This window comes from Theropithecus gelada, chromosome 19, assembly GCF_003255815.1.
Source record: "Theropithecus gelada isolate Dixy chromosome 19, Tgel_1.0, whole genome shotgun sequence".
Lineage (NCBI taxonomy): Eukaryota > Metazoa > Chordata > Mammalia > Primates > Cercopithecidae > Theropithecus > Theropithecus gelada.
In genome coordinates this window covers 15,775,834-15,842,238 of record NC_037687.1, presented here as the reverse complement: position 1 = coordinate 15,842,238, position 66,405 = coordinate 15,775,834, and the positions used below count along the sequence as shown (strand labels likewise).

General features: G+C 51.0%; 2 protein-coding genes across 8 annotated transcripts; both read right to left on the bottom strand.

The window, feature by feature from the left end:
- Positions 1-6,796: 6,796 nt before the first annotated feature.
- On the bottom strand, positions 6,797-39,400 carry AP1M1 (adaptor related protein complex 1 subunit mu 1). 6 transcript variants are annotated; one of them, XM_025369235.1, is made up of 13 exons: positions 38,929-39,400; positions 33,086-33,242; positions 30,568-30,635; positions 28,860-28,990; positions 27,837-27,984; positions 26,602-26,637; positions 15,571-15,697; positions 14,428-14,570; positions 13,910-13,981; positions 13,201-13,359; positions 8,573-8,698; positions 7,857-7,932; positions 6,797-7,718 (listed from the first exon to the last, which is right to left on the bottom strand). In XM_025369235.1, exons 1-13 carry the CDS (start codon positions 38,968-38,970, stop codon positions 7,696-7,698), a joined length of 1,308 nt encoding a protein of 435 aa, XP_025225020.1. In that variant the 5' UTR covers positions 38,971-39,400; the 3' UTR covers positions 6,797-7,695. The 6 variants fall into 6 exon arrangements, with proteins under 6 accessions (XP_025225020.1, XP_025225019.1, XP_025225022.1 ...); XM_025369234.1 differs by lacking the exon at positions 26,602-26,637 and having other exon boundaries at positions 7,853-7,932; XM_025369237.1 differs by lacking the exon at positions 26,602-26,637.
- On the bottom strand, positions 30,837-52,754 carry FAM32A (family with sequence similarity 32 member A). 2 transcript variants are annotated; one of them, XR_003116960.1, is made up of 5 exons: positions 52,652-52,754; positions 52,403-52,544; positions 47,282-47,335; positions 46,432-46,968; positions 30,837-30,857 (listed from the first exon to the last, which is right to left on the bottom strand). XR_003116960.1 is itself a non-coding variant. In XM_025369240.1 (4 exons), the coding sequence occupies exons 1-4, from the start codon at positions 52,723-52,725 to the stop codon at positions 46,900-46,902; spliced, it is 339 nt and encodes a 112-aa protein (XP_025225025.1). In that variant the 5' UTR covers positions 52,726-52,754; the 3' UTR covers positions 45,816-46,899. The 2 variants fall into 2 exon arrangements, 1 of the variants encoding a protein (XP_025225025.1); XM_025369240.1 differs by lacking the exon at positions 30,837-30,857 and having other exon boundaries at positions 45,816-46,968.
- Positions 52,755-66,405: the final 13,651 nt, after the last annotated feature.

Genomic DNA, 66,405 nt, shown 5'->3' with positions numbered 1-66,405 from the left:
CTCAGCCTCCCGAGTAGCTGGGACTACAGGCGCCCGCCACCTCGCCCGGCTAGTTTTTTGTATTTTTTAGTAGAGACAGGGTTTCACCGTGTTAGCCAGGATGGTCTCGATCTCCTGACCTCGTGATCCGCCCGTCTCGGCCTCCCAAAGTGCTGGGATTACAGGCTTGAGCCACCGCGCCCGGCCGCCTCCTGATTTTTCTATGCCTCCTTTGCCTTTCCTTCTTCCTATTAATTCATTAAAAGTTTTCTTTCAACCCTTTTCCAACCACTGGTCTGGAAATTATACATAAATACATGGCCCTGGTAGACTTTAGCCGAATCTCCTCCCAAATAGTATAGTGATCTGAAAGGCATTAACACCAGGATGTTGTCTAGTATTTCAGTTGCGCCTTTTGTCACTACTCTATACGTTAGTCACTATTATTACTGCTTTACACAGTGCCAGTTTAGACATATCCAGTGGTTTCTAAGGGTTTCCGGCATTCCTTCTCACGTCTTTCTTCCTTCTGTACACAAGTTACTTCATTTGGGGAGTCTGTTATTGATAAATTGTTTTTATCTTGTCCTTTTTTTTTTTGAGACAGAGTCTCACTTTGCCCAAGCTGGAGTGCAGTGGTGTGATCTCGGCTCACTGCAACCTGTCTCTGTGGTTCAAGCAATTCTCTCTGCCTCAGTCTCCCAAGTAGCTGGGAACACAGATGCCCGCCACCACACCTGGCTAATTTTTGCATTTTTAGTAGAGATGGGTTTCTTCTCCAAGTTGGTCAGGCTGGTCTCAAACTCCTGACCTCAAGTGATCTGCCTGCCTCGGCCTCCCAGAGTGCTGGGATTATAGGCGTGAGCCACCATGCCCGGCTTGTCCTGCCTTTTACAGATGAGGTCGGCACAGAATTCCAGACTGCACTTCTCTCAGTAATTTGAAGTCATGCTCCATCTTCGGATTTTTGTTGTCCCAGTTGTGAAGCCAGTTCTCTGTCCAATTGCTTTTTGGAGAGACTTTTTTTTTTTTTTTTTTGAGACGGAGTCTCGCTCTGTCACCCAGGCTGGGGTTCAGTGGCGTGATCTCGGCTCACTGCAAGCTCCACCTCCCAGGTTCACGCCATTCTCCTGCCTCAGCCTCCCGAGTAGCTGGGACTACAGGTGCCCGCCATCTCGCCCGGCTAGTTTTTTGTATTTTTTTTTGTATTTTTTTTTTTTTTAGTAGAGACGGGTTTTCACCGTGTTAGCCAGGATGGTCTCGATCTCCTGACCTCGTGATCCGCCCATCTCGGCCTCCCAAAGTGCTGGGATTACAGGCTTGAGCCACCGCGTCTGGCCTTGGAGAGACGTTTTAATCTCTTTGTGTTGCTGTTAGGATCTTCCCTGAGTCTGATATGTTCTGTGGTTTGACTATGATTACTTTAGTTACGAATTTAGGTTTGTGTATCATGCTTTGGACTCAACGGTTTCCTGAATCTTAGAATTTCAAGATTTTCAGGTCAGGTGCAGTGGCTCATGCCTGTAATCCCAGCATTTTGGGAGGCTGAAGCAGGCAGATCACCTGAGGTCAGGAGTTCGAGACCAGCCTGACCATCATGGTGAAACCCCATCTCTACAAAAAATACAAAAATTAGCTGGGTGTGGTGGCACACATCTGTAATCCCAGCTACTTGGGAAGCTGAGACATGAGAATCGCTTGAACCCGGGAGGCAGAGGTTGTAGTGAGCAGAGATCTCGCCATTGCACTCCAACCTGGACAACAAAAGGGAAACTCCATCAAAATGGAAAACAAAACACACTTAGATTCTCATTAATTTTGGAAAATTCTGGCCATGATTTCTTTGCATGTGGCTGCTCCCCAGTTCTCACTTTCTGGTTTGTGTTAAGATACTTGCTGGCATGTTGAGCCCTCTTACTGTCTCGTGTCAACCACACACACACACACACAGAGAGAGCACAGAGTCATCCCTCCATATCCTCAAGGGATTGCTTCCAGGATTCCCCTCAGATACCAAAATCTGAGGATGCTCAGGTCTTTTATATAAAATGGCGCAATATTTGCATATATCCTATGCACATCATCTTTAAATCATCTGTAGATTACCTAATACGATGTAGATGCTACGTAGTCATTATACTGTATTATTTAAGGAATTATGACAAGAAAAAAGAAAACCTGTACATGTCCGGCACAGACACAATTGTTTTTCCAATATTTTCAATCCATTGTTGGTTGAATCCATGGATGCAGAACCCATGGATATGGAGGGTCGACTGTAAATATATATGTCTCATTAGCTGTGCTATGTCCTGGGTAACTGCCTCAGACAGCTCTCTTCTAGTGCACTAATTCTCTTCAGCTATGTCTCATTTGTAGTTTAACACCCTCCGACCAAGTTGTTCTTTTGAGACAGTGTTTCGCTGTGTCGCTCAGGCAAGAGTACAATGGTGCCATTTTGACTCACTGTGAGCTCCATCTCCCAGGTTCAAGCGAATCCCCTGCTCCAGCTTTCTGAGTAGCTGGGATTACAGGTGTGTGCCACTATGCCTAGCGAATTTTTTTGTAGTTTTAGTAGAGACCAGGTTTCACCATGTTGGCCAGGCTGGTCTCAAACTCCTGACCACAAATGATCTGCCCGCCTTGGCCTCCCAAAGTGCTGGGATTATAGGCGTGAGTCATCGTGCCCGGCCCCAAGTTGCTAACTTCTATGACTAGATTTTTAATCGATAATATTTTTTTCTTCCACATCTGCATTGTCATTTTTTGGGGGTGTTTTTTGGTTTATTTTAGAGACAGGGTCTCACTGTTGCCCAGGCTGGCCTTAAACTCCTGTGCTCAAGTAATCCTCTAGCCTCAGCCTCCCGAGTAGTTGGGACTATAGGTGCACGCTACCATGCCCAGCTTTGCAATGTCTTAAAAACAAAACAAAACAAAAATACGAAGAAAAAAAGCCGGGGTCGGTGGCTCAGGCCTGTAATCCCAGCACTTTGGGAGGCCGAGGCGGATCATTTGTATTTACCTACATAGTAAAACCCCGCCTCTACTAAAATACAAAAATTAGCCGGGCATGGTGGTGGGCACCTGTAATCCCAGCTACTCTTGAGGCTGAGACAGGGGAATCGCTTGAATCCAGGAGGCGGAGGTTGCAGTGAGCCGAGATCCTGCCACTGCACTCCAGCCTGGGCAACAGAGCAAGACTCCATCTCAAAAAAAAAAAAAAAAAAAAAAGAACTACAAAAAGTAGATTAAGAACTACAAAAAGGGCTGGGCACTCTGGCTTATGCACTTTGGGAGGCCAAGGTGGGAGGATCACTTGAGCCCTGGAGTTTCAAGCTGCAGTGAGCCATGACCATGCCACTGCCCTTTGGCCTGGGTAACAGAGTGAGACCCTGTAAAAAACAAACAAACAAAAAAACCCTACAAAAAGCATAAAGAAAGAATAAAGAACAAGCCACTAAGCAATACCAAGCTTAAGGAAATTGCCAACACAGCAGAGGCCCCAGTCGTACCCCCTTCCTGTTTTTGCCTTCAGAGATAACCAGGGATGTAAATTTTTTCAAATTCTCAAGCATCTGGCTAGACTTTTGCTGGATATACATAGATCCTTAAGCATGCCAAATATTATTTCCATATTTTATACTAGATTACTGCACACTTTCTTTTGTAAACATTTTTCCCGCTCAATGTTGTTTCAGGTGTGTTCTGAACCGTATCACTGCTCTAGCTGAATTCATTTTCACTGCTGTAATCTCTTGTGTGGATGGACGACGATGGTCCCTTTTCCTATTGAAGGACTTCTGGTTGCTTTCCAATTTCTTGCTATCATGAACTATGCTGCTCTAAGTGTAACTGTACACCTGATATTTCTCTACATATTTGTGCATGGACTTCTCAGGGCTTTTCTCAACTAGAGTTCTGCAAGAGAATTCTGGCATAAAGATGATTTCGGGGACGATGTTCTCAACTTTCCCACAGTCAGTACATAGCTAGCACATTCTAGATGTTTAGGAGGCGGGGCGAGGTGGCTCAAGCCTGTAATCCCAGCACTTTGGGAGGCCGAGACAGGATGATGGCTCGAGTCCAGGAGTTGGAGACCAGTGTGGACAAAATCATGAGACCCCATCTCTATCAAAAATATGAAAAATTGGCCCAGCGTGGTAGCATGTGCTTGCAGTCCTAGCTCCTCAAGAGGCTGAGGCAGGAGGATTGGTTGAGCCTGGCAGCTCGAAGCTGCAGTGAGCCGTGATCACGCCACTGTACTCCAGCCTGGGTAACATAGCAAGACCCTGTCTCAAAAAGATAAAAAAATTTTTTTGGGGGGCCAACCTGATGCAAATAGCATCTAACCGTGGTCTCGGTTTACATGTACGTATTTCCTGAATACCTACATGGTTGAATGTTTGCCTTTTTTTCTTTTTTTTGAGATGAAGTCTTGCTCCGTTGCCCAGGCTGGAGTGCAGTGGTACAATCTCAACTCACTGCAACCTTTGCCTCCTGGGGTTCAAATGATTCTCGTGCCTCAGTCTCCTGAGTAGCTGGGATTACAGGCACTCACCACCATGCCAGGCTAATTTTGGTAATTTTAGTAGAGATGGGGTCTCGCCATGTTGGCCAGGTTGGTCTTGAACTCCTGACCTCAGGTGACCCACCCATCTCGGCCTCCCAAAGTGCTGGGATTATAGGCATGAGCCACTGCGCTAGGTCTGTTTTTTTGTTGTTTTTTGAGACAGAGTCTCGCTCTGTTGCTCAGGCTGGAGTGCAGTAACGCAATCTCGGCTCACTGCAACCACCACCTCCTGGGTTCAAGCCATTCTCCTGCCTCAGCATCCTGAGTAGCTGGGATTACAGGCGTGCACCACCACGCCTGGCTCATTCTTGTATTTTTAGTAGAGACGGGACTTCACCACGCTGGCCTCAAACTCCTGACCTCCAGTGATTGGCCCGCCTCGGCTTCCCAAACTATTGGGCTTACAGGCGTGAGTCACCACACCTGGCCGAACGTTTGCCATTTGTATTTCATCTTCTTCATACTGTTTGTTCACACACTGCCCATCTTGTTAGGTTCTCTTTTTCTGATTTGTAGACACTATAACCCGCATGCAAATTATTTGCCTTGTTGGATGTTGTAACAGCTCTGTCTTAACAGCATTTTGTTCTTTTCTATTCAAAGTCTCTGTGCCTTTAAGCACCTGGAGCAGATTGACTGCTGAGTGTATTTGTTTACATGCCTGAGAATCTTCGAATTCGTGAGGATCTGATCCCACTGTTTAGTTTGCTTTCACGCCCGTGTTTTGTAATTTTCAGGATGTGCCCTCGTGTTTAGGATGGATTGTGTGCGAGGATCTTCCGTAACGAGGGATGAAGTTAGGTCCCTCCAGGGAGGTTTTGTGTCACAAACATCTTGGCTTGGTTGTCTGCAAACCATATTGGTATTACAAGTGCTGGGTCTAAATGAGTGGTGACGTTTTCTCCTGCGGATCTCAGGCAGAGAGAGGACACAGTGCTTACTCTCAGGGGTGGAGGGCAAATGTTTTTTCTAGTCCATCTTTTTACTGTGAGTATCAGGACCCTCGAGGATCCCAGCTTCACGTAGGAGTCAGCTCCGTTGCATTTCACCATCTTCCCGAGGCCCAAAGTCCTATCTGCCACCTGGCCCCCAAACCTAACCTAAACCCTGCGGTTTCCAAGAGCAACTCCGGTGTGAGCCCATGGTGACTTCCACATCTGCTTCCTTCGTGTTGGGCTCCTGCGGATCTCCTCGCTTTTTTATGGGCACGGCTAGGCGCGTCTGCTTTATTTCCTGCATTTCTACTGTCTGTAGTGGAGGGTTTGCAGGTCTTCTCTGGTAAGTTGCTGGAAACCGAAGTCTCTCTTCTGTCCTGTGGACCAGCCCTCTCCTGTCCCTGCAGTGTCCCAGCATGGGGGCTCTGCAGGGTGGGGGACGGTGACAGCCCACACTGGAGCTCGGCCCCGGGGGTGGCAGCACGGATGGCAATGGGGTCAGCCCCAGGGTTTCCTGGAGGGGCCATCAGGGCTGGCTGCCGACATGGGTGTGGAGAGCGAGGGGAGGGGCCCCAGGGAGGCCTCCAGGGCTTTGGTCTGAGGCCTGGGCTGGGGCAGCATCACTGACTGAGATGGGGAAGACCTACGTGGGCAGAAGGCTCTACTCGGGCCGTTAGGTCGGATGCCCACTAGACACCTGAGGATGAGCTCACTCAGCAAGACAGGAGAGGGACAGGGAGAAGGCAGGCAAGAGGCTGCTGGCCAGGCAGGACCATTAGCACCGGTCCGGGAGGGAGCCAAGAGCAGGCGGCACTTCCTGTCTATGTGCTGTTTCCCCCATGGACCAGGTAGCAGTTCACAGAAGCACCTGGGGGCCTTGTTAATGTTTTCTGGGACCCTGCACCCAGAGCCTCCACTTTGGCGGGTCAGGGCTGGCCCATGAACCTGCATTTCTAGCTAGGACACAGGGGCTGCTGCTGTGGACACAAGGACCATGCTCTGAGTCGGCCATTAGTTTGCGGAGAGGTGGGGACAGGCTGTTGGCCATCTGAGGGTGGAGCAGATTGGATGAGAGGAGAAGACGCTACCTCCGTGGCCTCATCTGTGTGGCCCGGAAGTGGTGGCCCACGGTCCAGCGCTGCAGCTGCCTCTTCCCGCAGCTGCTTTTCCTGTGTTTCAGCTGGGGAAGCAGAGGGAGCTGGTGACACCTCGTGGGGCCACAGGGAAGGTCGGCGATGAAACCAGGCAAGCCCTGCAGCTGCCTGTGGTCACGCAGGAGGGGTCGGGACCACGCCGCATCAGAGGAAGGCTGTGGAGTATTCAATGAATGGAATTTAATGTAACTATGACGTGAACACACACAGGGTAGGGAGGGTGGGTGACCAAGCGCAGACGTGGGTGACACGTGGCCCCGCTCTCTGGACCCTCAGTGGGAAAAAGTCTGAGGCCGGCGTCTCTCACCGATCTCCACCTCCCCTGGTGGGTCAATACTGATCCGGCTGAGTGACAGCGTCTTGTGACCCAGGCTGGCCCTGGGAAGGCGCCACAGGTGAGGCCTGCGAGTCCAGGCAGCAGGCAGACGCTGCAGTGGCTCCCGAGAGCACCAGGTGCCGGCCCCAACGTGTAAACGGCCCGCTGCGGGCGCTGCCAGGGAGGAAGACAAGAGGGGTGAGGGCTCGTCCTCACTAAGTGCTGCCTGAGTGCCGGAGGACGTGGGTGGGACATGGGGACAGTGAGGGTAACACAAACAGCAATGAACGCACAAAGACAAGTTCCAGGAACCCCCATAAACCCATAACATTCAACAAAATGGCAACAAAATGACGCCCCTGCTGGCCCGGCGAGGCTGGTGCTTCCTTCGTGGCAGATGCCAACTGCAGCTGGCTGGCTGGCAAGCATTGGCCAAGCTTTTTGGTACCTGGGAGCTCAACAGCATAAAAGGCTGTAACCTCAAAAGGGAAAATTTTCACATCCTTCCCCTGAAACTGACTTCAGGGGGAAAAGAGACGAGCCTTCTCGAAGACCAGCCTCTTCTGGGAAAGGGGCTTCTGAGACGACTGTCAACGGCAGAGCAGGTGGCCTGGGGAAGGCAGGGGTCCCTGGGCGGAGGCTGGGAGGGTGGCCAGAGACCAGGGAGGGCCCCTCCATCTGGCCGGCTTGGCAGGTGTGTCCCAGGAGCCCCGAGGCCGGGGCATTGGCCGCGACAGCCCCTCACTGGGTCCGGAGCTGGTAATCTAGGAGACAGGAGGGAGGCATCATGCTGGGCTCTGCACCCTTCCAGCTTTCGGGACCCGACCCAATGGCTCCACCCTGGGGGTAGCCCCAGAGGACCCCTCAGCACAACCCCACCCCACGGGTGGGGCCTCACTCACCTCCGTTCTGCGTGATATAACGCACCCACGGCAGGGCCTGGTATCCACTCTTCTCAATGATCTTCAGGTAGCGCACCTGGGGCACAGGTAGCAGGGCCCTGAGCACCGCAGGCTCCCGCCCTGTTGGTCCCCCCTTAATCATTCCTGCTGGGGCAGCCTGGGGTTGGCAGGGGAGGCCATGACAAGCGGATGAGTACAGGCCTCGGAGGGTGAAAGGGATCTGTCTGGACCATGCAAAGCTGTGGGAGGGCAGAGCCGCCTCTGGAAGCACTGAGGAGCCAGGATGTGGCTTGCAGACACGGCCTTGGTGGCCTGCTGGGGGCGCCCGGCCAGAAGGCCCCTGGCTCTCTGGGAGCCTCTTCTCCCTCTGTGGGCTCCTGAGGGGGTGCCAGGGAAAAGTGTGGGAACCTCTCCTCCCTCTGTGGGCTCCTGAGGGGGTGCCAGGGAAAAGAGGTCCCACGGGGCACGAGTGTGGATGGCAGAGCCTCAAACGCTAGTTTTGGGGCAGAATGATCTCTGAGCTTTGAGCTCAGGGGTCAGGGCTGAGCAGAGGCAGCCCGGCCTCTCCCCATCTGTGGGGAGGCAGAGGCAGAGGCCTGTAGCACTGCAGGGTCCTGATTCCAGCTGACCGACACCCCTTCCCAAGCTGGCTGCGCTAATGTGTCCCCTGCGGCCTGTGTCCCTGCTCTGGGCCCAGCCGCCTGGGCCTTGCGTACCTGGATGCCGGAGGTAGTGAAGTACGGGATCTCGAACTTGACGCTGATCGGGGGCTTGCCCTCCTTGTCCTCAGCCTCCACGCTGGGCAGGCCGAAGTGGGCCCGCATCAGGTACTCCTTGCCGCCCTGGGGAGCAGACGGGGGAGGCGCTCAGGCCCAGGTCCTGCCCCAGCTTAGCCAACAGCTCTGGCCCTAGTGGCGATGGGCAGAGACTGACCACTCACCCCAGTCCAGGGAGCAGAGCATGAGCCCCTGTGCTGGGGAACCAAAGCTTGGCCCTGTGCTGCCCCAGGCTGGTAAGGACAGCCTCTGCTCTGGGGTGTCCAGCTGCCCCATGAGGACACCTAGGCACCCAGAGCTGAGCTCACCAAGCCGCCAGCCCCAGTCACCAAGCCCCTGCCAGTGTGGCCTGCAGTGGCCCAGCACCCCCCGCTCCAGCTCCCCGAATGCACTTTCCTCCAAGGCTGGCGAACCACACAGACCGGCCATGGGAAGGAAGAGTGTGTAATGACCGTGGCAGGTGAGGGCTGCTGGGGACAGAGACCACACGCCCAGTCTCAGGACAGCATGTGAAAGAAAATAGAGTGTCCAGGTGAGAACCATGACCAGGGAGAGGCGACAAAAGGAAGAAACCAAGGAGCGTGCACTGAGTGACGGGTCAGCCCTGGGTCCTGCTCCTGAGGGTGAGCAGGGGCGGCTCTGGCTCCGACTAGAACCGGAGTCCTGGCTGTGGCCTTTACCCTCTCCCTGCCTTGAGGAACAACAGGTCGCAGCCTGGTCGCCCCCAGTGCCTGGTCTCGCCCTGAGCAGTCGGGGGCACGATCTCAGCTCTGGCCATGCCTGGAACCCCACAGTCTGTGCTCCCCAGGGCTCAGGCCGAGGTTCAGGGGGAGCTGCTGCCAACTAGAGCTGTTTCCACCTCAGAGCAGGGGCCGTCCCCATGCACCTGGGGCAGGGCCGAGTGGTCCATCTCTGCCTACTGCCACAAGGGCAGTGTGACAGTGAGAACTCTGCCTGACTTGGTGACATGTGCTGAGTACAGACTCCGGGAGGATGACGGGGGGATGATGCAACATCAGCAACTGGTGAAGCAGGCAGCGAGGGAACAAACCTGCTCGGTGACTAGCCTGTGTCCCAAACACTCAGCCTGACCCCAAATCTGAACCTTAGCAAAGACCAAAGCGAAAACACAAGCCAAAGAAAAGGCAGGGAAGCAGACCCTCCCCAGGGGCCATGGAGGCCTGCATGCCCAGCCCGTGTTGTCGTGTTGAGCCGAATGGGTTTAATTCCGCTCTCCATGAGAGCTGTAGGCTGGCGCCAGCTCACACACCAAAACCGACTCGACGCCACAAAGGCACAGTGAGAAGGGCTCCCCGGGTAGGAAGAACAGGCATTGACAGGCGTGCTGCCAAAGGCAGACAAAAGAGGACAGGGCTGCCATCATCACAAGGGAGAATGACAGGCGAACAGGAGGACAGGCCACAATCCTAGAGGCTGCCGTCCCAATAGTCACAGGTACCCACGCACCAAGTAACGTGGCAGCAACTTCTATGAAACGGGTGCTATGGGAGATGCAGAGAGAGCCAGGAGAAGGCCCGGACGCAAGGCCCGGCCCAGCTCTCCGTCCAGGTGGACAGCGTCATGGTGCCATGGCCACCCATGGGCACACGTCAAATTCTCTACCCTGGTAACAGACGGCAGTAGGGACAGGACTGAGAAACACTGCGTTTAAAAGCAAACAGCCTACACTGTGGCACTTCCACAAAAAATCAAAAAATTGAAAATAGAATTACCTCATGATCCAGCAATTCCACTTCTGGGGATATACCCAAAACAAATGAAAACGTGTCTTGAAGAGATGTGTATGCACCCACGTTCACAGCAGCATTATTCACAATAGGCCAGGCGTGGTGGCTCACGCCTGTCATCCCTGCACTTTGGGAGGCCGAAGCAGGCAGATCACCTGAGGTCGGGAGTTTGAGACCAGCCTGAGCAACACAGCGAAACCCTGCTTCTACTAAAAATACACACATTAGCCGGGCGTGGTGGCGTGTGCCTGTATACTTGGGAGGCTGAGGCAGGAGAATCGCTTGAACCTGGGAGGTGGAGGTTGCAGTAAGCCGAGATCATGCCTCTGCACTCCAGCCTGGGCAACAGAGCGAGACTTCTCAGAAAAAGAAAAAACAAACAAAAAAAACCTTTTAGTATGCAGCAATCTAAGAAAGAGGGAAGGGTATTTATTTATCTAATCTATCAATCATCTACCTCTCTGTATTTCTTAAAATTTATTTCCTGCACTTCCTTTTGTCTTTAGGGTGTGTTACTTGAAGTAATGTGTATCTGTAGCTGTCATCAACTTGATACGCTGATGAATTAATTTTGCTTTTCATTTTTAGGAATTACCTTTTTTTCCATTTTAATTTTGTTTTATATGCTTGGAAAGCACTGACAGGTATACCTTGAGATATTGCAGTTTGGACACTGCCATAAAGCACATAGCACAGTTAGGCAAGTCACATACATTTTTTGGTTTCCCAGTACATATAAAAGTTACGTTTACTGGCCGGGCTGGGGGGCTCACGCCTGCAATCCCAGCACTTTGGGAGGTCGAGGCAGGTGGATCACAAGGTCAGGAGCTCGTGATCAGCCTGGCCAATATGGTGAAACCCCATGTCTACTAAAAATACAAAAATTAGCCAGGCGGCCGGGCGCAGTGGCTCACGCCTGTAATCCCAGCACTTTGGGAGGCTGAGACAGGCGGATCACGAGGTCAGGAGATTAAGACCATCCTGGTTAACATGGTAAAACCCCGCCTCTACTAGAAATACAAAAATTAGCCGGGCGTGGTGGCAGGCGCCTGTAGTCCCAGCTACACGGGAGGCTGAGGCAGGAGAATGGCATGAACCCGGGAGGCAGAGCTTGCAGTGAGTGGAGATCACGCCACTGCACTCCAGCCTGGGTGACAGAGAGACTCCGTCTCAAAAAAAAAAAAAAAAAAAAAAATTAGCCAGGCATGGTGGTGCATGCCTGTAATCCCAGCTGCTCAGGAGGCTGAGGCAGGAGAATCACTTGAACCTGGGAAGTGGAGGCTGCAGTGAGCCGAGACTGTGCCACTGCACTCCAGCCTGGGTGACAGAGCAAGACTATCTTCAAAAAAAAAAAAAGCTTACTGTATAATGTAGTCTGAATAATGTGCAACAGTATTATATCTAAGAGAATGTACATACCTTAGTTAAAACATACTTTATTGCTAAAGAGTGACAACACAGAGACGCGAAGTGAGCTCGTGCTGTTGGGATAATGGCGCCAACAGACTTGCTCAACACAGGGTTGCCACACACCTTCCATTTGTTTAAAAACTGAAACAAAAATAAAAATGCAGTATCTGGGAAACACAATAAAATGAGGTGTGCCTGTGCACGGCTTCGAAGTCAAATCTACACAAGCATGGTCCACGCCGGCCTGTGTCTCGGCCTTTAGCCCTGTCCCTTCCTCCTCCGTCTACAGCTCACCATGCTGTTTATTTGATGAGGTATTCTCCCATTGTGTTTTAAATGATAAACACTATTTTCAACAGTGGAATTGCAGGAAAAGAGGAGATAATCCAACAATCAGGGATGGTCACCACCCCTCCATGGAATATTCCACAGCTCCCAAAGCCGACCGCCAAGAAGACAGTGAACACCAGAAGGAAAATGCTCTGCTGCAGCGCCGCGTGGAAGGGCAGGCGCCGAGTTGGCTCTACTTGCGTATAATGAGGAAGACCAAAATACGCAGAAAGAAAGGTGAGAAGGAGACGCGCAGAAAGGCTGACGGGAGTATTAGGTGGTGGGGTAATGGGCTTTTCTCTCTCCTTCCTCTACTGTCTGCATTTTATGTCATGTGATTAGATTGAGGCTGGGAGGGAAAGTGCCATCATGAAATTCAAGGCGCTTGAATTGCAGCATTTCCAGCTTAACTCAGCTGGGGCTGCAGCCGAAGAGACGGGAGAACATGGAAAGTAGCGCCTGCCCTGAGCCCGCCTGGCGGAGCAGGTCAGTGCCACCCGGCTTGGCTCCAGAGCCGTGCCCGGGCCTAGCCTCTCTGTGCACTGCGTACACCCGGCAAGCCCAGACTCAAGCCCTCAGAATCCTTAACACGGTGCTGGGGAAGTCATGCCGGTGCAGAGCTGGCCCAGGACATGGGCGGCTGGTGCAGGGCTTGGGAGGCTGTGCTGCTCTGGCCTACAGGCAGCCATGCCCCTTGATGGCAGGCAAGGCTGAGCCTGCACGGAAAGGGCCCTGCACCTGCCAGAGTGGACGGGGCTCCTCCAGGGCCTGCGTGGACAGGAGCCCCATCTCACATCAGTACTCGGGGGCAGCACAGAGAGGGAGGGAGAGGGCACTGCCCTGAGGGTGAAGACAGAGGCTGGTTCACAAACAAGAGGAAAGCAGAAAGGGGCCCAGGGGCCGAGTCAGCCTCTGACTCCTCCCGCTTTCCCTCCAGTCCTTGGCTTTCCGTCCACCCTTTCAGAAGTCCCACGTGTGGGGGACACGGTGGCCACGGTCACCCCATCTCGAGGTGCGGGGGTCCTGCGGCACCCAGGCTGCCTTGCAGGGGGCATGTGGATGTCTGGATGGAGTGCTCACCGGGAAGGACTTGATGGACCACACGATCTCGCTGTTCTCAGGGACCCACTTGACGCTCCCCACCGTCGTCTTGAACTTGGGTGAGTCGGCATCATTGGGCACGGGAATGTGGATCTCCACGTTGTTGGCTGTTGACCGCCGCTTGAACTGGCTTTTGGCCTGCAGGCCAGGCCGATGCGGCCCGGGGTTATAGAGGCCAAAGTGAGCTAGCCCAGCCCCTCCAGGCCACAGGTCCCTCAGCCTGGCCTGGGGAATCCTCCCTAGCCCCACTTCTCCAGGCACTACCCACCCCCACTCCTACCCTTGAGACTCTCCCAAGGCCTAATTTCAGGCGTTTCATCTTCGTCCTCCTGTCTGCTCAGCTTCCAAGGCTCCCCATCCCTCCCTCTGCCCTGCCCTCCTAGGACAATGTCTGTGTCCCAGGGCCAGGCTGCGCTGGACAGGGTCACTGAGGGGCAGAGGTGCTCCACTGGGGGCAATACCTCTGGGAGTGTCCTGGACGCCTAGTTATAGGCCCCTCCCCACAAGTGGCACCATCTAGGAGCAGGCCCCAGGTGGTGTCTCCTCAGTGTCAGGCCACGCCTGCATCTGAGGCCACAGCGAGGGTGCATGGATGGCAGCCCTACGGCACCCCCAGCCCTCGGTTAGGCCCCCAGGACGGGCCAGAGACACCAGAAGGCCCTCAGTGGGTGGCCTCGGGCCCCCGCACCTTGATCATGTACTCGATGCGGCTGTGGGAGTGCTTCTCAATCACCGACTCGATCCATATCAAAGGCTTGACCTGCCGAGGAGGGCAGAGAGGGTGCTCACACCTGGCCGTGTTTGACAAAGGCCCATTTCAGAGGGGAAACCAAGGCCCAGGGCAAGGGGCCATCTGCCCAGCTGTTGGCCCAGGGCCCTGTGGGGAGTGCACGGCCAGCGTCAGGGAGGGTCAGGGCAGACAGGCCGAGGCAGCAGGGAGCTACTAGGGAGGCCTCGGTGCAAATGCAGAAAACGTGCGCAGGGCCTGCTCTAGGGGGCTGCCTGGGAAAGAGGTGTGGTGGCCAAAGGGGTCTGTGCCCCTCAGAAAGCTCGGAGTCCCAGGTCCTCAGACTCCATCTCTGCGGAGCCAGGCAGCTCATGGAGCATGGGGTGGGGCCAGCCCCGGCGCCTGCCTGGGCTTCACCTCCTGGAGGTGAAGGGGAGGAGGCGGCCACCAACAGCCCAGCCCCGGGGCGGCACACTCACGTGGGTGTTGAGGCGGTAGGACATGAGCTCGAACTCGCCGTCGGGCGGGATGAAGGAGATGGTGCGGTCGTTCTCGAAGCGTGATAGCCGCACACACTGGTGGAACTTCACATCCTCCAGCTCCACGGATTTGCTTTTGCCGCCTGGGGTCAGGGGTGAGGGTAGAACAGACCTGGGCCCTCCGGGTCACTCTCTCAGCAGTACTCCTACCCCCTGGGACCCACCCCAGCAGAGCAGGGCCCCCAGTCCACGCAGTAACAGCAGCCTGGGCCACAAACACCAAGGGGGCTGGGTCCCAAGACAACTGCCCCGTCACTCCTCATACTCCTGGGGTCCCGGGGGGCAGGGCTGGTGGGTCTGGTTCATGCTGAGTCTCCAGCGGCCACCCCAGGGCCCAGCCAGGGGACCAGCTCAGAACATGTTCACTGAATGATTGATCCGATGGACTCGGCTGGGGGATGGCTCGGGGCTCCGCAAGGGCTCAGGCCCCGGCATCCACGGGGTCCTGGGTCTTCCTCGGTTTCCCACCTCACTGAGGGCTATGTGGGTGGGGCCTTGCCCAGCCCCAGGCGGGGAGCTGCCCTCATGGGCTGATGCCCAAGAAGCCCTCACTGGGCCAGGAATGGGGGCATGCCTAGCCACTGCACCCTCTTCCAGTGGCCTGTGACAGCTGAGAGGCGGGAGGCACAGTTTGCAAACCCAGGCCCTGAGCCCCTCTGACCCCGCCCTGCCGTGGGAAGTGTTACAGACCAGCGGCAGGAGCGAGAATCACCGTGCGTGGCCTTCACACAGCCCACACCTAGGGCCCAAGGTGAAGGGAGAACCTGGCCTGGGAGGAAGCGAGCAAGGCCTCAGCCTGAGCTCCAGCGGCCTGGGCAGTGCAGGGCAGGGTGCAAGACCTGGCATGTGAGGCCAGGTGATGGGGGCCTCCCAGCTGGACTGGAGGATTTCACTCCCCTGCGCCTTCTATGTCCCGGGATGGATGAATACTCTACACAGCTGTCTCAAGCAGTGTGAAATGCTGCTAAACCAAGTGCTTGAAACTAGCTTGTTCCTCCGCCTGGCCCAACCCTGCCCTGGGCTGTAATGTGCGTGCCCGGTGAAGCCGTCCTCATGGGCAGGGCCCTTGGCACAGGTACTCACGGCCCGTGTTGTCGAAGAGGACCTTGTCGTTGAGGCCCAAGCGCAGCTCGGGCATGCCCGAGAGGAAGACCCGCATCTTGATGGAGCCCACGATCTCACTGCGCAGGACGTTGCCATTGGCGCTGACCTGGGGGGGGGTGGTGTGGGCGTGAGGGGAGGTCTGCAACTCACCAGCCACTGCCTCCTACCACATCATGTGACCCTCTGGCCACCCCACTCTCAACGCCCTTCTCACCTCCAAGCCCATCTCTCTCCTGGGCATCCCCTGAGCTGGGGGAGTCCCAACTGTGGCTCAGGCCTACCCCCAACCCAAACCAACCCATGCCTGGCTGAGGGTCCCCAGGTTCACCCACCCCCTATTCCAGCCTTAATGCCGGGACCCTGTGGACATGAGGTGGACACTGTGGGTCCTGCCCTCTAGGCCTCAGGCCACAATGGGGCTTGGTGATGCGTGCCTGGAGCCCCCTCTGAGAGTTCTCTCTCAGGCACCAGTCCCTCCCTCCTGAGAGCCCCCTGAATGCCCCGGGCCGACCTGGGAGCTGGTCCCTGTGCTGAATCAGCCTCGAGAGGCCATGAGCTCGGCTGGCCCCAAGCCAGGACCTTATGGTCCCTGCTCACCCAGTGGGCTGGGCTGGGGTCTCTTGGACCAGGCCAGACTTGCTTTTCTTGAATGCTGTTTCTCCTCTTGGCCTCCTGGGGAGGCCACCGGCCCCTCCACCCCAGGGCTTATGAGAGATGGCACTTCCTGGGTCCTGACTCCTTCCTGCTTCCCAGGGCCACCCTGAAGTGTGATAACACTTGATCCAAAATAATCAACTTAAATCCAGTCACAGTGGCTGACACTGACAGCATTTCCACCACGCCAGGCATCGCTCCACACACGCCTCAACAACCTCTGGGGAAGGGACCGTGCGGAGATGACCTGAGGGGGTGTAACCCACTGCGCATGCCGAGATGCATCTGAAAGTGCAATTAAAAATCCACACCAGGGCGATGGTCCTGCATCTCCTAGCCTGTCCTGAGGGAGCCAAGATGCTGGAGCATCTCTTCTTGCATCCATTTTAGAAGTCAGGAAACAGGCACAGATCGGAGGCCCCGTGCTGAGGGCACAGAGTGACAGGCAGAAAAATCGCAGGGGCTGCAGCCCTGGCCACCACTGCATACTGCCACGCTGCATGAGGCCATGCCCACACCAGCAAGTGGGCCAAAGGCCACCGACTTGGACACCTGGGGCCAGATGCTGGCTCCAGCCAGGCTAACATGGTGCAGGGCCTGTGTTTCCTGTCTGCAGAGTGGCAGGAGAGTCTGTGTAGTCTTCTGCATGATGTCCAAAAAGCACTGGGTAGACAAACAGACCCTCACCAGCCTGCCACCTCTGAGAGAATCGGGAAAACTGAGGGGCCAAGCAAATGACAGCCTGGGGAGGGGCAGGGAACTGGACATGGCCCCAAGGGCTCTGGTTCTGTCACCTCCCCAGCCTCACCTCCTGGTGCTGTCCCGTCCTCATCTCACAAGCAGCTCCCTGATCCCATGGTGCACAACAGCTTCCCTGCGACTGCCTGCTTATCTGTCTCTGTCTCCCTGCTGCAGGAAGCCACGTGCGGCTGTGCGCCGCCATGTCCAGCACTGGAAACAGCGTGTGTGGCAGCAGGTGCTCAGTGGACACATGGAGGCTCAGGAGCTCGGGACCCTCACCGGCCGGGGTTCCAGGAGCCCGAGCATTGGGATTTCGCCTGCCTCCTTCTCGGAGGGCCCTCTTCTCAACTGTCACAGCCCCTAATTCCCTTTGGGTGCTGCCTCCCCCTGAGGGAGTCGGGATTGTCCCGGCAGCCAGCTGTAACTGAACACTTGAGGTCACAAATGCCGTGAAGGCAGGCCCAGGGAGTGGAGCTGAAAAGCCGCTCAGTCCATGAGGCTGATCTCAGCCCTGTGGGCAGCAATCGGGACCTTCTCAGCTGAGGTGTGACAAGCCACCCAGAACCGGTGCACTTCCCAGAGTGGGTGCTGAAGGGATGCTTGCTGAGGGCCCGGCTGTGTAAGTACGAGGCTCCACTCACATGATCGCAACTGGAGGCAAATGTTGACCCAGCTGCCAGCTCTGCAAGCCACTTAGGAAGGCGGCATTCTGACAGCTGCCTTTGTGCTGCCCCGTGTGGGGTGGAGCCACGTGCAGCAGCGCACTGTGGCAGGGACCCCCGCAGCCCCAGCGCTTCCCTGCTCGGCTCTCTCTAAGCTGTCCCCTGGGACTTGCCTTTGCACCCCAGAGCACCCAGATTTGGGCTCAATAAACCATCAGTCAAGGGTCCCCAGGGGAGAGGGGAACGTGGTTAGCAAGGCCACTGTCCCGTCCCATGGCTTAGAAAGTAAGAAAGCGAAGAGGTCTGCATGGAGCGCGCTGGAAGAGTCTTTCCGGGCAGCACTCTCCTTGGCAATTCCGCCTCAGCCCTCCAGAAATCCCGGCCCAGGTCGCGGAGACACCCAAGTGCACACGTCTGGGGCTGAGCAAGTGTGCCCAATGCTGCACTGCCTGTGGCCGTCAGAAACGGGCGCCCGAGTGACCCGCATGACTGGATCGGCTGAGCCCATCACAGTCCACCCACACCGCAGGGATGAGGCCAGAGTGAACATAAAAGCAAGCGGCTGGCAAGGTGGGTCGGCTGGTGCCCCTTCCCCTGCCACTGACTACAGCTCTGAAACCTGGGCAGACGGCTTGGCAGTTGCTGGAACACGGAGGACAGCGGCAGGTGGACCAGGGAAGCGCCCCGAACGCAGTGTCCCCACCGCCCCCATGAGAAAGTGCAGCAGCAGTCTGGAAGCAGAAGTGTGCACCACAGAGCACACGAGGCTCAGTGGAGCCTCCAGGCCTGGCTCTGGGGCCAGAAGAGGAACTCCAGACTCTCCTGGAAAACACAGAAGTCCCCCGTCTCCCTGGTTCCTCGTTCCCAGGCCCCGTGGCGCCAGCTACTGTTCCGAGGGGGTGGGGCAACCGCTGTCCTTTTCTCACTCTGTCCTCTCTCCATGTGAGTTGGGAAGTGGGCCCAATGGCAGATGTGTGCAACAGAGTAAACCGCAAGGTATCAGAAAAGTACCGGGTAGACAGCACAGAGCCAGAAGCTCAGGAAAGTCACCCCATGAAGTGCTTTATGTCTCCAGAACTCTCTAGAATCGAGCATGTGTGAATCCTGTGCGTATACCACACTCTGACTTACCAAAGACTTTGAGAACTGAACTAACTACCCTGGTTCCAGACTGGCCAGTGGGCAGTGCACACCCAGGAGATTTGACCTGGAAATTTGACAGGGGCTTTAAGAACTGACATGATGTTCATGGTCTACAGGTTGGGGGTTGGAACGTGTGGCCTAAAAGTAAGATTGGCTGTCGGCTAAAACAAAAATATCAATATTTCCCATATAGCTTAAGTAAGGCCTAGAATATCACCACATAATGCTCAAAAAGTCCAGGATGCAATCCAAAATTACTCAGCACACAAACAACCACGAAAATGCCAACTTGTCTAGAAAACCCAATCAACCACTGTCAACACTTCACAGATGTTGGGATTATCTGATGACTTTAAATGGCTATTTTTAAAACTGCAAATGCTTGCAACAAATGTTAAAATAGAAAGTCTCAGCAAAGAAACAGATCATAAAGAAGAATCAACCAGGAGTTTGAGACCAGCCTGGGCAACATGGCAAGTCCTGGTCTCTACAAAATAAAAAATAAAAAGAATTAGCCAGGCATGGTGGTGCATGCCTGTGGTCTCAGCTACTCAGCACACTCAGATGGGAAGATCACTTGAGCACAGGAGGTTGAGGCTGTAGTGAGCTATAACTGCACCACTATACTCCAGCCTGGGCAACAGAGTAAGACCCTATCTCAAAAAAAAAAAAAAAAAAAAGAGAGAGAGAGAGAGAGAAGAATCAAATGGAGAAATTTTAGAACTAAAAAATATAATAACTGAAATAAACAACTTGCTTGATGGACTTAATAGCAGAATGGAGGCCAGGTACAGTGGCTCATGCCTGTAACCCCAGCACTTTGGGAGATGAGGTGGGAAGATAATTTGCCCCAGGAGTTTGAGATCAGCCAGGGCAACACAGCAAGACCCTCATCTCTACAAATTTTTTTTTTTTTAATTAGCCAGGCTTGGTGGCACACACCTGTAGTCCCAGCTACTCAGGAGGCTGAAGCAGAAGGATCACTTGAGCCTGGAGGTTGGGGCTACAGTGAACCATGCTTGCTCCATGGCTCTCCAGCCTGAATGACAGAGTTAGACCCTATCTTGGAAAAAAAAAAAAAAGCAGAATGGAGACAAATAGGAAAGGGACAATGGACCTATGAACTTAAAGACAGATCAATGTAAATTGTCCAATCTAACAGAGAGAAGAAAAGATAGAATAAAATAAGCAGCCTCGGGGACACATGAGACAATAACCAAAGGTCTTTCATGTCACTGGCGTCCTGAAGGAAGAGTCAAATGACAAAAACATATCTGGGGGCCAGGTGCGGTGGCTCATGCCTGTAATCCCAGCACTTTGGGAGGCCAAAGCAGGTGGATCTCCTGAGGTTGGGAGCTCGAGACCAGCCTGATCAACATAGAGAAACCCCATCTCTACTAAAAATACAAAATTAGCCAGGTGTGGTGGCACATGCCTGTAATCCCAGCTACTCAGGAGGCTGAGGCAGGAGAATCGCTTTGTAGAAAGCAAAAAAGTTCCTTTTCAAAGTTGCCCTTCTTATTAAAGAATAAATCGTAAGTGTTAGAAATAATGTACATTCTATGTCCTTGTACTTTAACCAAAATATTTGTTTTAGACATAAGAGGTGTTAGATATAAGGGAATGAGTACATTCTATGTCCCTGTACTTTAACCAAGATATTTGTTTTTGATGTGAGAGATGTTAGATACAAGAGAATGAGTACATTCTATATCCTTGTACTGTAAGCAAGATATTTGTTTTTGACGTAAGAGATGTTAGATACAAGGGAATGAGCACATTCTATGTCTTTGTACTTTAACCAAGATAATTGTTTTTGATGTAAGAGATGTTAGATACAAGGGAATAAGCACATTCTATGTCCTTGTACTTTAACCAAAATATTTGTTTCAGACATAAGGATGTTAGATGTAAGGGAATGAGTACATTCTATGTCCTTGCACTTTAACCAAGATATTTATTTTAGATGTACGGGATGTTAGATATAAGGGAATGAGTCAACTTCCTCTTTTTCCTTTGTTCTCCCTTGCCTTTACCTATTTAGGAAAGTTTTAAGTTATTAGGCAGTCAGGTTTAGCTTAGATTGTGAGGTCTGGCTCCAGCCAATGGAGATAGGACACAGCAGCAGGGACAAGCTGCATAAGGGATAAAAATAGCTTCCCTCCTTTGTTCAGGTGTGCTCTCGCCATTGTTCCATCTGCAAGGAGCACCCTTTCTGCAGAAGGTAAATTTGCCTTGCTGAGAAAACTTTTTGTCTGAATGCTGATCTTTCCTTGCAGTACTGAGGAACAAGCATTCTGTTTCTGAATAAACATTTTACTTCTAACAGCTTAAACCTAGGAGGCAGAGGTTGCAGTGAGATGAGATTGTGCCACTGCACTCCAGGCTGGGCAACAAGAATGAAACTCTGTCTCAAAAAAACAAAACAAAACAAAAAAACAAAAAACCATATTTGAGGAAACAATGATGGAAAAATTCCCAATTTGATGAAAGACATAAACTTACAGATCCAAGAAGCTGAACAAATCCCAGACAGTAGAAACACAAAGATATGCACACCTCATCTAACTGCTGAAACTAAAGGCAAAGAAAAATCTGGAAAGCAGCCAGAGGACAATAACACATCACTTATATGGGAATAAAGATTGGGGGGACTGTGGATTTCTCACCAAAAATGATGGATGCCAGAAGGAAGTGACATCACATATTGAAGTGCTAAACAAAAACCGTCAATTCATAAGTCCATATCCAGTGAAAATAGCCTTCAGGGATAAAGGTAAAATATAAAGACATTCTTAAAGGAAAACCAAGGGAATCTGTAGCCAGTAGACCTCTTCTACAAGAATGGCTTTTTAAAAAAACCTTTTTAGGGCTGGGTACGGTGGCTCACGCCTGTAATCCCAGCACTTTGGGAGGCTGGGGTGAGCAGATCACTTGAGGTCAGGAGTTTGTGACCAGCCCAGCCAACAAGGTGAAATCCTGTCTCTACTAAAAATACAAAAACTACCCGGGCATGGTGGTGCATGCCTGTAATCTTATCTACATGGGAGGCTGAGGCTGGAGAATCGCTTGAACCTGGGAGGCAGAGGTCGTGGTGAGCTGAAATTGCGCCACTGCACTCCAGCCTGGGTGACAGAGAGAGACTGTCTCAAAAACAAAAACAAAAACTAGCTGGGCATGGAGGCACATGGCTATAGTTCCAGCTACTCGGGAGGCTGAGGCGGGATGATCACTTGAGCAGGATGATCACTTGAGTCAAAGTGTAGTGAGCTGTGAACTTGCTACTGCCCTCCAGTCTGGGCAACAGAGCAAAACCCCATCTCAAAGAAAAAAAACCACTTTTTTTTTGAAATTCATGGTTAAAAGCATTTTGTAAAATAAATCTCCAGGCTTGGATAGTTTCAGTGGTGAATTCTAACAAATGTTTAAATAATTAACATGGATTCTATAAAATGTCTTCCAGAAAAAAGGAGAGGAAAAAACACTTCCTCCATTACCTTGATACCAAAACCAGATAAAAACATTACAAAAAAGAGAAAATTACAAACCAGTATCTCTTATGAGTGTAGAATCACCTGAGGTAAGGAGTTCGACACCAGCCTGGCCAACATGGTGTAACCCCATATCTACTAAAAATATAAAAATTAGCTGGGCATGGTGGTGGGTACCTGTAATCCCAGCTACTCAAGAGGCTAAGGCAGGAGAATAGTTTGAGCCGGGAAGGCAGAGGTTGCAGTGAACAGAGATCATGCCATTGCACTCCAGCCTGGGTGACAGGGCAAGACTCCATCTCAAAAACAAAACAAAACAAAACAAAATAAAAAAGGCCGGGTGCACTGGCTCACGCCTGTAATCCCAGCACTTTAGGAGGCCAAGGCAGGTGGATCACGAGGTCAAGAGATGGAGACCATCCTGGCTAACACAGTGAAACCCTGTCTCTACTAAAAATACAAAAACAAAATTAGCCAGGCATGGTGGCACGTGCCTGTAGTCCCAGCTACTAGGGAGACTGAGGCAGGAGAATCACTTGAACCTGGGAGGCAGAGGTTGCAGTGAGCTGAGATCATGCCATTGCGCTCCAGCCTGGGCTATGCAGCAAGACTCTATCTCAAAAAAAAGAAAAAAAAAGAAAGAAAGAAAAGGCCATTACCAGCCACTACAAAAACACACTTAAGTATACAGACAAGTGACACTATAGAGCAACCACACAAACAAGTCAGCATAATGAACAGCTAACAACACAATGACAGGATCAAATACACACACATCAATACCAACCTTGAATGTAAATGGGCTAAACGCCCCAATTGAAAGGCACAGAGTGGCAAGAGCTGGATAAAGAAGTAAGACCAAATGATATGCTGCCTTTAAGACACCCATCTTGGCTGGGTGCAGTGGCTCATGCCTGTAATATCCCAGCACTTTGGGAGGCCGAGGCAGGTGGATCACTTGAGGTCAGGAGTTCAAGACCAGCATGGCCAACATGGTGAAACCCCATCTCTACTAAAACTACAAAACTTAGCCAGGTGTGGTGGCGCATGCCTGTAATCCCAACTACTCAGGAGGCTGAGGCAGGAGAATTGCTTGAATCTGGGGGGCAGAGGTTGCAGTGAGCCGAGACTGCACCACTGCACTCCAGCCTGGGCAACACAGCAAGACTCTGCCTCGAGAGGAAAAAAAAAAAAAAAAGGCCCATCTCAGATGCAATAACCCTCATAGACTCAAAATGGAGAAAAGTCTACCAAGCAAATAGAAAACAGACAAAAGCAGAGTAGCAATCTTAATTTCAGACAAAACAGACTTTAAGCCAACAAAGATAGAAAAAAGACAGAGAAGGGCATTGCATAATAAGGGATTCAATTCAACAAGATCTAACTATCCTAAATAAATATGCAGCCAACAGGAGCACCCAGATTCATAAAGCAAGTTCTTAGAGACCTACAAGGAGACTCAGACTCCCACACAATAACAATGGGAGACTTCAACACCCCACTGACAGTATTAGACAGATCAGTGAGGCAGAAAATTAACAAAGATATCCAGGACCTTAACTCAGCACTGGATCAACTGAACCTGACAGATGTCTACAGAACTCTCCACCCAAAAACAAGAGAATATATCTGATCTGTACATGGCATATACTCTAAAAACAACCACACAATTGGACATAAAACAATCCTCAGCAAATGCAAAAGAACCAAAAGCACACCAGCCACTCTCTCAGACCACAAATCAATAAAAATAGAATTCAAAACTAAGAAAATCGCTTAAAGCCATACAATTACATGGAAATTAAACAACCTGCTCCCGAATGACTTTTGGGTAAATAATGAAATTAAGGCAGATGTCAAGAAATTATTTGAAACGAATGAGAACAAAGATACAACAGACCAGAATCTCTGGGACACAGCTAAGGCAGTGTTAAGAGAAATTTACAGCACTACATGCCCACATCAAAAAGTTGGAAAGATCTCAAATTAACAACCTAACATCACAACTAAAAGAACTCATGAAGCAAAAGCCTCCACCTCTAAAGCTAGCAGAAGACAAGAAATAACCAAAATCACAGCTGAACTGAAGAAGACTGAGACACAAAAACACCATTCAAAATATCAACTAAGCCAGGAGCTGGTGTTTTAAAAGAATGAATAAGATACACAGGCTGTTAGTTAGACTAATAACAAAAAAAAATCCAAATAAATACAATTAGAAACGAAAAAGGGGATATTACCATTGATCCTGCAGAAATACAAATAACCCTCAGAGACTATTATTAACACTTCTATGCACACTAACTAGAAAATCTAGAAGAAATGGATAATTTCCTGGACACATATACCCTTTCAAGATGGAACCAGGGAGAAACTGAATCTCTGAACAGACCAATAATGAGCTCCAAAATTGAATCAGTAATAAATAGCCTACCCACCAAAAAAAGCCCTGGACCAGATGGATTCACAGCTGAATTCTATCAGATGTACAAAGAAGAGCTGGTACCATTCCTACTGAAATGATTCCAAAAAAATTGAGGAGGAGGGACTCCTCCCCAACTCATTCTGTGAGGCCAGCATCATCCTGATACCAAAACCTGGCAGAGATGCAACAACAAAAAAACTTCAGGCCAATATCCTTTATGAACATTGATGCAAAAATCCTCAACAAAATACTAGCAAACTGAATCTAGCAGTACATCAAAAAGCTAATCCACCACAAACAAGAAGGCTTTTATCCCTGGGATTCAAGGTTGGTTCAATATATGCAAATCAATAAACATGATTCATCACATAAACTGAACTAAAGGCAGAAACTACATGATCATCTCAATAGATGCAGAAAAGGCTTTTGATAAAATTCAACATCTCTTCATGTTAAAAACTCTCAACAAACTACAGTTTTTTGGGTTTTTGTTTTTGTTTTTTTTTTGGAGACAGGGTCTTGCTCTGTCGCCCAGGCTGGAGTGCAGTGGCACAATCTGGACTCACTGCAACCTCCGCCTCTGGGGCTCAAGTGATCCTCTCCCACCTCAGCCACCCGAGTAGCTGGGATCACAGGCACACATCACCACACCTGGCTAATTTTCCTATTTTTAGTATAGCGTGAGCTACCATGCCCAGCCAACAAACTAGGTTTTGAAGGAACATACCTAAAATAATAAGAGCCATCTACGACAAATCCACAGCCAACATCATACTGAATGGGCAAAAGCTGGAAGCATTCCCCCTGAAAATCAGCATAAGACAAAGATGCCCTCTCTCACCACTCCTATTCAATATAGTATTGGGGGCCAGGCATGGTGGCTGACTCCTGTAATCCCAACACTTTGGGAGGCTGAGGCAGGCAGATCACCTGAGGTCAGGAGTTCGATACCACCCTGGCCAACATGGTAAAACCCTGTTTCTACTAAAAATACAAAAATTAGCCGGGCACAGTGGCATGGGCCTGTAATCCCAGCTACCTGGGAGGCTGAGGTTGGAGAATCACTTGAACCCGGGAGGCGGAGGTTGCACTGAGCCAAGATCATGCAACTTGTACTATAGCCTGGGCTACAAAGTGAGACTCTGGCTAAAACAAACAAACAAACAAACAAACAAAAAACATTACTAAGAGAATAAACAGATAAGCTACAGACTGGGAGAAAATACTTGCAAATCACCTATCTGACAGAGGACTTCTATCTGGACATACATAGAATTGTCAAGGCTCAACTATACAAAAATAACCCAATTTTAAAATGCTAAAAAGATGCACAGAGACACTTCTCCAAAGAGGATGTACAGATGACAAAGAAACATGTAAAGCAATGCTCAACATTATTAGCCATTAAGAAAATGCAACAGGCCAGGTGCAGTAGCTCACACCTGTAATCCCAGCACTTTGGGAGGCAGAGGCAGGTGGATCATCTGAGGTCAGGAGTTCGAGACCAGCCTGGCCAACATGGTGACAGACAGGGTGACAACCCTGTCTTTAGTAAAAATACAAAAATTAGCCGGGCCTGGTGGTGGGCGCCTGTAATCCCAGCTACTCGGGAGGCTGAGGCAGGAGAATCGCTTGAGCCTGGGAGGCAGAGGTTGCAGTGAGTGGAGATAGTGGCATTGCACTGCAGCCTGGGCGACAACAGCGAGACTGCATCTCAAAAAAAAAAAAAAAAAAACACCCAACTATGCTGAGATACTACTACATACCTATTAGGATGACAAAAATAAAACTACTGACCAAGGATGTGGGGTCATCACAACCCTCATCCGCTGCTGGTGAGAATGCAAAACGGCAATGGTTTGGCAGTTTCTTATAAAGGTAAACATACACTTACCGTGTGACCCAGCCATCCCACTCCTGGGTATTTACCCTAGAGAGATGAAAACTTATGTCCACACATAAACCTGGACACGACATGTTTCTAGCAACTCTATTGACAATTGCCAAAGATTGGAAAACCACCCAAATGTCCTTCTGTGGTTCAGAACAGAAAATAAATACAAATAAATATAAAAGGGAACAGACTTTTGATACACAAAACAATTGGATTTGGATGAATCGCCAAGAATTAGAAGGAGTTAAAGAAGCCAGACTCGAGAGCTCATGACTGTATGACGCCATTCATATGACAATCTCAGAAAGACAGCTACAGTGACATATGATGCTGTTCATGTGACAATCACAACACGATGAAGACTCCAGTGACGGAAAATAGATCGATGGCGGCCAGGAAATGGGCAAGAGGGGAGCGTGGAGCTACGAAGTGGCAACATGAGGAGGTTTTGAGGTTCTGTGTCTTGGGTGTGGTGATGGGTACACAAATCTGCACAAGCGCCAAAATTCATTTTCAAAATGTCAACTTTCCTCATAATTAAAAAAACTAAAAAAAAAAAAAAAACAACAACAAATATATACAAAACAGTAACACTGAACGCAAAATCAAAACCCAAACGACAACAAAAAAATAAGTTACAGGAGAACCACATCTTATGATCTCAGGTTTATAGAAAAACCAACATACTTGTTTCTGTCTATCTACAGAATGAGGCCCGAGAGGCTGGCGGTGAATAAATCCTAATCTTTCTGATTATAGGAGCCCTTTGGTTTCTTTTTTTTTTTTCTTTCTTCTGTACATGGTGACTGATAAGAGTCCTTCACTTTCTAACCTCATATCCTGCTTCTAATTTTTAAAAATAATGTGCCTGTATGGATTCTTAGTCAGCATAAATGCTAATAAAGATAAAACAAGCTTTAGCCGAGCATGGTGGTGGGCGCCTGTAATCCCGGCTACTCAGGAGGCTGAGGCAGGAGAATCGCCTGAACCTGGGAGGCAGAGGTTGCAGTGAGCCGAGACTGCGCCACTGCACTCCAGCCTGGGCAACAGAATGAGACTCGGTCTCAAAAAAAAGATAAGACAAACTCACATTTCAATGAGTGGCCCAAACGGAATCCTGCTATCTGTTACCACACAGAATGGCTCTTGGGGCTTTGCCAGTTTAAAAATGCTGTGTTTATTTCTATCGTGGAGGAGATAAAACCCTACAGAAGAAGGAAAGAAAGGAGGCCTACCAAGAGGTTGACAGACTCGATGACGTCCAGGAACACCTCATTCTTCCGATACTTGATGCCTTCGGACCGCCAGGACACCGCGTTGGTGACGGTGGCTGGGGGCCGTGGGGCCCCTGTTTCCAGCTTGTGGCCTTCCTGAGTGATGTACCTGTGGGGCCACATGCTCAGAGTGAAGCAGGTGGCACCTGCACCAACGCCACAGCTTCTGGCCCTGATATTTCGGCAGGGTCAGGGCGGGTGCAGGGCTGGTTCTAGCCACCTTGAAAACAGCCCCTGGATTTCAGCAGCTCCAGAAAAGGCAGCCTGTGGTTTCACCTGGGGCTGCTTCATTCAGGAAAATCTTCATAATTTCCAAAACCCAATACACTCAAGTTATAGAGTCTAAAGTGCTCATTTGGGGGGGCCAAGAAGACCATGTTGGGGAGGAAAACAAGAAGTGGGTGTGAGCTGCTTCCCATCCCCGCTGAGCATGCGGATGGAACTGCCGCCTCGGAGTGTAACCTGGTGACCCCATCCCGCTGAGGGAGCAGCAGGTGCAGTGGTTAGGAACACAGGCTTCTCGGGGAGTCTGTTTGCTTGACCCCCTGTAAAACGAGGAGACGGTAAACGGGGAGGCTATGAATCGAGTGAATGTGAAGTGCTAGGGCCTGGCCCCCAGGAAGCACTTAATTCACGTTGCTTACTATCTGAAGGGCAGGATTCCAAAGAGGGGAGATTTCGATCACAGTCTCATTTTATGACAGTAAAAACAAAGGAGCTACCTTAGTAGCAAGAGACTGAGGGCATCCGCGCGGATGGAGAGTAAAGATGAGGAGCAGGAAAAGCACTGTTATGTAGGGGTGTAGAGGAGGAAACGAATTAAAACCACTAAGCAACTTAGTAAAAACCCGAATATGGCTGGAGGTGGAAGGCGGGTGGGGGACAATACGAACACAAATTTGCCCCTTCTGTTTCCACACCTGATGACATCGATGTCATGACACTGCCCAGGCCTGGCCCCAGGCCCCACCCCTGCCCACTCACTCCTGCAGGATCTTGCTGTCGGTGGTCTGGGGGTAGCCGAAGTCCATGAGCTCGTCCAGCAGCTCGTAGATGATGACAAAGTTGTCCCGGATGCTCTCCTCCTCCAGCTCCTTGAAGTACTCGGAAAACACCTGTGGCGGTGAGGGAGGGAGGGAGGGAGGGAGGGACGAGAGGCAGATCGTTGAGCAGACAGATGAGGAATGAATGAACGCTTGCACACATTCATTTGCCCACTAAGTCCTACCAACAGCCCACTTCCCAGGCTCGGTGGCGTGCTACAGGCCCTGGACCCAGGTAATGGGGCAGGAGGACAGCAGTGGTTGGCTGTGGGGTGGGACCAGTCTGGAGCTGCTACAGATGTCCCCGTTCTCTTCCCTGCCCAGACACCCCCAGGCAGGGAGCCCCTCCTGAGCAACTGTAACTGTCATCCCTTCCTGAGTCTGGAGTGACTCAGACGAGGACCTGATGAGCTACCATCTTCCCCATTTCAATGGAAAGCTCAGAAGGTTAAGGAAGGGACGCCAAAGAAGAGGGGCTGTTAGAAGCACTTTTGCAGGCACGAATGCTGAAGGAAGGGGCGTCACTAAAGCAGAAAGGAACTGCCCAACCCTTGGGTGAGGACCTTCCCCTTCCCTCATCCCCCATCCTCTGATCTGCTGACCCCGTGCGCTTTAGGACTGTGATCGCCCGGCCTCTGCTTGGAAATCACAGGTGTCATAGCCAGGCCCAGCCCTGCCTATGACAGCACCACGGGTCCAGTGAAGGCAGCCCTTGGCCTGCACGCGGGGCCTTCCCAGGTGACCCTCAGCTCCTTCCCCACGCCCTCACCGCCCAGGCTTGCCCCTGTTCCCCAACATTCTGCACAGGCGGCATCAGTGAGGGATGAAAGCTTTCCCAGGCCCAGCACAGGCCTCCTGGGTCCTATTCCCCACTTTCTTGAGCCCCAGAGCCCGCCCCAGCCAGGCTCATCCTCTCCAGGAAGCCAGCAGCAGCCTCCTCACTGGCTTCCAGGCTGCCTTCAAGTCCTCCTTCTGCTCAGCAGCCAGAGAGGCTGCTTTAGATCAAACCATGTCTCGTCAGTCTCCTGCTTAAAGCCCTCCACCACCTTTCATCAGAAGTGGAACGAAATCCACACTCCTGTATAAGCTGCCCTCTTCCCAGCTGACCTCAGCTTTATACTCTGCCAAAGGCATGCCGGCCTCCCTGGCCGCACCACACACACACCTGTCCCAGGACCTTTGCTCTGGCTGCTGTCTGCATCTCACTGGCAGCCTGGGCCTGGCGTGTCAGCTCTCTCCAAGGTGGGCCTCCGGCATCTGTGCCTTGAGAGCCCCCTGGGACATTCTAAGCTGGCTCAGTTCTGCAGCTCTGCTGGTTATTCCAGCCCCATCAGCTGGTCACCCCATATGCTTCCAAAGCTGGCTGGGGGACTTGCTTGTCCCTTCCAGGGTCAGGGCACCACTGCTCAGCCCCACCTTTTCCTGTTCACTTTCCTTTCTTCCCCAGGGTCAGGGAGCAACACGAGCTACAGAATGCCACAGGCATGGCGGCGGGGTTTGGGGCTCCCCTTTGCCACTTCCTGGGGTTCCAGCCCCAGCACTCTCTAGGGAGGCCACGGCTGTCTCTAAGGTGGCGGGTATGGGGAGGTCCACAAGCAGAGCCAAGACAGCTGCCACCCAAGCCCACAGCCCCGCTGAGCGAGACTCACCTGCACCACCTTATAGAGGAAGGAGAAGACCAGCGACACGCATGCATTCTTCTTGGATGTGGCAACCACTGCATGGTGGTCACAGTTAAGGAGCATTCAGAGGCTGGGGCTGCTGCCTGGAAGATCCTGGTTCATGGAGGGACCCTCTAACCCTCACAACCCTCAGAGCCTTCCCTACCCCCACTCCCAGCCGTTTACTTGGCCCATGGTAGGCTACCAAGCTCCTGGTCCAAGCTACACCTGGGACACAGAAGTCACCAGAAAGACATGCTCCCAGGCCCCAGGGAGCACTCACCAAGATGGAGAATCACAGGGATGGCAGGTGGCACAGGGCACCTGTCCCAGTGGCTGGGTGAGGAGCTGTCCTGAGCAGGGAGGGAGTGAGGCTCATTCCAGGAGCAGAAAGCAGGACACACTGGCCCTGCTCCTCCAAAGCCGACACCTCGTCATGACCCTGATGAGGTCCAGGGTCCCCTGGCCAGACTCTGCGGCAAGTAGCCAGGGCCAATTCTGGCTTCAGCCCTTCCTGTCTTTGGAAACATAAGCCTTGGCCCATGAAATAAACCTTTCTAGAGAAACCTCAATATTTCTCTCCTGTGTAATGGGGGCCTGTGAATGAACTCACCAAGGCAATGTACGTGAGATGTCTGGCACAGATGCTCCCTTCTGCCACGGGAGCCAGCCCCTGCCGCCCAGGGTCAGTGTGTGCTGGGCGCTTCCTGTTCCTTTTTCCCTAATGGGCCCCCAGAGAAGGTTGGTTCTTCCTCTGCAGGCCCACGCACTGCACCCTGGACATCCCTGTTCACAGCATGTCTGCGCCGCCTGGCTTGTCTGCCCAGCGGTGAGCTCTAGGAGGGAGGGCGGGGGCTGCATCCTCTCTTCCCGCCTCACCCCAGCACAGCACAGGGCCCCAGGAAAGGGACGCTGGCCCAGTCAAACGAGCGCTGGCCTCCCTCCTGCTGCCTGGCAATGTGCCCTCCCCAGATGCTTTATAAGCAGGGGCAGTGGGTGCCTCTCAGCTTCATGGGTGCCTGTCAGCCACGGCTTTGCTGAGAACTGTCCCGGCTGGGAGTGAAAGGATGTCCACTCAGCCAGAGGGGTGAGCCCTCCCTGCCTCTTCCCTAGATGCCCAGGTGTGAAATGTGGGGGCCCAACCAGAAACTGATCTGATGGCTCCTGCTGAGCTCGGACCACAGCCACCTCACCCTCCTCTCAATACCTGGGCGGCTTCAGAGGACTGTCAGCTCCCTGGGTTAAAAGCCACCTAAGATCATCTTCAGAGCTATTCTCAGGGCCTTCCAGAGCCAGGTGAAATACACACAGAGGTGCACCACAGGGAGCCCTGGACCAGCACGGCCCACATGGGAATGTGCACACGAGTCACCAGGAACAGATCTTCCTACAATGCAGATTCTGACAGGGCAGGGCTGGGTGGAGCCCGGGATTCTGCATTTCCAAAGGGCTCCCAGGGGATGTTCTGGCCCATTGGCCACACTGTACTGGCAAGGCCCCAAGTGTCTCCAAGAACACAGGAAAGGGCAGAGAGCCCATGTCTGCTGGGAGCAATGTGCACAAGTCAGCTCAACTGACCCGAATGGTCCCGCAGCGAGGGGTCGTTGTTCCCACCGAACTGTGGGAAGGCGAGGGATTCGCCTCCAGCCCCATGGCTGCTGGAGCTGGGGCTCAAACCAGGCTGTGGCTGCAAAGCAGGCCCTTCCGCAGTAGTGTGGGTACTGAGATGGGCCTGCAGGTCTGCCCAAAGCCGTGGGGTGGCCAGTTAGACCTCCTGGATAGAAACTGGCTTGGCCAAGTCTCCCCGTGGGCCCAAGGACAGGAAGGGTGGGGGACTCTGAGATCTGGGCGGGACTGTGAGGAGTGTCTCCCCTTCTCTGTACCCTACCACCCCTCCGTGGTCCAGGCCACTTCCCCTCCCACCTGCACGATGGCCCCAGCCTACTCCTCACCTACCCATGTCCTCTCCTGTCCCCACAGTCTTGCCCCACTCAGCAGCCAGAAACCTCCAGAAGATGCACATCTAAAAGCCTCCAAAGACTTCCTGTCACATTTCAGATGGTGTTCTTTGAGACCCCAGACCCCGTTGACCACTCCAGCCTCACTGCTGCCACACGCCCCCTCTCGAGGGCTCCAGCCACCCCGATTGCAGCTGCTGGAGTGAGCCTTTCCCCTGCAGAGCCTTCACCCACGCCTAGTGCCTGCCTGCCCCTCCAGCTGGCAGAAGCCAGGCCTCCCTGCAGGCTTCCTCCAGGGTGTCACTTCCCTTCCTGGGCCCCTGGGCCAAAGGAGTTCAAGTCACACCTGCTCCTCTCCCCACACCCATCACGCGTGTCATCGTGCATTCTCCGCCTGTCTCTGCAGGCAGCAGGGAGCTCCGGGAGGGCTTGGCTGCGTCCAATGCTCCCGCTGTGCACAAACCAGTCCCGGTTGAAGGCGCGTGGATGTGCACACACACCAACACCCACACAGGAGTCTCCTGGGAGCTGCCCCAGTAAAGGGATACGATACAGGTTGTTGTGTTTGATCCACATGAAACGGACCCCTCCGTGGGCCAGGATGGGTGACAGCATCCCCTCCTCCTCCTTCTCCATCAGGATGGGCATGAAGTGCTCCACCTCCGACATGTCCACGTCGCCACGGTAGTTCCGGCAGATGAGCACCTGGGGTGGGGAAGGAAGAGGAACGATGCTTGCATTTTCAATTCTACAATCCAGGGGCTTGGGGCAGGGGGTGAGATGCACCAGCCTGCTTCCCTCTGGGGACTCCAGTCATGGCCCCTATCCACAAAAGAGCAGGACTCGAGGCCGTGCTGATCTCCATCCCCCAGGGAATTCCTGGAGAAGAGCATCTCCCAGTGTGAACGTCCCCAGGGGCCACTGCAGTTCTTTGCAGGGTGAGGGTAGAGGGGAACTCTGCGGCAAAGGTCCAGGACCGAATCATTCAGAGATATCAGGTTAAGTAATGCCTCACAAGCTCTCAACGCAGACCTTCTCAGAGCCTTTGCCGGGCCAACGCACCCTGCTCTCCCGCCTGTGTCAGGGCGCCCACTCCCGCTGAAGATTCGTATTGACTGAAGTCTACCGGTGGCCTGAAGAGGAGACGCCCTCTTCCTGGTGTCTCTCTTTCATAGCCTGTGGGTCAGGATATACAGCATCCAGAAACCCTGTCCACTGCTGATAGGAAAGGAAAATGGGACAGCTACTTTGGTGTAGTCTGGTAGTTTCTCAAAAAGTGAAACCCAGTGTTACTCTCCGATCCAGTCATTCCTCTCTCTGGTATTTACCCAAGAGAAATGAAACCACATGTCTGCACAAAGACTAGCACAAGAATGTTAACAGCAGCTTTAACTGAAACAGACCCAGACTAAAAACAATGCCAATGTCCTTCAGCAGGTGAACTAGAAACAAACTGTCCATGCACACCATGAGAAGCACACCTCGGCAACGAAAGGGCTCGGACTCCCGATACGCAGGCTCATCAGAATCACTGTGCTGGCTGAGAGAAACCAGACAGACGAGCACTCATCCTGTATGACCGCACGTGTATAAAAGCCCAGAAAATGGTGATGAAAAACACATCGGTGGCTGCGTAGGGATGGGGCTGGACAGCAAAAGGGCGTGAGGAAGCTTTCGGGGGCGATGGAATGTGTGGTTATGGCTTCCCACATGACTGAGCTCATCAAATTGCACACTTTAGATAAATGCAGGTTATTAGTGCAAATTACATACATCTCATTAAAGAAAAAAAGGAGGTCGGAAGTTTTGCTAGCCCGGGCACGGCTGCGGTTGGAGATGCTGCCTGGAGCAGCTGCAGCTCTTGGGGCCTGCAGGACAGCCAGCTGCAGGACTCAGCAACGCGCTGAGAAGGCCATTGCGGCGCTGACCATCCTGGGAACCAACTGCCTCAGAACTTGGCATTTCATCACACGCTGCCTTTATTCTCTTAAGGAGAGACTGGGGGTGGTGGAGGGTGGCACCTTCCTTTCCTAGTGTCTCCTTTGTGGCCTGTGGGACTGATTGGAGGGAGGCAGGTGATGACGTGTTGAGGGACCAGCCCCTTCCCCTGCTGTCACTCTTGACCCCCCAAGGTCCTTCCTCACAAAGGGTGACAGGGCTTTTCCTACACAGAAGCCAGATGGGGTCTCTCTCCCACTGTTGAACTGCCACCTACCCCAGCCTCCCCGGCACTGAGAACAAAGCCCAAGTCTGTCCCCGTGGCTCCCAAGGACCGGCGTGGTCTGGCTCCTCATAGCCTCTCTGATGCCTCTCTGCCTGCGCTGCCCTGGTCCATTCCCCTCCAGCCTGGCCCTTAGCTGGTCTCTGAGTGATCCACATCTGTTCCCACCTTGGGCCTTTGCCCTGACCTGGCTCTTCTCATTTCTCAAGCCTCAGCTCAAATGATACCTCCTCTAAGAGTCCTCCCAGCTGGGCGCAGTGGCCCATGCCTGTAATCCCAGCACTTTGGGAGGCCGAGGTGGGCGGATCACGAGGTCAGGAGTTTGAGACCAGCCTGACCAATATGGTGAAACCCCATCTCTATTAAAAATACAAAATTAGGCTGGGCGCGGTGGCTCAAGCCTGTAATCCCAGCGCTTTGGGAGGCCGAGACGGGCGGATCACGAGGCCAGGAGATCGAGACCATCCTGGCTAATCCAGTGAAACCCCATCTCTACTAAAAAATACAAAAAAAAACTAGCCGGGCGAGGTGGCGGGCGCCTGTAGTCCCAGCTACTCGGGAGGCTGAGGCAGGAGAATGGCGTAAACCCGGGAGGCGGAGCTTGCAGTGAGCTGAGATCCGGCCACAGTACCCCAGCCTGGGCAACAGAGCGAGACTCCCTCTCAAAAAAAAAAAAAAAAAAAAAATTAGCCAGGCAGGCATGGCGGTGCATGACTGTAACCCCGGCTACTTGGGAGGCTAAGGCAGGAGAATCACTTGAACCCAGGAGGCAGAGGTTGCAGTGAGCCGAGGTTGTGCCATTGCACTCCAGCCTGGGTGATAGAACATAACTCCGTCTCAAAAAAAAAAATTCCTTCCTGCTTGCTCTGACTGAGATCATGTCCCATCCCTCTGCACCCTGACCCCTGCTTTATCCCTATCACCTGCTGCGTTATACATTTATTTGTATCCTCGTCTATTGTCTGACATCCCCTGAGAACAGCGATGACTCCTGTCTCATTCACAGCTGTGTTCCAGCACCCAGAACGGGGCCTGGCCCATAGTAGGTGCTCAGTAAACATTTGTGGAGTGAATATGGGGGTGAGGAGAAAAAGGAAGCGTGGATAATGTCCAGGTCTCCAGTGCAGGTGGCTGAATGGGTGATGGCATCACTGAGATGGAGAGAGAGCAGGTACAGGGAATGCATTGAGAGAAATGCTGAATTTGTGGTGGCGGCGGGACCTCCCTAGTGTCCCAGAGGCCAGTGGCTCTCCAGAGAAGTGCTGTGGACAAAGTCGAGAGTCACCGGCCCATGGACATGAGTCAAAGCCCACCTGGGAAGAGTGACAGCATGGGGAGGCACGCGTAGGCCTGAGCCGCTCCACAGCCCCGAGGAGGGCAGAAAAGGAGGAGAGCAGGCAGTGCGAGAAACAAGAGGAAACCCCTGAGCGCAGCCTCCCGGAAGCGGAAGGGAGTGCTGAAGAGGAGGTGGTCAGTGGTGGTTAGTGGTGTAAGAAGCCAGCTAGATAAAGCGGAGAAGCTTCCTACTAGGAGAGCTTCCTTCCAGCCCAGTGTGGCCACGCCGGTGTCCTCAGTGACCAGACACGTGGCCACGAATTTCTCAGTGTGCTTTATTTTTGATTAAATGCAGTCGGCTCACAAGGCCGACTTTGGAAACAGGAGGTCCGTGGGTTGTGGAATAAGAAAGGGCATCATGGTTGCAGAGGGAGGGAGGGAAGCCCATGGCTGCCTTGGGGAGCTTTCTGAAAGGCAGGTCTGATCATGCCTCTCTGGGCTATGGTCTCCTCACGGTGGCTCCTTGTTGGAAATGAAGTGGTCCCCTTGGTCCCTCTCTCCCATCTCGGCATTAGCCAGGACTTCTGGCTCGGCGGCCCCAGCAGGCTGCCCCTTGCAATACCTCTTTTCCACCAGATCGTGCCTGATCACCTTCCAAACCCACTTCCGGCATTGCCCTCTTCCAGGGAGCCTTTCATAACCACCTCCACCTCCCACTGGCTAAAGACGAGGTTGAGCAACTGCAGGACTTGGGACCTTGTTCCTGCCCCTGTGGCTGCCTGGATCCAACTGTGTGGTAATGTCTCTGCTTCTACGGGACTCCCCTGCTAGACTGAGAGGCCTGGGAAAGCTAACATGGATCATGGGTGGTGCTGAGCCTGTCTCACACATCTGCTCGGCAAATCTGCACAATAACTCCATGAAAGCCTCTTTTGACCAGTGAGGAAAGCGAGGCTCAGAGAGAAGGTGCCTGTCCCAGGTCACACAGCTGAGCAGCAGAGATGGGTTTTGAGCTCAGCCCTACCACCACAGCCACGGTGCCAATGGACACCCTATGCCTGGCACAGGACAGGGTGCATCCTAGGTGCTTATGAAATGTTTGCTGAAGGAATAAGCCAGCCAAGACAGGCAGCCCGCTGGCACCTCTGGGGAGGCAGTGGCCAGGGCGGAAGCAAGACTCATGCCACCAGGACTCAGGGTACACTGCACACACCCAGCCCCTGGCGTGCTCTAAGACTCGTGTCTTCCCTGCTTCCAAGAAGGTGGGGGAAGGAAACCCAGCACTGGATCTCACCAGTTATTGGCTTTGGTTGGCTTCCAGGGCAGGCACCCACTCAAGGGACTTCAGAAAAGTGTGGGGGTGGGGTGGGGCAGGAAGGGGCAGCCACTTCACGTCTTCACTCTCAGCTGCTTTAGGGCTCACCCCTGCCCGCCTCACCTAGGACCTGACACCCACGTTTGTTTCTCTCACTGATCAATGTTGGGTTTAACATTGTTGGACCGGTGCTTGTTGCTTCCACATGCAACAGGCCAGGCAGCCACTTGCCTTGCACCTGGGATGGACTTGGGAGAAGGCAGAGGACCATTTCTAAAAGGCGGGGACAATCCCTTCTTTCAGTTTTCTCAGATCCTCTGGGGAAGATGCCCGGGTTCTAGTCTCTGTCCAGCTCCCTGGTATCTCAGGTCCATTTGTCACCCCTCCTTAGGAAAACCCTCTCTCATCCTCCGGCTGAGGCTGACTGTCTGTATAACACATCCGCCCCACACCCCCACTGCAACTGACATTTATTTGTGTTTTTGGAGATCGGTATCCATCTCCCCAATCAGCCTGTGAACGTCATAAGAACACAGATTGTTGAGCCCTGGCACAGTGACTCACGCCTGTAATCCTAGCACTTTGGGAGGCTGAGACAGCTGGATCACTTGAGGTCAAGAGTTCAAGACCAGCCTGGTCAACATGGTGAAACCCCGTCTCTACTAAAAATACAAAATTTAGCTGGGCGTGGTGGCAGGTGCCTGTAATGCCAGCTACTTAGGAGGCTGAGGCAGGAGAATTGCTTGAACCCAGGAGGCAGAGGTTGCAGTGAGTGGAGATCGCACCACTGCACTCCAGACTGGACAACTGAGCATGACACTATCTCAAAAAGAAAAAAAAAAGCAGGATTGTTTTTTACTAAACACAAATCGACCCCAGGCTTACTATCCTGCCTGGCATTAGTAGGTGCTCCCCAGATATCAGCTAAATAAACAAATGCTTCTGGATCGGACTCCTAGACTTCCTACTTCTCTGTGACCATTGTGACCTTGGTCAGGTTACTTCACCTCTCCGTGCCTCAGTTTCTCCCTCTATAAAACGGTACTCGTGATCACCATCCACTCACCTAACCCTTGTAACTCACTATCGCAATGAACGTGGAGAAATTCCTACTGAGAGAAAGTGCACGATAAACAGAAGCTGCAACGCCCTGAGAGGGCGGGACTGGCTCGAGAGCACCCAGTCCCCGCCACGCCTCGCAACCCCCGGCCAAGGGTCGCGCAGCCCCTGGACACCCTGCCTGGCTCCGAGGCCGGCTGCGGCCCCGCTTCTAGGTGCTCCACCGAGCCCAGAGCCTCTGGCCCGGGTGCCTGGGAGCAGAGGGCGGTGCAGTCAGTTACCTGGCAACGCGGTGGCTGCAGCCCACCGCGTTACCTAGCAACAGGGCGTGGATTACCCACTTAAGACCCCCGCCCGGTTACCCAGAAATAGGGTGGGGCTCTCAGGTGAGGTCTACCGGCCTCTTTGCCTCACACCAGGGTGGGGCTCATAAGCCGGTTACCTAGCAACAGGGTGGGTCCCCGCGGGCGGAGGCCCCCGCCGGTTGCCTGGCAACAGGGAGGGTGGGGAGCCTTCATTACCTTGCCCTTCAGGTCCAGCACGTAGACGGCGCTAGCGGACATGGTGGCTGCAGGAGGCCTCGGCAGCGGCAGCGACGGTGGAGACTGCCAGGCGTTGAGCAAGGCCGGGCGCCGCCCGCGACAGCTCACCTCCACTTCCGGTTCGGGGAGCCGCGCGGGGACCGTTATGTCCGGTCCGGGAGGAGCTGTCAGGAATGCGCAGGCGCAGGACGGACTCTGCGCAGGCGCATTACGTGGTATGTGACCCTGTTTCTTGCTCCCGCCTGAAGCATCCCGGAAGTAAGGCCCTGGGAGGCGGGGCCGACCAAATCAGGGCACCCACTGGCCGCTGCCAGGCTGAGCTATGGAGCCAGAGCAATTGAAAACCGCCTCCCGTCGGCCGAGTTAGGCGAGAGAGCCTGGTGGTGAAACCGACCTGGGACCCAACCCTATGGAGCTCACAGTCTAGTGGGGAAGTCTATGAAACAAGTGTACAGTCACCAATTGTGATAAGCTCAAAAGGGAGAGGTAAGGCCGTGGTTACTTGGAAAGAGGTCAAACTTTCTGAATGGCAATCAGACCTTATCAACAGTCACCACCTGTCATTGTCAACGTTTATCAGTGAATGAGCATGCCTGTTTATTGCCTGGAATGTTACGAAAACCAGTCTCACTGAACCTTGACCCAGCGTACCGTGTTTCATTTCTGCAAAGTTAGTAGTCGGTAATGCAACTGGTGGCCCTTGATTAATCCATTGAATCATATCTAATTTGCTTTTATGAAATCTTGGGCTTTGGAGAAATACCTGCATTCTGTTCCAGTTAGCCATCACAGTACCCTGGTGATCCCAACCCTGCAATATCAGAGTGGTTTACCCAGGATGCCTGCCTCTCACATCTTTTATTTTCCCTCCTATCTCCGTTTTGGCGTTTGGAAAGATGATTTTTGCAACTCGGTAATTATATAGTCTTTGCTTAGGATAGAAATGTGACCGAACCTCTAGAAAAGCAAACTAGAATGTTTGAGGACTACTAAGTGATCCTGGGCTGGAAGGATTCTTGCACAAGGCACAGAGCAAGCAGCCAAGAGAGGCTTTTTGCTTTTTTTTTTTTTTTTTTTTGAGATGGAATCTCACTCTGTCACTCAGGCTGGAGTGCAATGGCACGATCTCGGCTCACTGCAACCTCTGCCTCGCGGGTTCAAGCAATTCTTCTGCCTCTCAGCCTCCCAAGTGGTTGTGATTACAGGCACATGCCACCACGCCCGGCTAATTTTTGTATTTTTAGTAGAGACGGGGTTTCACTATGTTGGCCAGGCTGGTCTCAAACTCCTGACCTCAGGTGATCCACCCACCTCGGCCTCCCAAAGTGCTGGGATTACAAGGGTTAAGTTAAACATTAAAAGACGAGAGAGCCAGTGCCCTTGTACAAAGGCTGGGATGTAACAAAAGCCCACCCAGAATTGTGCCTAGGCTTTTCCTGGGCCTTGGAGCATGACAAGATAACGAAGGAATTCTTAGCAGGACGCTTTTAGGATTAAACAAACTTTATTGGAGGTCTGAAGAAGCTCCTCAGGGCTCCACAAACAAGTTTACTGGAGTTTGAAGGAACTCCCCCAAACCTCCATGATTTAGCAGGAGACAAGATAAGGGTAATCACCCCAGCACCTGGACTCCACTTAGATTAAGTAAATTTACTGAGGTTCGAGGAAGGTCTTCAGGACTCAGATCTTAGTTATAGGTTAAAAGACTAGAATAACTTACTTCTGTCTTGAAATGAATGTGCACTTACACGTAGACCTACAGCTTAGAAGGTATATGAGCCCTGGAAGACTTTGGAATTTTGAGTTGGTCTGGTAATATTTTCTCCAGGCCTTTTCCCTGTAACCAGTTACAGAAATAAAAACTCTTCCTAGTTCATCTGTGTCTCATTATTGGGCTGTGAGAAATAGAAGTCCAACCCTCAATTTGGTCTGGGAACAGGTTAGCAGTGGGGGTCTCAAAAGCATCCCCAACACAGCAGACACAATAAGAACCACTGAGGCCTGAAATCCATGTATAGATTGTTTTAATTGGTCTGGGCCGGGGTTTGGTTATTGAGATTTTTCTTTTCTTTCTTTTTATTTTTTAATTTTGAGACAGAGTCTCACTCTGTCACCAGGCTGGCGTGCAGTGACACGATCTCGGCTCACTGCAACCTCTGCCTCCCGGGTTCAAGCGATTCTCCTGCCTCAGCCTCCCGAGTAGCTGGGACTACAAGCGCCTACCACGCCCAGCTAATTTTTGTACTTTTAGTAGAGACAGGGTTTCACCATGTTGGCCAGGATGGTCTTGATCTCTTGACCTTGTGATCTGCCTGCCTCAGCCTCCCAAAGTGCTGGGATTACAGGTGTAAGGCACCGCGCCTGGCCTTCTTTTCTCTTTTCTGTTCTGTTGTTCTTTGTTTTTTGTTTTTTTGAGGCAGGGTCTTATTCTGTCACCAGGCTGGAGTGCACTGGCACAATCTCGGCTCACTGCAACCTCCTCATCCTTGGCTCAAGCAATTCTCAGCTGGGACTACAGATGCGTGCCATCAAGGCCAGCTAATTTTGCTTTTTTTTTTTTTTTTTTTTGAAACAGGGTCTCGCTCTGTCACCCAGGCTGGAGTGCAGTGGCACAATCTCAGCAGTTCGTTGCAACCTCTGCCTCCTGGATTCAAGCGATCCTCCCACCTCAGCCTCCTGAGTAGCTGGGACTACAGATGTGTGCCACCAGGCCCGGATCATTTTTTTGTAATTTTTAGTAAAGCTAGGGTTTCACCATGTTGGCCAGGCTTAATTTTGCAATTTTTGTACAGATGGGGTTTCCCCATGTTGCCCAGACTGGTCTCAAACACCTCAGATCAAGTGATCTGCTTGCCTTGACCTCCCAAAGTGCTGGGATTAAAGGCGTGAGCCACGGCACCTGGCCTGGTTATTGGAATTTTTTCCAAGCTCCCCAGATGATACTAATAGGAAACAAAATTTGAGAAACCCTGGTGTATCACAATAGGTGTTGTCTTTCTTTTTAATATGGAGTCTCACTCTGTTGTCCAGGCTGGAGTGCAGTGACATGGTCTCAGTTCACTGCAGCCTCCTCCTCCCAGGCTCAAGTGATTCCCCTGCCTCAGCCTCCAGAGTAGCTGGGATTACAGGCGCCCGCCACCACGCCCGGCTAATTTGTGTATTTTTACTAGAGACAGGGTCTCACCATGTTGGTCAGGCTGGTCTCGAACTCCTGACCTCAGATGATCTGCCTGCCTCGGCCTCCCAAAGTGCTGGGATTATAGGCATGAGCCACCACGCCCAGCCCACAATAGGTATGGTCTTTTCTGAGATATTGCAGAGGTCAAATTAAGTTCGAATGCCAGAGTTGAAATTGAGATGTGATCTGAATAACCTCCGTAAGTGGAGCAAAGGGGGTTAGAAGTAGTTTCTGTGTAAAGAGTGCTTACTGTGATGGCACTCTTGACATTTGAGTCTTTGTTTCCTCAAAAGATTCATCCAATCCCTTCCAGCCCCCTTGACACTGATTTTAAAAATCTAAAGAAAATGCCTAGGGCAAGCCTGGAAGGAAACACTCTGCAATGAAAGGGGTCACCTCTCTTAGGTGGTTTTTCTTTTTGCCTTATAGTTTTTGGCATTCCCTGTTTTTCCTCAGCAAATGTGTATAGTTTTGTGCTTTAAAAAAGGTATGTTCAGTTTGGGAGGCTGAGGCGGGCAGATCATGAGGTCAGGAGTTCGAGACTAGCCTGGCCAATATAGTGAAACCCTGTCTCTACTGAAAAAAAAAAAAAGAAAAAAATACAAAAATTAGCCGGGCATGGTGGTGCAGGCCTGTAGTCCCAGCTACTTGGGAGGCTGAGGCAGGGGAATTGCTTCAGCTCTGGAGGCGGAGGTTGTGGTGAGCCGAGATTGCACCACCGCACTCCAGCCTGGACAACAGAGTGAGACTCAGTCTCAAAAAAAAAAAAAAAAATGTTGCTTGGTGCTATGACTTACTCTTGTAATTCCAGCACTTTGGGAGGCAGAGACAAGAGGGTCACTTGAGCCAGGAGTTTCAGACTAGCCTAGGGAACATGATGAAACCCCATCTCTATAAAAAATACAAAAATTAGCTGAGCGTGGTGGTATGCACGTGTAGTCCCAGCTACTTGGGAGGCTGAAACAGCAGAATCACTTGAACCTGGGAGATTGTCAAGGCTGCAGTGAGCTATGGTGGCATCACTGTACTCCAGCCTGGGCAACAGAGTAAGATCTCTAAAACATTACAATAAATTGGGCAAAATATGAGACTAGGTCCAATAGGGTTTGTTACATATCGTGTCTATTTCTGTTCCTGTCTTGCTGAACAGACTTGATGTTCTTCCTTAGCAGTAGAAAGTCACAGTTGTGGCCAGGCTGGTGGCTTATGCCCACAATCCCAAGACTTTGGGAGGCCAAGGCAGGAGGATCACTTGAGGTTGAGGCCAGTAGTTTGAGACTTGGGCAACATAGGGAGACCCTGCCTCTACAAAGAAATAAATAAATCAGCAGGGTATGGTGATGTGCACTTGTGATCCCAGCTACTCAGGAGGTTGAGGTGGGAGGATCACTTGAGCCTGAGAGGTCAAAGCTGCAGTGAGCTGTGATCACACCACTGCACTCCAGCCTGGGCAACAGAATGAGACCGCATCTCAAAAAAAAAAAAAAAAAAAAAGTCATAGTCCTGACATCTCATCAGATTCCTTCTAGAGCTTAATCAGAGGGCAATTAGTATCAAAAGCCTCTCTTGGCTGGGCACGGTGGTTCACGCCTGTAATCCCAGCACTTTGGGAGGCCAAGGCAGGTGGATCAACTGAGGTCAGGAGTTTGAGACTAGCCTGGCCAACATACTGAAACCCTGTCTCTACTAGAAATACAAAAATTAGCTGGGCGTGGTAGCACGTACCTGTAATCCCAGCTACTCTGGAGGCTGAGAGGCAGGAGAATTGCTTCAATCTGGGAGGCAGAGGTTGCAGTGAGCCGAGATCACACCACTGCACTCCAGCCTGGGCGACAAGAGCGAAGAGCCATCTCCAAAAAAAAAAATTAACCAGTCAGTCAGTACTGAAACAGTCATTTCGGAGGCTGGAGGCCTGCATTAGTGAGACCTGACCTGCCACAACACCCCCAACACACAATAAGAATCTCCGTTCTCCAGGCTGGCTTTGAACTCCTGGGCTCAGGCAACCCTCCGGCCTCAGCCTCCTGAGCGGCTGGGATTACATCTGTGTGTGTACCACTGTGCCTGGCACGAGGCCTTGGCGGTTTTTAATGCTCCCCAGATGATTCTAAATGTAAATTTGAGGACAGCGGTGGTGGACTGTTAGGGTATTGGATCCCGGTAAACCACACCGCCTAGTGTTCACGCTCTAGAGTTTCCTGCCAGACTCCGGGTTTGGCTACGTGGCTTGTTTTGGCCACTGAAATAGGCTATGTAGGCTGGGCGTGGTGGCTGATGTCTGTAATCCCAGCACTTTGGGAGGCCGAGGCGGGGGGGGGGACTCACTTGAGGTCAGGAGTTCGAGACCAGCCTGGCCAACATGGTAAAACCCTGTCTTTACTAACATACAAAAATTAGCCGGGTGTGGTGGTGGGTGCCTGCAATTCCAGCTACTCAGGAGGCTGAGGCAGGAGAGTCACTTAACGGGGAGGCGGAGGTTGCAATGAGCTGAGATCGCACCACTGCACTCCAGCCTCGGCAACACAGCGAGGCTGTCTCAAAACAAATAAATAAAAATAAAAAAAATAATAATAAAGCAATAGGCTATGTGGAGGGAGATCCTGGAGGGTGAGACACCACCCTGGACTTTCTGGCCCCAGGAAAGCCAACGCAACTGAACAAGTGAACTGAACCACACTCCATGCAACAGAATCCTCTAGCCAAGCACAGTCAACCCAGAGTTGTGATAATAAATAAATTTTTGGCCAGGCATGGTGGCTCATGCCTATAATCCCAGCACTTTGGGAGGCTGAGGCGGGTGGATCACGAGATCAAGAGATCGAAATCATCCTGGCCAAAATGGTGAAACCCCATTGCTATTAAAAATACAAAAATTAGATGGCGTGCACCTATAATAGCTGCTTGGGAGGCTGAGGCAGGAGAATCGCTTGAACCCGGGAGGTGGAGGTTGCAGTGAGCCGAGATTGCATGATTGTACTGCAGCCTGGGCAACAGAGCCAGACTCCATCTCAAAAAAATAAAAAAATAATAAAATAATAAATTTTTGTTGTTTTAAGTCACTGCCTTTTGGAGCCATTTGTTCTGCAGGGAAAGAACTGAAATAACTACCTTTCCACTATACTAATAAAGGGTTTCCACCACAGTAGTACAGAATGCAGACTCCTGCTGCTGGCTTGTGGATGGAAAAGGTCTGAAACTGTCTTTCCACCAGGCCATGCAAGGATCACTGGCAAAAGCCGCTGCTAATGAGAGTGTATCATCTCTCTTAGGTGTGAACCACAGGCAGGAACAGATGTGCCGTCGAAATTTTTCCAACTGAGTTGCCGTTTTCTAGTATGCATATTTTTCTGTGCCACAAATTCAAAAGACATTTTGGTAACAATTAAACAGCCTATAAGAGGACATTCAGCACTTTGGGAGGCTGAGGCGGGCAGATCACTTGAGGTCAGGAGTTCGAGACCAACCTGGCCAATATGAAGAAACCCCGTTTCTACTAAAAATACAATAATTAGCCAGGCATGGTCGCGGTCGCCTGTAGTCCCAGCTACTTGGGAGCCTGAGGCAGGAGAATCACTTGAACCTGGTAGGTGGAGGTTGCAGTGAACTGAGATTATGCCACTGCACTCCAGCCTGGGCGAGAGTGAGACTCTGAAAAAAAAAAAAAAAAGATGACGACACTCAGACTTACAACTGGCTTTTGCTTTATTGTGTAATTTACACAGGACAACCCCAAACTCCACACTTGGTTTTTCTCTTCTGCCTTCATTATTCTTTCAGTATCTATGTTGACAGAGATCGTTTCTCCCAACAGCATATGTGGTTTGATCCTCAACCAGGACGCACAGGCCCTACAAGATCCCAGCCCTCCAACACGAACACCTGGGCCCTCCCATTTGACTGCAGCCTTGCCTGTTTGTACTGGGGCTCTGCCCTGGTCCTGTCACCCCTGAGGCGTCCGTAGGGCAGGAATGCCAAACAGGATCCGTGTGATTTACTCTGAGTAAATACAAGAGGCTGCCAGGAGCCCCCAGCTGAGGATTGAGAGGCAGGCTGTGTCTGGGTTTCATTTCAAAGAACGCTGTGATGCATTAGCAATGTCTGCTATGGAAACACCCATTAGAAGTACCTGGAAGGAGGGTTTTGGGAAATGGACTCAGAAAGGAACAAGGTGTGTCCGTTCCATTCTTGCCTTAGGTGGCTGTTCTGCTGCCCAGGCTGCACTGTCTCAGTGGCCAGGTGGCTGAGGAGGAAGTCTGAAGGCCACAGAGTCGCAAGTGACTTCCCTGGGGCCTGCGGGGGACAGCACAGGCCCAAAGCTAGAGGAAGCTTGGAAGGGCACCCACGCTGGGTCCTGCGGGGCTCTGCACACTGCAGGCCACCATGGCGCTAGCTCCTTATCCTCTGGAGTCTGTCTCATCCAGGAGAAGACAGCTGGCTGGCCTCACAGCATTAGATGCAACTCAGGGGTGAAAACATTTTTACATGGCACGGACACACAATGGGCTTTACCTCTGGATAAACTTAGAAACTTTCCATCCAAACGAAAAGGGTGTATCTTCTGTACGTTGCCAAGAAGTCTCAACTGAGTACAAGGACAATCTTACTTTAATCAAGTTCCAGAATGAGGGCACACAGCTTCGAAAAGCAGTCTGTAGCAGAAGATGCAAGGGTGTGTGTAAAGCCATGTTTCTAGAATATACCAAAGGAAACACACCCAACCCCAGGGTGGCCTTTTGCGAATCCTCGATGCTGCTCCATACCGGGGCAGGTGGCTACTTCGTCCAGCTGACTTTGGGAATGTCATAATGCTCCGTGAGTGTGTCCAGGTGTCTGTTGAAGTCCTGGGAAGGTGGAGTAGAAGGCTGATGTCAGCGCAGACCCAAGGTGGGTGCTGGGGGAAATGGCACTGCCAAGCCCCACCTCTCCCACATCCTATCTCTCCTGAGCCCCATCGTCTCAAACTCACCCTGCCAGGTGTTACAGACTCCTGAACCCTGGGCTCCCCTTTGAAGAACCCTGGGGAAGTGTCACTTCTGTTAGGTAAACTTCCCTTCTCGTCAACATGCCAATGGCTCCCTCTGCCAGGCTGTTAGCCTCTGGGCCCAGCTGGGACCCTGAATGGCTCAGTCTCCCTGACTGGACACGGCAACTCACCTCCACTCTCTGCTTGTGGGTTTTGGATGCTTTCTTTAGGATCCTTTCCATCTGCTGGAGACAGAAAAGACACGGAGGTGAGTTTACAGGCTCAACACAGCCCAGGCCGACATGGGATGGAAGATGGAGCCCCAGCCAGCCTGGCTCCCACGTTTAGAACAGCTGGAGGTTTCAGGCTGTATGTCTTGTCCCCCTCCCTCAACTCCAACCAGGCTGGTCCAACAGGGAACCCAGGTCAGTTGCCAGCTTCCTGAGTGGCAGGAAATGAACCAGCAATGCCTGAGCGTGTACCCATGAGCAGCCTCTGCTGGGAGCTGTTGGCATGCTTCCTGCATCCCGAGGTGGCTGTTAGCACTGCCAGTTTGGAGGAGAACAAAGTCCTAGAGCGGGTTTGAGGAATGATGAGAAAGAGAGAGGTAAAGGGCCCGACACAGAGCAGGTATTCAAGTGACACTTCCCATCCTGATGTTAGGGCTACAAGACTAGGATCACCGTCCCTAGGGTTATTCTGAAATATGCCTCCTGCACCATGACCTGCTCTGATCCTCACTTCAAACACTCAACGACAGCTGCAAACGTCAGTATTTTGTAGCAGCTTGGAGTGTGGGCTGGGCGCAGTGGCTCATGCCTGTAATCCCAGCACTTTGGGAGGCTAAGGAAGGAGGACCGCTTGAGCTTAGGAGTTTAAGACTAGCCTGGGCAACATAAGGAGACCCCAACTCTACAAAAAATCAGCTGATTGTGGTGGTACGCGCCTATGGCCCCAGCTACTCGAAAGGCTGGGGTGAGAGGACTGCTTGACCCAGGAGGTTGAGGCTGCAGTGAGCTATGATCACACCAATGCACTCCAGCCTGGGCGACAGAGTGAGAGAAACCCTGTCCAAAAAAAAAAAAAAAGAGTTGGGAGTGTGGGATATAAAGCCAGACAGATCTGAGGCCACACCTGGCTCTACGCTTCTGGCTGGGTGACTGTGGCCCACTCTCTGGTGGCCCCTATGAACCGTGCTGCCTATGATTCATCCCTTGTGCAGTCCTTGTGCCACGCTGACTCTGACCTGGCCGTGGACTCAGTTAACTCAAAGGAACGCAGTACCAGTTCTGGGTCCATGCATAAGACCTGGCAGTGTTAGCTTTGTGCCCTTGGAAGCCAGTTGCTGTGCAGGAAGTCTGATGGCCCTGCTGGAAAGAAAGGACCTGGAGGATCAGATGATATGAAGGAAGAGGCCACGAAAGAAGCACTGACAGGTGGGGCACGGCGGCTCACGTCTGTAATGCCAGCACTTTGGGAGGCCGAGGCGGGAGGATCACCTGAGGTCAGGAGTTCTAGACCAGCCTGGCCAACATGGTAAAACCTCATCTCTACTAAAATGCAAACATTAGCTGGGTTTGGTGGCACGTCCCTGTAGTCCTGGCTACTTGGGAGGCTGAGTCAGGAGAATAGCTTGAACCTGGGATGTGGAGGTTGCAGTGAGCTGAGATAGTGCCATCGCACTCCAGCCTGGAGCCTGGGCGACAGAACAAGACTCTTTCTCCAAAAAAAAAAAAAAAAAAAACCACTGAGGCACCAGCTATATGGCGGCAAAGCCATCTTAGATGCTCCAGCCCAGATGCACCTTCAGAGACTCCAGGCCCAGCTGCCATCTGACTGCACCAGACTCTAGGCAAGGTCAGACCCTGCTAAGCCCAGTCAACCCAGAGCATCATGAGATATTATTGGTAGGGGCCACCTGGCTGTTCCTCTCTGTCCCCTCTCTTCTCCTTCATTCCCTCCTCACCTCCTTCTGTGTCCAGTCAGCCCTCACCTGGCTGATTCTCCCTCTAAGGCGAGCACCCTGCCCATCTCTGTCCCTCTACCTGCTGCTGCGAGCCCAGCCGAAGCCTGTGTCTCCTCGTGAGAAGCCACACTGACTGGTCCAGCTGCCACACAATGCCAGGCACCTGGCTGGACTCTGCCCACAGGCGTGACACCCAGCTAGTATTTTAGTTTTTGCAGATACAGGGTATCGCTATGTTGCCCAGGCTAGTCTCGAACTCCTGGGCTCAAGCGATCTTCCCACATCGGCCTCCCAAAATGTTGGGATTACAGGCATGAGCCACCGTGCCTGGCTGACTCCACTTGGATTTTTACTGGGGCACTGCATTTACCTTCTTTAAAACTATAGCTTTGGGCCGGGCGCGGTGGCTCAAGCCTGTAATCCCAGCACTTTGGGAGGCCGAGACGGGCGGATCACGAGGTCAGGAGATCGAGACCATCCTGGCTAACACGGTGAAACCCCGTCTCTATTAAGAAATACAAAAAAAAACTAGCCGGGCGAGGTGGCGGGCGCCTGTAGTCCCAGCTACTCGGGAGGCTGAGGCCGGAGAATGGCGTGAACCCGGGAGGCGGAGCTTGCAGTGAGCTGAGATCCGGCCACTGCAGTCCAGCCTGGGTGACAGAGCGAGACTCCGTCTCAAAAAAAAAAAAAAAAAAAAAAAAAAAAAAAACTATAGCTTTGGTTTCCCCTCCCTCGACTCCCACTCCAGAAAACGTGCTTTATCGGCAATCCTTCCCACCCCAGTAAACAGCACCTTCATTCATCAAACTGACCAGCCCAAAGTCTTGGTCATCCTTGACTCTTCTTTCTTTCCCAGCTTACGGGTTACCCAGGTTAGCCCAACGGCTAACCCTGAATTCATCCTTGAAAACCTATTCCAAACCTGTTACCTTCCACTGACTCCATCACGACTGCTCTACTCTGAACTCCCATTATTAGTCTCTTGATAGCTGCATCAGTCTCTCATTCTGGCTCCAGCAATAAAATCTCAGCCCTGCCTCTGACTACAGCCTCAGGGTTAGAAGCGACAGAAATGCATTCACTTGGTCAGGCATGGTGGCTCACGCCTGCAATCCCAGCACTTTGGGAGGCCGAGGCCGGCGAATCACTTGAGGTCAGGAGAGCGAGACCAGCCTGGCCAACATGGTGAAGCCCCATCTCTACTAAAAATACAAAAATTAGCTGGGCATGGTGGCGAGCACCTGTAGTCCCAGCTATTGGGAGGCTAAGGCAGGAGAATTGCTTGAACTCAAGAGGCAGAGACTGCAGTAAGCCGAGATCGCACCACTGTACTCCAGCCTGGGCAACAGAGCAAGGCTTTGTTTCAAAAAATTTAAAAAAGGCCGGGCATGGTGGCTCACGCCTGTAATCCCAGCACTTTGGGAGGCCGAGGCAGGAAGATCACCTGAGGTCAGGGGTTCAAAAACAGCCTGGCTAACATGGTGAAATCCTGTCTCTACTAAAAACACAAAAAAATTGGCCGGGAGTGGTGGCAGGCGCCTGTAATCCCAGCTGAGACAGGAGAGCTTGAACCCAGGAGGCAGAGGTTGCAGTGAGCCGAGATCGAGCCACTGCATTCCAGCCTGGGTGACAGAGCCAGACTCAGTCTCGCTGAGATGGAGTCTCACTCTGTTGCCAGCCTGGAGTGCAGTGACGTGATCTCAGCTCACTGCAACCTCTGCCTCCCAGGTACTGGTTCAAGCAATTCTTCTGCCTCAGCCTCCTCCCAAGTAGCTGGGATTACAGGCGTGTGCCACCACATCTGGCTAATTTTTGTATTTTCAGTAGAGACAGGGTTTCACCATGTTGGCCAGGCTGGTCTTGAACTCCTGACTTCGTGATCTGGCCACCTGATTTGTTAAATCCTTACCACAACCCTGTGAGGTAGACTTTACTGCTACTTTAACTAAACGGTAACTGGCTTGCCCAGAGTTACACCACTAATTCATGGTAGAGGCAGAGTCAAACTCAGGTCTGTCTGGCCAGAGGTAGTGCACCCATGTGTTTTCTGTATGCCTGAATTAGACCTGGGATTAAGGAGTTAATTGTCCCAGTGTCCCCAATGTCCATTTTCCCCAGTGTCACCGTACGGAATCACCTAGACCAGGGTTAAGGTTTCTCAGCCTCAGTGCTACTGATATTTGGAGCCGGATCATTCTTTGCTTCAGCGGGCTGTCCTGTGTGTTACAGGGTGTGAACGATCATCCCTGGCCTCTAGCCACTGTTGCCAGTAGTCCCCACCCCAACCCAGTTGAGAACCAAAAATGTCTCCAGACATTGCCACATGTGCTTAGCGGTGGGGGTTTGTGGGGTGGAGACTACTCCCAGTTGAGAATCACTGACCTGCACTGATTATTCTGTCTCCCTAGCATAATGGACCCACTTTATCTATCTTACTATGAACTCTTCTGTTCTCCACTGCACACATTGTGTTTCATATCAAGAAGCAATCATCTATTGGAGCCTTAAATACAATACAAACAAAGTCGTCATGGGCATGGCCATTCAACATCAACAGCTGAGACTGGGTGCGGTGGCTCACGCCTGTAATCCCAGCACTTTGGGAGGCTGAGGCGGGCGGATCACTTGAGATCATAAGTTCGAGATCAGCCTGGCCAACATGGTGAAACCGCGACTCTACTAAAAATACCAAAATTAGCCGGGTGTGGTGGTGGGCGCCTGCAATCCCAGCTACTCGGGAGGCTGAGGCAGGAGAATTGCTTGAACCCGGGAGGCAGAGGCTGCAGTGCTCTGACTCCACCAAAAATAAATAAATAAAAAAATATAAACAACATGTTTGAATCTGCCCAAGTTGTCTTGGAAACAAACTTTGTGGTGACTTCGAGCGGTGAGCATGGCCATTTAATATCAAGAGCTGGCATCCACTGAGCATTTACACACTGCCTTTTACTTTCATGACTTCCTCCCGAATTCCCAACCCTCTTAGAATAAATTACTACCCTGACTCCTACAGAGAAGTAAACTGAGGCACGGAAATAAGAAAGTCACAGGGCAAATGAGCCACAGCACTGGAATCCAAACCCGGGTCTCCAGCTCTGGCCTCCTTTCAACGCCAGTTCTAGCTCTCCCCTCTGCTGCCCACTAGGGCCAGCGGGGTCTTCTCATCCTTGGCGCTCCCCCGGCAGAGGGCGACTCTTCTCTCACTCACGCACAGCATCATCTCCCCGTAATTAAGGTCTCCTCTGACCGCTCCCCTGCTCTCCAAGCGCCCCAGCCCTGACCCCAATTTCGAGTCTCCCGGCGCCGGGTGTACCCGCCCTCCTCGCCGCCTTCTGCTTTTGCTCACCCGCTTCTCCTGCATTTTCTCGAAGGCCGCCTGGGCCGGGGTCCGCTTGTCCAGGCCGCGCCGCTTCTCCTCCTCGTTCTTTTTGCTCGTTCCCATTGCTTCCAGGAGTTTCGCTTTGTCTTTGTCCTTCTTTTTCTTCTTCCTGGAAAAACACACGAGGAGGGGGCGGGTCAGAGGGTCAGGACCAGGGGTCCAGATAAAAGGTCTAAGGGGAGTGAAGACGGAATCCCGCGGGCCCTCGGGCCTCACCGCTTGGTCACTCCCAGCTCTGCGACGCCTTTCAGCTTCAGGGGTCCCTTTTGGACCTGCTCGTAGGCCTCCATAACACTCTCCGGTGGTTCGGCAGATGTACTGCCACACTTCCTGTTTGCAAACCCTATTTCCTCCTGAATGCCCGCCTCACTTCTCTTTGATTGGCTGAGCTACAAGGTGAGCATGCGCTCTTAGTTCTGGAGCCGGGCCACACTTCCGGATAGTGGGCGGGACAGAGAGCCAAGGGAGGGAGTGCCCTTCGCATCCTGTCTGCTGCCACACTTCCGTAATTGGCGCCCACTTCCGGTCTTCAGTTCTTCAGACAGGGTGATGGAAACCCAACCCCTTTTTGAGGGTTTTGCACACGTTTGGGTGACCTATTCTCTTCCTTGATTTTTTTTTTTTCTTTTTTAGAGACATGGTCTTGGTCTGTTGCCTAGGCTGGAGTGGAGTGACGCGATCGTAGCTTACTGCAGCCTTGAACTCCTGGGCTCAAGAGATCCTCCCATCTCAGCCTCCTCAGTAGCTGGGACTACAGACGGGCGCCACTGAGCGCGGCTAATATTTTCATTTAATTTTTTTTTTTGTCGAGATGGGATCTCGCTATGTTGTCCAGGCTGGGCTCGAACTTCTGGGTTCAAGCGATCCTCCGGCTTCAGCCTTCCAAAGCACAGGATCACAGGCCTGAGCCACGAGCGCCACCCCCGTTCTCTTTTATTGCCATATTCTGAGCGTTCAATGGATAGCTGGGCCTAATTTTGTAAACCTAATCAGCATCTATTAATTTTTCAGCTTTAGGTAAATGACAATGTTATGTGACAAGGTTGGTGGTGTGTTAAAACAATTAAAAATCTGTTTTATGCCAGGCGCAGTGGCTCACATTTGTAGTCTCAGCACTTTGTGAGGCCGAGGTGGGCGGATCACGAGGTCAGGAGATCGAGACCATTCTGGCTAACAGCGTGAAACCCCGTCTCTATTAAAAATACAAAAAATTGGCTGGGTGTGGTGGCATGCGCCTGTAGTCCCAGCTACTTGGGAGGCTGAGGCAGGAGAATCGCTTGAACCCGGGAAGCGGAGGTTGCAGTGAGCTGAAATCACACCACTGCACTCCAGCCTGGCCAATAGACTCCATCTCAAAAACAAAACAAAACAACAAAACAAACACAAATGTATATATATTTAAATCAGCACTTTGGGAGACCAAGGTAGGCTGTTCACATGAGGTCAGGAGTTTGAGACCAGCTTGGCCAACATGGCGAAATCCTGTCTCTACTAAAAAAACAAAAACAAACAAAAACCCAAAATTAGCTAGGCATGGTAGCATGTGCCTGTAGTTCCAGCTACTTGGTAGGCTGAGGCAGGAGAATCACTTGAACCCAGGAGGCAGAGGTTGCAGTGAGCCAGAATCTCACCACTGCACTCCAGCCTGGTCAACAGACAAAGACTCCATTTCAGAAAACAAAAAACAAACAAACGAAAAAACCCACAAAACAACAAATCAATAGAGAATAGGGTATTGCTGTGTTGTCCAGGTTGGTCTCAAACTCCTGTCCTCAAGCAGTCCTCCTGAAGCACTAGAATTACAGGTGTGAGCCACCACCCCTGGCCCTTTCTTTCTTTCTTTTCATCCTTTCAGCATTGTGCAGTTTTCTTACATAGGATGTGTACATGCCTATATCTTTTTGTTTGTTTGTTTGTTTTTTGAGACAGAGTCTCGCTCTGTTGCCCAGGCTGGAATGCAATGGCACGATTTCGGCTCACTGCAACTTCCACCTCCCAGGTTCAAGAGATTCTCCTGCTTCAGCCTCCTGAGTAGTTGGGATTACAGGCGCCCACCACCATGCCCCGCTAATTTTTGTATTTTTAGTAGAGACGGGGTTTTGCCATGTTATCCAGGCTGGTTTCGAACTGCTGACCTCAGGTGATCCCCCTGCCTCAGCCTCCTAAAGTGCTGGGATTACAGGCGTGAGCCACCGCTCCCGACCCTTGCATATATCTTTTTAATGTCAGCAGAGGACTATGGGAATTTTTGGTTTCTTCTCTATTTCCCTCTGTATCAAAAACCTAGTTTAAAAAAAAAAAAAAAACTGTTATGAGAAAAATTTAAAAAGACTGTGCCTACCAAGTGTCTGTGAAGATGTGTTGAAACTGGAACTCAAACGTGCTGCTGTTGTGAATGTTAAAAGGCATAAACAGTTTAGAAATCAGTCTGACAGTTCTTTAAAAGATTAAGTATTCACTTATACTATGACAAAAGAATTAGATTCCTAGGTTTTAACCCAAATGAAATGAAAGTATAGACCTATATACACTTGTTTACATGAATGTTCACTGAAGATTTATTTGTAATAGCCAACAAATTAGAAACAGCCCTAATACTGCCCTAGATAAATGAACACAATCCGTGCCCACAAATCTTGGCTGACTTTTGCAACCAATGGAATTGCTAGGTCCAAGGTTATGCACATTTGCACGTTTTATTTCTCATAGATTTTGTCCAAATTGTGCCAGGGTGGCGTTTTTGTTTTGTTTTGTTTTTGTTTGTTTGTTTTGTTTTAACTGGGGGCGGGGAGGGGGAAGAGGCGAAGGAGGTGGAGAAGAAACAAGCAAACGCCCCCAAATCTACCGAACACAAGAAAAAGGAGGGCACAGGGGCTGCCTTTCTCAGTCCTACCTGCAGGAGGCAGCAATCCACTGCCTAATTCTCCGTCCACAACTGGAAACGACTGTGCAGAGGGGCTTCTGGTACCAGCGGATGGGGGCTGCCAGCACTTTTGTGTCAAAAGAAAGGCGATCTTTTGGCCGGGCGCGGTGGCTCACACCTCCTATCCCAGCACTTTGGGAGGCCGAGGCGGGCGGATCACGAGGTCAGGAGATCGAGACCATCCTGGCCAACACGGTGAAATTCTGTCTCAACTAAAAATTAAAAAATTAGCTGGGCGTGGTGGGGCGAGCCTGTAGTCCCAGCTACTCAGGAGGCTGAGGCGGAGAGTCACTTGAACCCGGGAGGCGGAGGTTGCAGTGAGTGGAGATTGTGCCTCTGCACTCTGGCCTGGCGACAGAGTAAGATTCCGTCTCAAAAAAAAGAAAAAAGAAAAGAAAAGAAAGAAAGAAAGAAAAAGAAAAAGAAAAGAAATTACCCGGATGTGGTGGGGCACACTTGTGGTCTCAGCTCCTCGGGAGGCTAAGGCAGGAGGATCACTTGAGCCTGGGTGTGGGTGTTCGAGGCTGCAGTGATCTAGGATCCTGATTGATGCACTCTAGCTTCGGCAATTAGAGCAAGACCCTATCTCAAAAAAAAAAAAAAAAAAAGGAAAATAAAACGATTATGTTGAGTCTTGAATACAAATTAAAAAAACAACTACAAAAAAAGAAAAAGAAATAGTAATGTGCCAATGTTAAATTCCTAGCAGTGCTAAATGTGCTGTGGTTATGTAAGATGTTAACATTAGAGCCAGGCTCAGTGGCTCACACCTGTAATCCCAGCACTTTGGGAGGCCGAGGCAGGTGGATCATCTGAAGTCAGGAGTTCGAGACTAGCCTGGCCAACACGGTAAAACTGCGTCTCTACTGAAAATGCAGAAATTAGCTGGGTGTGGTGGTGCACACCTGTAGCCCCAGCTACTGGGGAGGCTGAGGCAGGAGAATCGCTTGAACCCAGGAGGCAGAGGTTACAGTGAGCTGAGATTTTGCCATTTGCCATTTCACTCCAGCGTGGGTGACACAGTGAGACTCCATCTCCAAAGACAAACAAACAAACAAACCAAACAACAACAAAAAAACCATTGGAAGGCAGGTCTGTATGGGAGGGTTATGGGATTATGGGAGCTGTCTGTATCATCCTTGCAATTTAATTTAATTTAATTTAATTTAATTTAATTTAATTTGTTGAGACAGAGACTTACTCTGTCACCCAGGCTGGAGTGCAGTGGCGCAATCTTGGCTCACTGCAACCTCCACCTTCCAGGTTCAAGCAATTCTCCTGCCTCAGCCTCTCCAGTAGCTGGGATTACAGGTGTGTGCCACCACACCCGACTAATTTTTTTTTTTTTTTGAGATGGAGTCTTGCTCTGTCATCCAGGCTGGAGTGCAGTGGCCTGATCTCGACTCACTACAACCTCTGCTTCCCAGGTTCAAGCGATTCTCCTGCCTCAGCCTCCCGAGTAGCTGGGACTACAGGCAGATGCCACCACGCCTGGCTAATTGTTTGTATTTTTAGTAGAAACAGAGTTTCTCCATGTTGACCAGGCTGGTCTCGAACTCCTGACCTCAAGCGATCTGCCCACCTTCGCCTCCCAAAGTGCCTGGATTACAGGCGTGAGCCACTGCGCCTGGCCCATCTTTGCAATTTTAATGTAAATTTAAAATTATTTCAAAACTGAAAGTTTATTAGGAAAAGGAAGAGGCTGGGCGTGGTGGCTCATGCTTGTAATCCCAGCACCTTGGGAGGCTGAGGCAGGTGGTTCCCCTGAGGTCAGGAGTTCGAGAACAGCCTGGCCAACAAGGCGAAACTCCTTGTCTATTGAATATACAAAAATTAGCCAGGCATGGTGGTGGGCGCCTGTATTCCCAGCTACTTGGGAGGCTGAGGCAGGAGAATCACTGGAACCCGGTAGGCGGAGATTGCAGTGAGCCGAGGTCGCACGACTGTACTCTCGCCTGGGCGACAGAGCAAGACTCCATCTCCAAAAAAAAAAAAAAAAAGGGAAAAGAAAGAATCTGTAAAGGAATTAAGTGAGGGTGGGGCTTGACTTTCTAGCCAGCTTTGCAATAATGTCAGGCTCACTGAGTGAGCTCCCACTTCAGGAATGTAGCTAAGCGCATGGGATTCCACACCCCGATTCCTCACATCCTAGGGGATTTTATTCCTAGTCACCGCCTCCATTTTGTGAGTTTTGAAGCGGATGCTTTTAATGACTGTGCATGTATAGGCAATGATAATGCTCCAACAGCGCTTTCGAGATGCATCTTGATTTTGAGGGTATTAAAATGTGGAAAAAAATGTGTATGTTTAAATGGAGAGGAAGTAATTTTTTTTTAAATTACACTTTTAATTTGAAATAACTGAAGGCTCACATGCAGTTTTAAGAAATAAACAGAGGCCAGGCATGGTGGCTCATGCCTGTAATCCTAGCACTTTGGGAGGCCGAGGCGGGCGGATCACAAGGTCAGAAGATGGAGACCATCCTGGCTAACATGGTGAAACCCTGTCTCTACTAAAAATAGAAACAATTAGCCGGGCGTGGTGGCCGGCGCCTGTAGTCCCAACTACTCGGGAGGCTGAGGCAGGAGAATGGCGTGAACCCGGGAGGCGGAGCTTGCAGTGAGCCGAGATCGCACCACTGCACTCCAGCCTGGGTTACAGAGCGAGACTCCATCTCAAAAAAAAAAAAAAAAAAGAAAAAAGAGAAAGAAAAAATAAGTAAACAGAGGCCAGGCATGGTGGCTCACGCCTGTAATCCCAGCACTTTGGGAGACGGAAGCAGGCAGATCACTTGAGCCAAGGAGTTCAACACCAGCCTGGGCAACATGTTGGAACCCTGTCTCCTCCCAAAATACAAAATATAAAAATTAGCCAGGTGTGGGGTGGCAGGTGCTTGTAGTCCTAGCACCCAAGAGGCTGAGGCGGGAGGATTGCTTCAGCCAGGGAGTTTGGGGTTGTAGTGAGCTATGATCGCACCACTGCACTCCAGCCTGGGCAACAGAGTGAGACTGGGTTTCTAAAAAAACCAAAAATTCCTCTTGTTGCTCTTTTGTAGCCATACACACTTGTCCCCTCACCCCCATTCCTGCACAGCTGACAACCAGGGATCTGGTCTCTATTTCTCTGATGTTGTCATTCATTTTAAGAATGTGATATAGCCGGGCGCGGTGGCTCACGCCTGTAATCCCAGCACTTTGGGAGGCCGAGGTGGGCAGATCACGAGGTCAGGAAATCGAGACCATCCTGGCTAACACACTGAAACCCTGTCTCTACTAAGAAAATTACAAAACAAACAAACAAAAAAAAAACAAAAAAAAAACCAGCCGGGCGTGGTGGCGGGCGCCTGTAGTCCCAGCTACTCGGGAGGCTGAGGCAGGAGAATGGCGTGAGCCCGGGAGGCAGAGCTTGCCATGAGCGGAGATAGCACCACTACACTCCAGCCTGGGCGACAGAGCAAGATTCCATTTCAAAAAAAAAAAAAAAAGAAAAAAGACTGTGATATAAATGGAATCATACAATATGTAACCTGCTAGGATTGGTTTGTTTTCCACTCAACATAATTCCCTAGAGGTTCATCCAAGTCGTGAATATTTATCTTTTCTGTTCCCCAGTAGTTTTCTATGGTATGGACATATCCATTCGCTTAACCATTCACATGTGGGTGTTTCCAGTTTTGGGTTATTATGATAAAACATCTGTTACAGATTTTTATGTGAACATAAGTTTCCATTCCTTTGGAATTGCCCAAAAGTGTAATTACTAGATGATATGGTAGCTGCATATTTAAACTACAGTAACACAAAAATTGTAGTAAAGGCTGGGTGTGGAGGCTCATGCCTGTAATCCCAGCACTTTGGGAAGCCAAGGGGGGGTGGATCACCTGAGGTCAGGAGTTCAAGACCAGCCTGATCAACATGGTGAAACCCCGTCTCTACTAAAAATATAAAAATTAGCCGAGTGTGGTGGCAGGCACCTGTAATCTCAGCTACTCAGGAGGCTGAGGCAGGAAAATCCCTTGAACCTGGGAGGGGGAGGTTTGCAGTGAGCTGAGATTGCGCTATTGCACTCTAGCCTGGGTGACAAGAGTGAAACTCCATCTTAAACAAACAAAAAACCCAAAGACATTGTGGTAAGAACACAACATGTGATTTGCCTTCTTCTTCCTCTTCTTTTTTTTTTAGAGACAGGGTCTGTTGCCCAGGTTGAAGTACAGTGGCACAATCACAACCCACTGCAGCCTCAACCTCCTGGGCTCAAGCAATCCTCCCACCTCAGCCTCCCGATAGCTGGTACCACAGAGCATGCCGCCACATCCGGCTAGTTTTTGTATTTTTTGTAGAGACGAAGTTTCACCATGTTGCCCAGCCTGGTCTTGAACTCCTGAGGTCAAGCGATCTACCTGCCTTGGCTTCCCAAAGTGCTAGGAATACAGGCGTGAGCTACTGTGCCCGGCCGATCATTTTAATTTTTTTTTTGAACCTTCATTCCATTTTCCATAGCAGCTACACTGCTTTGCATTCCCACCAACGGTATGCAAGGGTTCCAATTTCTCCACACCTCTGACAACACTTGTCTTTTTGTTGTTGTTATTGTTTTGGGTTTTTTTTGAGACAGAGTCTCACTCCGTCGCCCAGGCTGGAGTGCAGTGGCACTGTGGGGAAAAGAAAGAGAGATCAGACTGTTCCTGTGTCTACGTAGAAAGAAGTCAACATAAGAGACTCCATTTTGTTCTGTACTAAAATAAATTCTTCTGCCTTGAGATGCTGTTAATCTGTAAGCCTAGCCCCAACCCTGTGCTTGCAGAGACATGTGCTGTGTTGACTCAAGGTTTAATGGATTTGGGGCTATGCAGGATGTGCTTTGTTAAAAAAGTGCTTAAAGGCAGTATGCTTGGTAAAAGTCATCGCCATTCTCTAATCTTGAGTACCCAGGGACACAATGCACTGTGGAGGGCCGCAGGGACCTCTGCCCAGGAAAGCCAGGTATTGTCCAAGGTTTCTCCCCGTGTGATAGTCTGAGACAGAGCCTCATGAGAAGGGAAAGACTTGACCGTCCCCCAGCCCGACACCCGTAAAGGGTCTGTGCTGAGGAGGATTAGTGAAAGAGGAAGGCCTCTCTGCAGTTGAGATAAGAGGAAGGCATCTGTCTCCTGCTCGTCCCTGGGAATAGAATGTCTCCGCATAAAACCCGATTGTATGTTCTTTTTTTTTTTTTTTTTTTTGAGATGGAGTCTGGCTCTGCCGCCCAGGCTGGAGTGCAGTGGCCGGATCTCAGCTCACTGCAAGCTCCGCCTCCCGGGTTCCCGCCATTCTCCTGCCTCAGCCTCCCGAGTAGCTGGGACTACAGGCGCCCGCCACCGCGCCTGGCTAGTTTTTTGTATGTTTTAGTAGAGACGGGGTTTCACCGTGTTAGCCAGGATGGTCTCGATCTCCTGACCTCGTGATCCGCCCGTCTCGGCCTCCCAAAGTGCTGGGATTACAGGCTTGAGCCACCGCGCCGGGCCCCGATTGTATGTTCTATTTACTGAGATAGGAGAAAACCGCCTTATGGCTGGAGGTGAGACATGCTGGTGGCAATACTGCTTTTTAATGCACCGAGATGTTTGTGTAAAGTCAAACATAAATGTAGCCTACGTGCACATCAAGGCACAGCACCTTTCCTTAAACCTATTTATGACACAGAGATCTTTGCTCACATGTTTTCCTGCTGACCCCCTCCCCACCATTACCCTATAGTCCTGCCACATCCCCCTCTCCGAGATGGTAGAGACAGTGATCAATAAATACTGAGGGAACTCAGAGACCAGTGCCGGCGCGGGTCCTCTGTATGCTGAGCGCCAGTCCCCTGGGCCCACTGTTCTTTCTCTATACTTTGTTTCTGTCTCTTATTTCTTTTCTCAGTCTCTCGTCCCACCTGACGAGAAACACCCACAGGTTGTGGAGGGGCTAGCCCCCTTCAGGAGCGATTTGGCTCACCGCAACCTCCGCCTCCCAGGTTCAAGCCATTCTCCTGCCTCAGCCTCCTGAGTAGCTGGAACTCGAGGCATGTGCCACCAGGCCCGGCTAATTTTTTGTATTTTTAGTAGAGATGGGGTTTCACGGTGTTAGCCAGGATGGTCTTGAACTCCTGACCTCGTGATCCGCCTGCCTTGGCCTCCCAGAGTGCTGGGATTACAGGCGTGAGCCACTGCACCTGGCCTGTTGATGTTTTTAATCACCATCTTGACAGTTGTGAGGTGATATCTCATTGTGGGCTTGATTTGCATTTCCCTGATGGTTAGTGACGTGCAGTATTCTTATTATTACAATCCTATGTTCTATATCCTATATTGCAAGGGGTATTGTTGCCGATGGTTTATTGTAATGAAGGTGGAATTGATCCATACAAAGATAAAATTAATTTTTCTTTTTTGAGACAGATTTTTGCTTTGTGGCCCAGGCTGGAATTCAGTGGCACTATCTCAGCTCACTGCAACCTCTGCCTCATGGGTTCAAGCGATTCTCCTGCCTCAGCCTCCCAAGTAGCTGGGACTACAGGCGCCTGCCACCACGCCCGGCTCATTTATATATTTTTAGTAGAGACAGGAGTTCTCCATGTTGGACAGGCTGGTCTTGAACTCCTGACCTCAGGTGATCCACCCACCTTGGCCTCCCAAAATGCTGGGATTACAGGCATGAGCCACCTCACCTGGCCAAAATTAATTTTTCTATGCCAGGCTGGGTGTGCTGACTCACACCTGGCCTGGTGTGCAATCTGAGCACTTTGGGAGGCTGAGGCAAGAGGATCACTTGAGCCCAAAAGTTTGAGAACAGCTTGAGCAATATATTGAGAACTCATCTCTACAAAAAATACCAAAAATTAGCCGGTGTGGTGGCACATACCTGTGGTCCCAGCTACTCGAGAGGGTGAGGTGGGAGGATCGGTTGAGCCCAGTAGTTTGAGATGAGTCTGAACAACATGGTGAGACCCCGTCTCTACAAAAAATTAAAAAATTAGCCAGGTGTGGTGGTGTGCACGTTTCATGTAAATAGAATCACACTATATGGGACCGTTGATATCTAGCTTCTTTCACTCAACGTAACGGTTTTGTTTTCTTCTTTTCTCTTTTTTACAAAAGTTACCTTGATCAGCATAATGTTTTTATTTGGGTTATTTTTCTTTCTATTTTTGAGATGTAAGAGTTCTCAGTTTTTATTGTGGGTTTTGTTTTTTGTTTTTTTCTTTTTCAAGATAGTCTCGCTCTTATTGCCCAGGCTGGAGTGCAATGGCACGATCTCAGCTTACTGCAACCTCCCCGTCCCAGGTTCAAGCGATTCTCCTGTCTCAGCCTCCCGAGTAGCTGGGACTACAGGCGCTCACCACCACATCCAGCTAATTTTTTTGTATTTTTAGTAGAGACAGGGTTTCACTAGGTTGGCCAGGCTGGTCTCGAACTCCTGATGTCAGGTGATCCACCCACCTCGTTCTCCCAAAGTGCTGGGATTACAGGCGTGAGCCACCGTGCCTGGCCCCAAGAGTTCTTTATATATTCTGAATAGTAGTTCCTTATGAGATATATGATTTGCAAATACAGTTAGCCCTTCATATCCAGTTTCCTTACCCATGGATTCAATAAACCACTGAGTGAAAATACCTGGAACGAATCAAATAAAAATGATTCAACAATAAAAGAATACAAATAAAAATGTATAACAACTATTTATATAGCATTTATATTTCATTAGATATTATAAGTAATTTAGAGATAATTTAAAGTATATGGAGGGCCGGGCATGGTGGCTCATGTAATCCCAGCACTTTGAGAGGCCAAGGTAGGCAGATTACTTGAGGTCAGGAGTTCGTGACCAGCCCGGCCAACAAGGCAAAACCCTGTCTCTACTAAAACTACAAAAATTAGCGGACGTGGTGGTGTGCACCTGTAATCCCAGCTACTACGGAGGCTGAGGCAGGAGAATTGCTTGAACCCAGGAGGCGGAGGTTGCAGTGAGCCAAGATTGCGCCACTGCACTCCAGCCTGGGTGACAGAGCGAGACTCCGTCTCAAAAAAATAAAATAAAATATAAATAAATAAATAAATGAAGTGCATGGAGGATGTGCATAGGCCATATGCAAATATTATGCCATTTTATATAAATGACTTGAGCATCTGAGCATTTATCCCATTCTGTGGGCATGACAGGTTTTTGTGTGAACCAGTTAAAATTTTTTTTTACATTATACTTTATTAATTAATTTATTATTATTTTTTGAGACAGAGTTTTGCTCTGTTGCCCAGGCTGGAGCCTGGAGTGCAACAACACGATCACAGCTCACTGCAAACTCCGCCTCCCAGGTTCAAGCCATTTTCCTGCCTCAGGTTCCTGAGTAGCTGGGATTACAGGCATGAGCCACCATGCCCAGCTAATTTTTTTTGTATTTTCAGTAGAGACGGGGTTTCACCACGTTGGCCAGACTGGTCTCGAACTCCTGACCTCAAGTGATCCACCCGCCTTAGCCTCCCAAAGTGCTAGGATTGCAGTTGCGAGCCACTGCACCCAGGCTATACTTTATTTTTTAGAGCAGTCTTAGGTTCACAGCAAAATTGATCAGAAGGTACAGAGATTTCCCGTACACCTGCTGCTTTCATACTTGTATAGCTTCCCCTACAATCAACATCCCCCAGGCGCAAGTGCATGACAGTAGCTAGTCTGTTACAATTGATGAACTGACACTGATACATCATTATCACCCACAGTGGATAGTGGATAGTTTACATTAGGGGTCACTCTCAGTTGAACATAGGTTTTTATTTCCTTTGGGTAAACAACCAAGAGTCTTTTTTTTGAGACAGGATCTCACTCTGTTTCCCAGGCTGGAGAGGAGTGCAGTGGATTGATCATAGGCCCCTGCATCCTCGACCTCCCTAGCTCAAGTAATCCTCCCAAGTCGCTGGATGCCACCATGCCTGGCTAATTTTTGTATATTTTGTAGAGATGGGGCTTCACAATGTTGCCTAGGCTCATCTCCAACTCCTGGGCTAAAGCGATCCTCTTGCCTTGTCCTCCCAAAGTGCTGGGATTACAGGCATGAGCCACCATACCAGGCCCTGAGTCTTGTGGTAAGGTTAAGTTTAATTCTATTTAAAAAGCCCAACCAACCTATTTTCCAGAGTGTCTATACCATTTTGCATCACCATCAGCAATGTATGAGCGTTCCAGTTGCTCCATACCCTCACCAACGCTTGATATCGTTTATTTTTTAAAAGTCATTCTTGAATGGCTGGGCATGGTGGTTCATGCTTGTAATCCCAGCACTTTGGGAGGCTGAGGCAGGCGGATCACCTAAGGTCAGGAGTTTGAGACCAGCCTGGCCAACATAGTGAAACTCTTTCTCTACTAAAAATACAAAATTTAGCCAGGTGTGGTAGTAGGCACCTGTAATAATCCCAGCTACTCCAGAGGCTGAGGCAAGGAGAATCATTTGAACCTGGGAGGTGGAGGCTGCAGTGAGCCACTGCACTCCAGCCTGGGTGACAGAGTGAGACTCAATCTCAAAAAAAAAAAAAAAAAAAAAAAAAATCTAGATCTCGATCTTTTTTTCTTTTGAGACTGAGTCTCACTCTGTCACCCAGGCTGGAGTGCAGTGGTGTGATCTCAGCTCACTGCAATCTCTGCCTTCCAGGTTCAAACAATTCTCTTTGCCTCAGCCTTCCAAGTAGCTGGGATTACAGGCGCCTGCCACCATGCCTGGCTAATTTTTGTATTTTAGTAGAGACAGTTTTCGCCACATTGACCAGGCTGGTCTCTAACTCCTGACCTCAGATAATCCTTCTGCCATGGCCTCCCAAAGTGCTGGGATTACAGGCGTGAGCCACCGCACCCAGTCAATTGTGTGTGTGTGGTTTTTTTTTGTTTTTTTTTTTTTGAGATGGAATCTCACTCTGTTGCCCAGGCTGGAGTGCAGTAGCTATTCATAGGCACAATCCCACTACTGATCAGCACAGGAGTTTTGACCTGCTCCATTTTTTACCTGAGCCAGTTCACCTGTCCTAGGTAACCCAGTGGTCCCCAGCTCCCGGGAGGCCACCATACTGATGTCAAACTGAGTGTGGACATCCAATCAGCATAGTGCACCATCGCCCAGAACTCCTGGATCCTCCTGCTGCAGCCTCTGGAGTAGCTGGGATTACACGTGTGCACCACTGTGCCTGGCAGAATATTAAAGGCTCTGACAATTCCTGCAACAAAGAACTCTATCTGGTGTTATTTAATTCACTGTTTATCAACCTTAAACCTTGGATCACTTTTTTCAAGTCATAGCATAACATGATAATAATAATAGGGTGGGCACGGTGGCTAACAATTGTCATCCCAGCACTTTGCGAGGCTGAGGCACAAGATTTGCTTCAGCTCAGGAGTTCAAGACCAGCCTGGGAAACATGGTGAAACCCCATGTCTACAAAAAAATACAAAAAACAGGCCGGGCGTGGTGGCTCATGCCTGTAATCCCAGCACTTTGGGAGGCCGAGGCGGGAGGATCACGAGGTCAGGAGATCAAGACCATCCTGGCTAACACGGTGCAACCCCATCTCTACTAAAAATACAAAAAAATTAGCCGGGCTTGGTGGCAGGTGCCTGTAGTCCCAGCTACTTGGGAGGCTGAGGCAGGAGAATGGCGTGAACCCGGGAGGTGGAGCTTGCAGTAAGCCAAGATTGCGCCACTGCACTCCAGCCTGGGCGACAGAGCGAAACTCAGTCTCAAAAAAAAAAAAAACCACAAAAACAAAACAAACAAACAAACAAAAAATTAGCTTGGCATGGTGGTGCACACCTGTGGTCCCAGGTACCTGGGATGCTGAGGCAGGAGAATCGCTTGAGCCCAGGAGGCAGAGATTGCAGGGAGTCAAGATCATGCCACTGCACTCCAACCTGGGCAACAGAGTGAGATTCTGTCTCAAAAAAATAAAACATCATAAAATAATGATAATAACGTCAATGCACACCCCAGAACTTCATCTAGCTTGTTCATGTTCCCAGTGCAGTGATGCAATCATGGCTCACTACAGCCT

Excerpts from the sequence above, each read along its gene's own strand:
- AP1M1 (XM_025369234.1), bottom strand. The coding sequence starts at position 38,970 with ATGTCCGCTAGCGCCGTCTACGTGCTGGACCTGAAGGGCAAG. Across the intron at positions 33,243-38,928 it reads TGCTGGACCTGAAGGGCAAG|GTGCTCATCTGCCGGAACTA; the intron begins GTAATGAAGGCT and ends TCCCCACCCCAG. Across the intron at positions 27,985-28,859 it reads GACAGCAAGATCCTGCAGGA|GTACATCACTCAGGAAGGCC; the intron begins GTGAGTGGGCAG and ends GTGGCCCCACAG.
- FAM32A (XM_025369240.1), bottom strand. The coding sequence starts at position 52,725 with ATGGAGGCCTACGAGCAGGTCCAAAAGGGACCCCTGAAGCTGAAAGGC. Across the intron at positions 47,336-52,402 it reads AGAAAATGCAGGAGAAGCGG|CAGATGGAAAGGATCCTAAA; the intron begins GTGAGCAAAAGC and ends TTCTGTCTCCAG. Across the intron at positions 46,969-47,281 it reads CCCACAAGCAGAGAGTGGAG|GACTTCAACAGACACCTGGA; the intron begins GTGAGTTGCCGT and ends CCACCTTCCCAG.